Source organism: Gossypium raimondii, chromosome 6 (assembly GCF_025698545.1).
Source record: "Gossypium raimondii isolate GPD5lz chromosome 6, ASM2569854v1, whole genome shotgun sequence".
NCBI classification, from domain to species: Eukaryota; Viridiplantae; Streptophyta; class Magnoliopsida; order Malvales; family Malvaceae; genus Gossypium; species Gossypium raimondii.
The window spans coordinates 18,258,360-18,330,448 of record NC_068570.1 but is presented as its reverse complement, the minus strand read 5'-3'; the positions used below and the strand labels follow the sequence as shown (position 1 = coordinate 18,330,448).

Sequence of the window (72,089 nt, the reverse complement as noted above, 5' to 3'; positions counted from 1 at the left end):
AGTATTTATACTCTGGACGGTAGTATGTTTGAAGGCTGTCAATATGTATACCTAATGCACCATAAGAGTGAAACCTTTGATAAATTCAAAAATTTCGTGCAGAAGTGGAGAAACAACTAGGTTTACCCATAAAGACACTTCAGTCTGATCGGGGTGGGGAATATTTATCTAATGGGTCCTTAGGGTACCTCATAAAGAATGAGCTTTTATCCTAGTTAACCTTATTAGGCACTGTACAATAGAATGACGTGGTAGATAGAAGAAATCGAACATTGTTAGACATGGTACATTCGATGTTAAGTTATTTGAAGCTATCAATCTATTTTTAGGGATACACGGTACAAATGACTTGCTATATTCTAAATGATGTACCAACTAAGGCATCATCGAGAACTCCATACAAATTATGGCATGATAGGAAGCCAAGTCTAAAACATTTAAGGATTTTGGGATACCCAGCCCATGTATTGGATCAAGATGCGAAGAAGTTGAACTAATTGAAAAAATTGTGCATTTTTTTAGGATATGCAAAGGGAACAAAGGGTGATTTGTTTTATAACCCAAAAGAGCAAATTGTTATGGGCTCAACTCATGCTACTTTCCTCGAAGAAAGTTACATGAATGACTTCAAACCTCGAAGTAAAGATGTACTTGAGGAGCTTTCAAGAAATGTACAAAACCCTATGAAAATGGTTCAAGAACAAACTCCTAATATTAGGCTTGTAAACAATCAATAGCATAGGGAGCTTCGTCGCAGTAAGAGGGTCTCTCATAAGCCTGAGTTCTTCCAATCTAGCGAAAGTGTTTTTAACACTAAGTCTACTGAACAGAAAGATGATGACCTACTCACATATGAAGAAGTAATGCAGAGTACTAATTCCAAACTCTGGGAAATAACTATGAAAGCTGAGATGGACTATATGTATTTCAACTCAGTGTGGCAACTTGTAAGCTTATCGGATGGGATAAAACCCATAGGGTGTAAGTGGATTTACAAGAGGAAAAGAAATGTGGATGGAAAAGTGGAAACTTATAAGGCCATACTTGCAGCAAAATGTTATACTCAGAAATGAGGTATCGATTACAAAAAAACTTCTCTTTGTTTGCCATGCTCAAGTCAATCCACATATTACTATCAATTGCGGCGACTTTTGATTACGGGATTTGAAAAATGGATGTTAAGACAACGTTTTTGAATGGTTATCTTGAGGAGAGCGTCTACATGATGCAGCCTACTGAATATATAGCTAAAGGAAACAAGCATAATGTTTGCAAACTACTTAGATCCATATATGGACTTAAGCAAGCATCTCACTCATGGAATCAAAGATTGATCAAACGATCAAGACTTTTGGATTTGTGCAAAACATAGATGAACCTTGTGTTTACAAACATTGAGGGGATTGAAATGTGGTCTTTCTCATTCTATATGTCGATGACATTCTACTAATTGGAAATGATGTAGGGACATTGTCATCGGTTAAACTGTGGTTAACCCAACAATTTAGCATGAATGACTTAGGAGAAGCTAATTTTGTTCTAGGTATTTGAATCCTAAAGGATTGAATGAACAAAGTAATAGCATTATCTCAAGCTTTATATATAGGCAGGATATTGGAGCGTTATGCAAAGACCGATTTGAAGAAGGGAAATTAACCCTCCATATTGAGGTTTCGTATCTCTTTAGAGGACTGTCCTAAGATAGCGGAAGAAAGAGAGAACATAAGAAAGGTTCCTTATGCCTCGGTAGTAGAAAGTCTCATTTATGATATGCTATGCACACGCCCAAATATCTGTTTTGAAGTGGGGTTTGTAAGTCGATATCAGGCAAATCCAAGACTAAGACACTGGCAAACAGTTAAGAATATACTCAAGTATTTATGGAGAACGAGGGATTATATACTTGTGTATTCCGAAGGAGACCTTACTCTTATAGGATATACTAATTTTGACTTCCAAACGTGTCAAGATTCAATGAAATCGATGTGAGGCTATATTTTTTCCTAGACAGTGGGTCCATAGTGTAAATAAGTGACAAGCAGGGTTGTACTACAAATGTAGCACCCCTAACTCGTCTTTATCGCCAAATTAGGGTACGAAGTATTATGACACAAATTAAATCAAATGACAACATAAAACCATTCAATTATTAAATTAAATATTAAATATTCAAAACCAATCATATTTCATAGTATATATACGATTACGGGCCTTTTATTGAATTTACAAACCCTAAAAAATCAATTCGAGAACAATCAATGACTTATTTGAAACAAAATAAAAAATGTAGAAAAACTTAAAAATAGGGGTCGCACGGCTATGTGGCCAGGCTGTGTGGTCAAACCATGTACAATTTACAAATAGGGTCACATGACCATGTCGCAGACCGTGTGTGATTCGAAATAGGGTCACACGGTCGTGTCTCTAGATCTTGTAACAACTTGTGACCATATGGGTCCAACCTGCACCAAAGTTTAATAGTCCAAATGGCCGTGTGGTGTTACTGTGTGTTGCACACGACCGTGTGACAGCCCGTGTGCACCTAAAATAGCTTCCACAACAAGGCAAACCATACCAATTCCTTAGGTGGAAAGCCAAACCAAAATCAACCATTAACATGCCTTAAAAACACATTCAAACAAACTTAAAACATACCAAAACATTCAACCTAAGTGCATGGAAGCACAAAAATATATAGACTTTTTCAACACCTTTTGAGCTCTAATTCATGCAGTTTCATACTAAATTTTGTCAAAATTCACACTTTAATTATAAAATAATTAATTTGCACTTAAATTATTAACATATTGAATTTTTATTAATTTTATAATAAATTTTCAAAAATTTGGTTTATTTTCGATAGTTTTGCACAAAAGGTGAAAATTGGCTCAACAGACACCCTGAAAAGCTTGAACCGTTGGAGAAATTTTTGCATCGAGTGAACCAAGAGGAAGGCTGAATATTTTTCCAGCCAACGACATTCCAAATTATGATTATTTTATATACTTTATAATTAATTTTTATCAAAATTTAATTGGGTGCCTGAAGGAGAAAGTGACCTAGTATGCTAAGAAGAGAAGATTGATCCACCAAGCAAATTGGCAGCCCAAAACCGTCCAATAAGCTGACCCAATTAGCTTATTTTTTCTAATTTTTATGCTTGCAAAATAGCCTTCAAAGTTTCCCTAAACTCCATTCAAAATCCTCCACTTTTCGTGCCTTCAAACTTTTGCCCCTAGCTTAAAATAGCGAGCTTGCTAATTTTAGCAGCCATTCACACCTATAAATACCCAAATTTTCTACCTTATTTAACACACCATTCATTTCCACACATCTTCCTCTTTCACTTGCTTTTCTCTCTTCTATTCTCTTCTTTGTTTTCCCATTTCCTTCTTGAAAAAGAGCCTTCGTCCACCTTGGAATAGCATCATTCAATTGTTCGTAAAGGCCTTAGTTCAATACAATGAGCAGAGAAGAAGAGGACTACACTAGTCTGACTTCAGAGAAATATTGGATTTTCTTCCTAGTTCCCTTATCTTTAATTTTCTTATTTATGTTGTGATCATGAATATGAATAATTGTTCTATTGTTGTTCTTATTCTAATTAAAATGACTTAAATTAATTCATGTTAGATTGATTTCATTCTGTCCACTTAAATTATTAAAATCATGTTTGTGTTGTTATAGGTCTTGGTAAGTTGTCCATTTAAATAAAACCATGCTTATATTATACTTGCATTATAAAATGTAAGGTAACGAATGGATTAATTATTAAACGTATTGAAATTGTAATTAATTGACAAAACATTTAATTGGTGCATGTTTAATCTTCTAAGGCAGTTGAGGATTAAATTAGCGACGGTATTAAACGATACATCAGCCTTACATAACTTGCAAGATTATTGTGATTAAACTGTTTCAATATAGAAATATATTGTTACCTCACTTAATCTTATATGTGCTTATGAAGATTGATTAATTGTTTGAATTGTAATTGAGAAATGTTTAAGAGATTGGGTAACTGAGTAAGTATGTGCGTGTAGTAGTTAACAAATTACTAAGTTTCCGTGAAAATCTTCGTAACAACATTAACATGGGTTTAGTAATTCTAAGTTAAGGAATATAATTGATCTAACACAATTATGTCATATTGATTAAAATTCATCTTTTTGAAATCATGCATTGGAATTTTTACTTTTTATCTTACTTAGTTAATTTTTTAGTTTTTAAATCATTTCTTCAAAACAAAATAATTTTCCCATCACCAAAGTCCATGTGGATATAATAACTCGACATTTACTTGTCACTTTATTACTTGATAACGATTGTGTACACTTGCATATTTTCGTCGTTCCAGTGCCGAACCATTGTGCCCTCATTGGCACCACATTTTATATACCAAACTAAAATCACATTCAAAGGTCACAAACCTTACGTTGTACACATATCAAACATGTCATTACATCCATTCCATTCACATGAGATCTACCATATTTCAACCACTTTCGAGTAGCAATAACCACACAACTAAAGACACTTATGAAAAGGACATATACAAACCAAAACAAAGATATAAACACAAGCATGCTTAACCAAATTTAAACAACATCATTATAGCAAAAGGACCCAAAAGCTCATAGTACATGCCATTTATAACCAACTCAAAAGTGACCAAAACTTCTACTGAGATGAAGGGTGGATAGTGTGTATGCTCCAATTTGATTCCAACCAATCGAGACTTCCAATAATCTACAAAAAAAGGAAGCAACTAACATAAGCAACTAGTGCTTAGTAAATTCGTATAAATCATAAACGTAAACTTACGAAATAGAATTCAACTAAAAATCATGTATAAAATGCATTGAATAGCTCATGAATTCATTCAATTCCTATACATACCACAAATCTCACAATTTAATGAGTTCATATACATATAAAACTTGTAATCACACCATATCATTTAACATCATCAATGACCTATGAAATTCAAAACATCCATTTGATGTGCATATTATATAACACATTTATCATCAGATACATATTACTTGATAAACAATTGTTCAAGGATGCCATAACGTCTTTTAGCTACGATCTTATCGATTTCCGACATGATGCTATAGTGTCTTTCAACTATGGTTTTATTTATTTCATTCATGTTGCCGTAGTTTCTTTCAACTATGATCTTATTCATTTCCAGTATAGTGCCATAGTGTCTTTCAACTATGGTCTTATTCATTTCTGTTATAGTGCCATAGTGTCTTTCACCTATGGTCTTATTTATTTTTCAAGCCAATAAAATTGATCCCCACTTACATAAATAGATATTAAATTACTAAAAAAACAACTAATTAATTTAACTAAGTTACAAACTTACCTAGATAAAAACGATTACAAAAACAAGGCCGATTACTATTCTGTTACTTTAGCTTTTTCTGCGATTCAAGTCTGGTTGATTTGTTTCTTGATCTAAATAATAATTTTTCATTCAACTATTCAATCAAAACATCTCAAATAATTAAATTTAAGCTTATAACCCTTTCCAATATAAAATTACATAATTACCCTTCATATTTTACTATTTATGCAATTTAGCCCCTAAACCCAAAACTTACGAATTATCCACATTTAAGAAAAATACAAGCTAGCTGAATCCTATATAGTCCCTATTCAGTCCACATTTATCACAATTTCACAATAATTGTAATAAGTTTTACTGTTTTAACATTTCAATCCCTAAACACCAAAATTATTAAAAATCACTTTACAAAATAGCCCTATTTATCAATTGTGCTTAATAATCTACCACAAAACTTCATAAACACCTCAAACACATCAATGGCATAATCTAAAATGTTTAACAATTTTATGAATTAGTCCCCAGGTTAGCTAGATTAAGCTAAAACGAACTCACAACTTGTATTAGTAGATGAACATAAAAAAGTCCTTAGTCTAATTGAAAATGAGAAAACCAATTGAAACACTAATATGTCGTCTATCAAGTCCAATTGGGGAAATGCCTTTTCTTGGGCATAAGAGCAGATGACTCCCAAAAGATAGAGAAATATATGTGACTAATTGGACTGATAGTACATCGGACAATACCCAAGCAGACTAGATCCTGAATTTATTTATGAATTTATTCACTTGTGACATTCATAGTGTGGCATACCTAAATCCTGAGTGGATGGTGAACTATATATGTGTGACTTGTACACTTTGAAGTAAGTAAAAGCCTAAGTTCAAATAAATAAGGAATCGAAAGCTAGTGTGTTGGGCGTACGACTTCTACAGTATGTACCGTCTTTTACAACAGTGGAATATATATCCCAAAACATGGGTAAATGATATCCTCCCATTAGCATTACATGGTTGATGAAAAGTAAACATGGCTACGGATCGTCCGTCTTTGTGATGGATGACTTAATCACTATTTGATAGTGATTAACTTTTCATGAAGGAAGATGTAATGGTTACCATGACTTAAAATAAGGTCATATTGGGAGAACGGATATTATCCCAAATAGATCAATGATATCCTATGAGGGTAACACACTTATGACAAGGTCATTGGACGAGCACTGAGTAGTTGCTTTCGTAATGGTATGTTGTTGGGGAGAGCTCAGTCACGATACTATAGTGGAATAACTTCGTGACTAAATGATTTTATAATTAATAGGTGATAAGTCGAAACTGAATAATAAATAATTTGAGCCTCAACTACATATGCCCAATCGGTCCCCCCACTAGGTCATTGACACCAGAAATGAATTGCGTGTTTGAATAGAAATGAACAAAATGAATAGAAAAAGAGAAATGAGAAACATTTGAAAATAATTATGGTTTTCTTTGAAATTGAGAAATGGAATCATTTGGAAATGAATGTAGGTTTCCAGAAATTGAAATGGAAATGAAAATGGAAATTTGCAATCCTATATAGCATTACCTAAAAAAGGATGGAAGAATGAGTTTATATTTTTGGACTGTTTTGAAGCCCGAAAATGAAAATAAGTTATTCAATCATAAGAAATATGTTAAGTTGTGAAATATTAAACAAATTTTCTCAAAATTTTACCAGGGGAGAAATCATTAAAATTTTACTAGGGGCAAAATCGTCAAAATTTTACTAAGGGCAAAATCGTCAAAATTTTATAAGGGGTAAAATAGGGATGATAAATTTGTTTTTATATATAAATATTAAATTTTATTTTGGGAAATAGAAAAACTTAATCGGGTTGGATCATATTTCAAAGTACTGGTAAAAAAGGGCCCAAAAGTACTCGTAATTGGACCCGATGTGACGGAGGCCCCAAACCCTTTATATAACATGAAAGGAGTGACAACCCTAGCAGATTTGCAAGGGTGGTACGTTCACCCTCTCCTACTCTAAGTAGGATGTTGTTTTTCTATTTAAAATAAAATTCTACAACTTTACAAGGGTTCTACCTTTTTTTCTATAAATAGATGCCACCAGTAGAGCTATTAATATAACTTTTGAGAGATTGTTTTTCTGCCAAAAAATTGAAAGAATTTATTCTCAACATTTACATATATTTTTCTAGAATAACAATTTTAGCGATTTTTATTAAGAAGAGAATTTATATTTTCACCTTAAAAGGAGAACTTTTTCTAGTTCTATGTTTTGATTCAATTGGTTCAAGCCCACACTCGAAGCAGCTCGTGGTACGAGAATAGAAAAAAAGATTGTTTGATTGAAAGTTGAAAAACATCAAGGATCCGCTTATCTAAAAACTTAGATACGTATTTGGTTAAGGTTTATTGCTATAAATATCACAAATCGGGTCGATTTTCAAAATTTTAATTTTTTGCTGTGCACGAAAACTATTTTCAAATCGAGATTTTCTCTAACAAATCGTTCTTCTACTAGTGGATGGATCTTCATTCTTGGTGGAGGTGTCATTTCTTGGGGTTCCAAGAAAAAACATGTATTATTGATTCCACCATGGCAACCTAATTTATTTTATTAGCCGCTACATCTAAAGCTGAATGGTTAAGAAATTTACTTTATGATGTACCTCTATGGCCTAAACCAATTTCACCTATTTATATCCGTTGTGATAGTGAGGCTACTCTAGCAAAGGCATATAGCCAAGTATATAGTGGAAAGTCTAGACACATTAGATTAAGACATAGCTATGTCCGACAACTAATCTCTGATGGAGTGATCACTACTAATTATGTGAGGTCAAGTGAAAATTTGGCGGATCCTTTGACAAAAAGTCTTACTAGAGAAGTAGTGAACAAGACCTCAAAAGGGATGAGACTCTAGCCCATTACTTAAAGTGACCTATGGTGGAAATTCGACTCAACATTTGGTATAATGTCAAGTCTTGAGTTCAATGAGACAAAGTACATCATTAGTATGTGAGTGCTAGCACTATAAATAAATCTATCCTAAGATTAAAGTGCTAGGTACCCGTAATGATAAGGGAAGGATGAGTAATATCTCTTAATAGACCCATAACATAAATATGTTAGAGTGTTATAATTACGAGAACATCTTTGATGGGATCTAGCCATGTGATTGGAAGTGTGGCTGCTTCTAGGAGCTCAAGGGCTTAGCTTTGACAGCACTCGTGAAAAGAGAACAGAGACACATGGCCATAATAGTGTCCCTAGATATTATGCATTGACCGATGTTGAAAACATTGTGTGAGATGTGTTCGGTTAATCAAATGAAATAGTTGGTTCAAAGCTTAGTTTACCATGCAATTTCGATTAACTTTTACATGTTTTCACCAAGTGAAGGTTCAATCGTACGACACCTTCATTTATGCAAATTGGTTTCTAGGAGTATCAGAATCTAAAATATTTTGAAAATGGGGGGGGAGATTGTTGGAGCATTTTCAACAATATTTATAGTGTTCCAATAACTATAAATGAAAGGGTGTAATTAATCAAAAGTTATATCTTTTTGGTTATTGACAAAGAATTATGATTATTCAAAAAATATTATTTGAATAGTTATGTTTAATCAAGAGATATTAGATGAATAGTTATGTATCTTTTAAAGATATTATTATTCGAAAAGACACCTATTGAAAGATGTCTCCATGAATAGACATGAAAATTCCTATAAATAGTAATGAGATTTCATTTGGAACTCATACCAACAAGTTCTAAAATTCTATCTTTTCTCCATATTCTAATATTATTAAATTGTTCTATAAAGAATTACTGCATAATTTTTTATAGAAATTGATTTTCTTGTTATACATTACTCAGTGCTTAGTGAACTATTTTCGTCAGTGCAAAATGCAAATAGTCATCAAGCTTCATTGTATCCTCCAGGTTCATTTGCTTGAAACTCATTTGCACACCAAGTATAGGTGATGGTGAATAGAACCTTAAAGATAGTGGCTTGATACACTCCTTGGAGCCTTGTCCTGTTTCTTCGTTTTTGTTCGAGTTGTTGTTCGTGTTCCATTTATGTGTTTTAGGTTTTCCTCACTGAAGTTTTGTACTAACAAGATCAACGTTTTTGATCGAAGGTAATTGAATGCATCGCTTTCACATGATAAGAAAATTGCCTTTTGAAAAATTTAATTTTTCTTTAAGTAGGTTAAAACGGATATGTCCCAGATGTTATGTTGCCCCAACTCTTTATTTTTGAAATATTTGTATTGTTATTTTTTTGTATAATTGTGATTTGAATTTAGGTTATTCCTGCAAAAGTTGATATAACATCTCCAAAATTTCAAGAGTTTGAAACAATAATAAATAAATGATAACTTAGTTGAAAGCTGAGAAAGTTATGATTTGGAAATTATCAGTGTTATTAGAGGATGAAGATAAATATTGAAAGCATTTGAAAAAGTCTATTTATTGAGAGAAATAAATCTGAGATATTGACTAGATTGCAAGAGAGTGAAAAATATTGGGGCCAAAGTACGAAAATTAAGAGATGAAAATGATTGAATTGAGTTTAGGAAAGAGGAGGAAGGACTAGAGGTGAAAATTTACCAAAAGAAAGTATGCATCATACATGAAATTGTAGGGAAAGAGGAGGGAAAAAATGGTAATTATTTTAAAAAGATAATTATGGAAAGTGTAATGATTAAGGAATAAATTGTGCAAAACATGATTGGTGGGGTAAAATGGTAATTAGCATTTTAAGGATTATTTTAATGAGATATTTTAATGGAATTTTATAGAAAAAGATGGAGAAATCCATCTATTTTAAACCATTTCCACGCCACCAACCATAAGCTTCCATCCAAACTTTTGTAATTTTTACAAATAGTTCTTTTCCACCATTACCAAGCCAATTAAGCTAAATTCCTCCAATTTCGTTCATGGTTAGTGAGTGAAATTAATAGAAAAGTGCAGTGGCCACCTAAATTTCATAAAAAGAGCATCCATGATTGTCTTGAAGGAGACAGAAAATAAGGATTAGTGTTGAATACAAGTGATTGAGGTAAGAAGGATAAACTTTTCATGAAATTCATGTTAGTTTTAGTTAAAGAACATAGATTATGATATTTGATGTGTAAATGTTGTGTATGTTGATATGAAAAATAAAGAAAAAGTGAAGGGAAGTGAGAAACAAGTGGAGTAATAAAGAAAAAGAGTAGCCAAGAGAAGAAGAAGAAAAGAGTTTATTTCAAACCTTGGGTTGTAAGTACAACTAGAACTTTTCTTACTTCAAATAAGTTGTCAAATATTTATTTTAATTAGATTTGTAAAAGTCATTACATAATAATAATCGTAAGTTTGCATGATATAAAAATAAAGATTAAGACATGATAATGACTAAGAATAAGGGAGTAATGATTTAATTTTGTTTACTAAGTAGTTTGTTTAAGAAAAGAAGAAAGAAAAATGAGAAATGATTGAAAGTGAGAAAAGGACTAAACAGAAAAGACATATAAGTTGATAGCTTTGCAATTATTATAAGTGAAGTGTATAAATGAGGTGTAATATATTATTGTGTGATAAGTGAAATAGTATATTAATGTTATGATAATATTTGATGAAATTTGAGAAAGAGAAATGAGAAAAAAAATTAAAAGTGAGCACAAGGATTAAATCGTAAAAGACGAAAAAAAAAGTTGATAGAATTGAAATTGAAATTGATACAAGTAATTGGTTTGCGACAGAATGTGCTAGCATACGCAGTCGTTATCAAGTAATAAGTAAATAAAAAGAGTTATTGTTTCTACAGGGACGGTGTTTAAATCAATAATTGTAAAATTAATAGTTACAAATTGGTTAAAGAAACACAATATTTTTTGAAGTGATGGATGTTGAAATTAAATTAATGCAAAATGAATTAGCCTAAATGAAATGCAATGAAATAAGATGCAATGAGATGGTTTAGTAGCAATTTCACAATTTTTAATAACAATAACATGAATAAACTAGAACAATTACAACACTCGACTCAATTCATTCTTTATCATGTTTAACAATGTTCCAGAAAATATTCCATAGCGGCTCGATCATTCATTAACTTGGAATCTCATATAAGTTCTTTCGAAGTCTTATACTTAGAAAAACATGTATATTTCTATGTCCATATTTAACTAAGGATTCCATAGAATTTGTGTGAAGTAATAGGAACAGGTTAGGTTTGAAACAATTTAATCACATAAACCTAAAGTTATGTAAGGTAATAGTGCTCTCTTGAGTTCTTACGAACCTTTAATTTATTCTGGGTCAGATATAAATTATGCATGCACCTTCCAATTATTGTGTCCATTAGCACCATCTGATTAGGATTAAACAACTATTCTAATGCATCCAAATATATTTTAATGCATGAATAACATGAATGATTTTAATTGGAAGTATGAACAACTGAGGAACATAACAACATAAACATGAATCAAATAAATTTAATCAAATAATTGCAATTATTCTAGATAAAACAAATTAAGACATCATCATTAATGGAAAAACAATTAAACAATTTGCAATCATGTTTGAATAACTAATAACAATTTAGAGATAAAGGAAGAAGAAACTCTTGATGAATTCGGTGATTTCCCGAAGACTGATCGTGGTGGCTTCTAGAACGATAGAAATGTGCAAGTATACACAATCGCAACAAGTAATAAAGTGACAAGTAAATGTCGAGTTATCGTACCCACAGGGACTATTTAAGAAAATTATTTATGAAATGAAATTCAAACACTTTGGTGATCAAAAATATTTTTTCACCAAAGTGTTTGAATTTCATATCATAAATAAATTTCTTACACAGTCCCTGTGGGTACGATAACTCGACATTTACTTGTCACTTTATTACTTGTTGTGATTGTGTACACTTGCACATTTCCATCGTTCCAAGTTTTTTGCGACGTTGACGGGGACAGTTTTTAAAAGTCATTATTTGTGAATTTATTAATTTTGCATTTTGGTTTCTTTTTCTGTTCAATTTAACTTAATTAATTTTTCTGTGTTTGTTTAAAGTGTTTATGAGTATTGATCGAAATATCGATTTACTCCCCCGTAAACCCTTAGATTGAAATAACTTTTTGACAACGAAAAAGACAGGCAGTTCAGAGAAGGATCAAAGAGATGAACTATGAAAATCCGAATCAAGGCAACGACGCCAAAAACTTGGAACGATAGAAATGTACAAGTGTACACAGTCGCAACAAGTAATAAAGTGACAAGTAAATATCGAGTTATTGTACCCACAAGGATTATTTAAGAAAATTATTTATGAAATGAAATTCAAACACTTTGGTGATAAAAATATTTTGATTTTGAGGAACTGATTAAAAACTAAAATTTAACTAAGTAAAATAAAATAGAATAAAAATAAAAGTTTCAATGCATGATTCCGAAGATGGTTTTAATCAAGATGACATAATTTTCTTAGATTAATTACATTTATTAACTTAATATTACTAAAATAATGTTCATGTTGTTACGAATAAATTCACAAAGAACTTGGTAATTTGTTAACTATAGCACATACTGACTTACTAAATTAACTAATCTCTTGAACATATCACTATACCAATTCAAATAATTAATCAATTTAAATAAGAAATTAAAAGATTAATTGAGGTAACAATATATTCCTACATTGAAACAGTTTAATCACAATAATCTTGCAAGTTATGCAAGGCTAATGTATCGTTTAATACCATCGCTAATTTAACCCTCAACTACCTTAGAAGATTAAACATGCACTGATTAAGTATTGTGTCAATTAATTATAATTTCAATATGATTAATAATTAATTCATTAGTTACCTTAAAATTGTAATATAAGAATAACATAATCATGGTTTTACTTAATCAAACAATTTACCAAGTCTTAAAACAACACAAACATAATTTTAATAACTTAAGTGGACGAAACGCAATCAACCTAACACGAATTAAATTCAAGCCATGTTAAATAAATTAAGAATAAGAACATAACAAATATCCATATACATGGTCATAATAACAACAATAAAAGTTAAAGTATAGGAAACTAGAATCAAATCCGGTGTTTCTACTAAGTCTAACTAGTTTTCTCCACTCCTCCTTCTCTGCTCATTCTTGCTGAACTGAGGCTTCTAAAAGCACTTGAATTCTGCTACCCAAGGTGGTTGAAGGGCTCTTTTCCAAGAGGGAAATCGGCAAGGAAGGGACAAGAAAGAAAAATGGGAAATAAGAAGAGAAAGTGAGTGAAAAAGAGAGAGAGATGTGAGGAATGAGAGGTGTGGTGAAATGAATAGGTGAAGGGGGTATTTATAAGTGGTATTGGCTGCTAAAAATAGAAAAAAATCAGCTGCCATATGCCTCCCTTGGCTGGCCACACATGTGACAAGTTTGAATGTTTCAAACTTGCTAAATTTAGCTTGGGGTGAATCTTTAAAAGCACAGAAAGTGGAGGGGTTTGAATGCAATTTCAAGGAAAATTCAAGGGCTGATTTGCAATTCAAATAATCAGCTAATTTGAGCTGATTGGGTTAGCATGTTGGATGGTTTTGTACAGCCCATTTGCTCGGTTGGATCAGTTTTTGGATTTCACACAACTAGGCCTTCTTTCATAATATAATTAATAATAATTTTTTAACGCAAAATAAATTAGATATAATTAAAATTAATTATATTATGAATTAATATTCATAATTTGGACCGTCTTATGCTGAAAAATTAATTCACCTCAATGCTTCAAAAATTGCTTCATGGTTTTGTGCTTCTAGTAGTGTCTATTGAGCCAATTTTCACCTTTTGTGCAAATCTGTCGAAAATAAATCAAAATTTATGAAAATGTTTATAATTTAAGTACAATTTAATTATTTTATAATTATATTATATATTTCAACAAGAATTATTACGAAATGCATGAATTTGAGTTAAAAAGGCATGAAAAAATCTATATATTTTCGTGTTTCCAGCTTCCTTCAATTCTCGTGGTTGCTCCTTCGCAAATTGATCCTCAAGGTGGCTGGAAAAGAGCTTTTTTCTCATGGAAATGGTAGCTAAAGAAAGGGAAAATGGAGAGCTTTAGGCATGGAAGAGAGGAGAGAAAGATGAGAGAATGTTTAGCATTGAGGGATGTGAGGGATGATAGATGAGGGATGCTATTTATACTTGAAGAGGAGCTTGGGAATTTGCTAAAAATAGCATGCACATCCCTTGGATTTCTCCCTTCCTTGGCCAACCATAAATTGTGGGATGAGGGTTGAGTGGTTGCTTGATTCATGTTTTATTTCATGCATGAATCGTGCAAGGGGTTAGACAGTAATCAAGGTATTAGTTGGGGGCTGATTTGTGATTTTTTACACATGTAGGGATCTTCAATTTAATTATTCCCAAGCTAATTTGGGTTGCTCTTCACGTTTTAACCGAATTGGGCTCTTTCCCCCCTTATTGGATGGTTTTGGCAACCCAACTAGTTAGCAGACTAGCCTTTCTCAGCAAATAACTTTCAACTGGGTTTAATCAACTTTTTCTAGGTCAAATCTACTGTCTTTTCGTCCACATGAAGTGGATATTAGCTCATGTCCATGTGTGTGTTTTTATTGGCTCCCATATTTATCAGTTCAGTGGTCCAACTGAAACAAATTGAGCAAACAAAAATTAACATGTAGCATAATAAAGTGAAATTATGTAAAATTAACACCTAATTATGTAAAATTATAAATTTTACTAAAATTATGCCCAACGTCTTAATATGAACTAAAATGACACAATTAGCTATCCACATGCTCGAAATTTGCATAAATTCTAAGTGAAAAAGTGCTAAATAAACCTATATAATTTAGACTTAAAAAATATGTAAAAATGACATGTGAAAGATATAATAAGAAATTGTAGTGATTTATGGAAAATGTTATAAATGGTGAGACATGTGTTACGTAATGAAGTAAGTTGAAAAGTCTGTCTATTGAAATGATATTACAAGGACTAAATTGAAATAAATGTAAAGTATTCAACTCTTGTTTTGAAATAAGAAAGTATGATTGGTTCTGACATAATTTCCCAAGTAGATGAGAGGAGAGCTAGTGGAATATAGATGGCATGTCATTTAGGAAATTTAGTGCGCTTTATGTTTACGCACTTCGATGTTGTCCCGTTACGCGCTTCAGTGTTGTCCCATTTTGTTCTGTATATCCTATATGTTTTGTTTCGTCTACTGGGCCTTTGTTAAGTAAAGAAATATGAAGATTAAACGTGTCGGAATATGACTAAATTGTAACTTGATAAATATTGGTAATGGATGAAAAGAAACGATTATTGAATGGTAGGTTTAAAGTTATTAATGAGTACATCTTTTGAATAAAATTATGGAAATGAATATAAGATAAATTAAGTTTTTGTATTAGATGAAATGTAAATTAAACTCTGATTGTACTTACTAAGCTAGTAATAGCTTAACACGTGTTTTATGCGCATAGGTGAAAGGGTAGAAGTAAAGAATTACTGAAGATTAGAAGCTTCGCATCTCATCACATCACTGGAGCCGAGAAAAGAGTAACTTTTCTTCTCTATTTTGTTTTGGCAAATGGCATGTACCTAGGTAATGTCCAAAGGATGATAACTTTGAGGGACTTAAGTGTAGAACTTAATATTTGTTAAATTTATGGTATAATTTATATTTTGTGAGTATCATGTTAAGTCATAAGAAATTAGGATTGAAAATTCATGATTATGATATATATGTGAGTTGAATTGGTTTAAATTAAAGTATTGAACAGGGACTTAAATGTTAAATTGTGAAATTGGCAAATTATCTCCTAAGTTTCAAACCACACAGTTCTCGAAATTCGGACGAGCCAACCACATGGCCCTGTGACAAACATGAGCCAACCACACGTCTATGTGAATGCTGAAAGAAAATGTTTTTGAAACCATATGATCTCTGAAACCCACACGTCTAGGGACACGACCATGTTGCCTGTTTTTCACATTGGCCCTTGTTTCACTTTAGAATACTGTTTTAAATATAATAAAGTTTGAGAAATTTTATTATGGTAATTGTTAATAGTGTGACAATAATATAAAAATATTTGGAAAAAGAGGTTTTATTTATTAAAATATGATAGATTAATACTCTAATAGTTAATATAGCATTCTTATATTCGGTCTAATAGTTGAGTCGGTATAAGAGTGTTACATGTGAATACTCAACCAATAGACCACAATTTAGGATCCAAAATATTTGTATTTAATATCTATACCGATATAAATATTGGATATATAAATAGGGAATACAAAATTTATTTAAAAACTTAAATTTTATTGAACATAATTTATTTAAAAATTTTATTTTGAAAATATAATAAAGTTAATATAATGTATTTTATAAATAGTTTTAAATTAATCATTTAGGAATTAAAAGAAAAGGAAATAACTTTTTTTGGTTGCCAATTGTGTATTGTTGCCGCTAGGAGACATACACAAATATTTTAAACACATGATTTAACAACTAAAAGAAATTTGCATGAAGAAATCGAGTTCTAACCCTAAATCAATTCAAGAAAATTTTAGAATATTATTTCTTTTGAATTGATTGTTTATATGTCTAAATTGATTGTTATATTGGAATATTACTTCTTTTAAATCAATTGCTTATATGTCTAAATAAATTGTTATGTTGAAATATTGTTTCTTTTGAATCGATTGTTTATATTTTTAAATCGATTGTTACGTAACATCCTGACTCCGCCATTGCGTGTGAGTGAGATATTCAAGGCGTGGTAAACACAAAAAAACCCCTTAAATTCATCATTTAACAACAACAATAAGTTAAAAAATAATTTTCACAAATAAATCAAATTTAGACTCTAAATTGGTACAAGTGTGAACATGTGGATCAATCTTAATAAAGTTACATTATTTAAAATTTTAATGTATTTAATTAATTAATAAACATAACATAGAAAAATAACTGATAGCAGTAGTAAGAAAATATATCAAGTTATATAAGATGACGACATCATCAAAAACAAGTTTTGCAGGCATAACTAGAAGAAAAATATGATTACATGACATAAATCATACTCTACCGGACATAATTAAACATTACATATTCCAAAGGACCTTGCTGAAACTAACCCCAAAAAGAATGGCTTTGCCAAAACTGGGGCTTTTATAATACAACTGCTATGAATTAAAAAGCACGGCTCAAACATGAATCTACATAGGAACCTGATTTAATAAAAAATTGATCATCAAGAAAGTATAATTGAGCTTTTGCAGGCAGTCTTTGATGGAGCAAACCAATACTTTTCCTAACAACATCAGCCTTTCCTTGTTTAACCAAGGAGTTGGCAACGTCACCTAAATAAACCGATGTTATCTCAATCTTTTCGAGTTCAATGACAAAGTCAAAAATAGACATGCGAAGTCCGTATTCAGCTTATTGCCACTGAAACCAGAAACCAAAACCTCAAGATATTTGTGCGGAGAATTTTCGGTAGAATATAGTGAAAGCTGCAAAAACCAGATCATGTAGGCGAGTGTTGGGTAAAGATATGTGTCTGACGCGGTTATACGTAATCGACTAAGAATACTTACACGTAACTTGAGCCGATGCAAGAATGGTGATGCCTTGGCCAATGAAGCAACCAAATGATAGCAACGTAGCATCCCAAAGGGACCACGGGAAGCATTCAAACATGACAATGTCGGATGTTTTAAATTGCAAAGTAAAGGGACCTTGTTGGATCCTCGTATTCCCTGTAAAATTAAACCAAATCCAGTGGTGAGAAAATTTCCAAGAGACAATGAAAATGCGTTTGGAGATGGTTCCACTCACCTCAGAAGATCCAACATCCATCATCAAATACTCCAACTGAGAAAGGTAATCACCAAATTGGCCAAAAACAAAATGTTTCCCTTGTGTATAAGGTAAACCCAAAGTATTTTTAGCTGGATATTCATCCACTCCAAAATTTAAACACGTGCAAACAACATTTACCAGTTGTTTAGCATCCTTAACAAAAATATATATCCTAGGCCCTCGGTACTTAAAGGAAACAAGGTTTGGAGCACAAATTTCAATATTCTCCAAATCAGAACAATTATATATCTCCAAGTAATTCAACTTCATGTGAGGAAGAGAATGCTTTACATTCACTAGCCGGCTGCTCTCAAGCAAATGTAGGCACTCAAGAGATATGCAGCTTGATAAAATTGTGTCAAACTGTTCATCCGTAACATCTCCAAATTTCAGGCGGAACGATTTTGGACATTCAAAGAGGATGTAGGAATGGAGAAAACACAATCCAGCTGCACTAAGTAAGGCTCCAAGCCCTTTGTTTTATCGAAGAGGTCGAGTGGGAGGGAATAACTCTTGATGTGGGATCAATAGGATATAAATAGCGTGAGAAGTTTAATTCAAGCTTAGAAACCCCAATGGCAATTGCAAAGGCAACCCAAAGATCTATATCACCTTTAGAACTTCCTAGTAGGGGAAAATGTATGCCAAACTCTTGCAGCTGTTGCCCCTTGCGAAACCTTAGCACTTAGTTGACCATTTGAATGTATCTATCGATGTGAACTCCAAGTATTAGACGGTGGCACCTTTTTTTGTTGCCTTCGTCATCATTATGTGGCGCGACTTCTTCATATCTAAAATTAAGGCTAGGGAGGCATGTCCATAAATATCGCCATCTTTGAGAAAGGATGCTGGTGGCAACCGCTTCCTTGAATGTCAAGAGTGATAAAATGGTTAAAAGGATATCATCTGGCAATGCACCAATCTTATCTTCCAATGACATCCTTTTGCAGCCCTGATTGATTGTTGATACATTTCAGTATGGATTTGGGAAAACCACATGCTATTTCTAGTAGAAATCAAACATATGCTATTTCTAGTAGAAATCAAACATATACTTACAAGAAAAGAAATCATATAAAATGAATAAAATCTATAAGATTACCATGAAACTCTTATTACTGATGGAGATGGTGGAATGTTAGAACAAATAACTGCTCATGTGGGTTTATTTTTTCTACAAAGGAAGTGTAGTACAGAGACTAGAAGATGTAGGTTCCTTTTTCTACAAAGGAAGTGCAGCACAAAGACTAGAAGATGGAAGCATTAGAATAGGGGCGGGAAATATGTTTAACCTGTGTCATTCGGACTCTGGTGCCTGGAGGGTCAGCAGTCCAATACTCAAACTTAAGAAAAAAGAGAAGTTAAGAGCAACATTATCTGAAGTTTGGGAAGTATCTTCTGTTTTTTTATCGAGTATTCTAAATCTCAAACTTGGAAAATATCTTTAAATTCCCAACTAGCAAGTCAGGTTGCCTGTGCTTAAGTTTTCTAAAGCTTTTATCATATATCAGGAGTATTCTAAATCTTATACTTTCAGGAATATTGTTTACTATAGATTAAAGAAAAGCAGCAACAGCAAGACACATAAAACACTGACCTTGGATTTTGGAAATTGAAAAGGATATTGGCGTTCCTTATTCTTCTTCGCCATTAACTAAATCTGCTGTAAGATGAAAACCAAATGCACCTTCTCATAATCCCAAATTAAAACCTAAAATTTATAAATACCATACCTGTGTGTGCTGATTTTGCTTTCTGCCTGTGTGTATTTCGTCCTCCTCTTGTTTGTGTCTTTTTCCTCTTTTTCTTTGTCTGTTCATAAATCTTAGATTTTTCTTTTTCTTCAAGCCAAAGTATTTCCATTTATGTGCTAATCTCTTTTAATTTCTTTCTTGCAGATCAAGGCGGCGTTTCTCCATCTGTTCTTTTGGGATTGATACAAGGGCTTCGAGAGCAATACCGTTCCGGGAAACACCATCAAGTTGATCTTATTAAGTGTTCTTCCTTCCGCTTCCTGTACCAGCTTGGTCCATGTTTCCACAATATTCGGAATGGCAGTTATCACGAGCTTTTCCACCTTGAATGAGATCAGCAGCTAGATGAAACATCAATTCGCAAGGGTGAATAAAACAAATAAAATTAAATTTCAAACACATCAGATGCAAAAACGTAAGCAATAATATCTATCAACTGTGAGGATTTTACAAAGTTCAATTCCTATGGTAAACAACTTGTGCATATAATATTTTGTTGAGTTTAAATCAGTATCCAAAGATCAAAACAACAAAAACTTGTGTTTGAAAGATGAAAAACAGAAGCAAAAACGGATGTTGGATGATAGAAAGAGTTGACAAATCTCATTAACTTGAATAAGCAACATTACATGTACATAAGTAGTTCTATTACATTGGAAGAAAACAACTGTGTTAGTATCCAAGCTATAAAATCAGCTTAATGATAACCTAAAAGGCTACTAAATCAGCTAAGTACTTGACTAATCCTTAGCAAAACAAAAAAGTTGCAATCAAACTAACAAAAGTCACATGTTACAAAAGTTTTTCAACAATCAAAATACACAATCGATATTTGCTTGCTATTGCATTTGTTGCCAACTTTCAATACTCCTCCTTGACTATAAAGCAGCAAACTCCAATTTCTTTCCTCAAATACTCAAATCTTGTATTAGCCAATGGCTTGGTTAAAATGTCTGCAAGCTGAACCTCCAAGGTGTAGTGAGTCAAACTGACTTCCCTTGACAATTCTGCCTCCCTTACAAAATGATATTTGATCTTGAAGTGCTTGGTCTTGCCATGAAATACAGGATTCTTGGCAATAGTAACAACTAATTGATTATCCACTTTGACCTCTGTTGCTTCCTCTTGATCAGCATTCAGGTCACTCAAAAGCTTCCTAAGCCAAATGGCTTGATTAACAGCAGTAGCAACAACAATGTACTCTACCTCTGCAGTAACTCCAACAGAAAACTCCTGAACTTAGAGTAAAAAAATAGCCCGATGTGTTTTTCATGTCATCAACTGAGCCTGCCCAGTCACTATCTGAATAGCCAACCAATTTCAGCTCCTCAGCCTTCACAAACTTCACTCCATAGCTTAAGGTCCCTTTGACATACCTTAAGACTCTTTAAACAGATTTGAAATGAGCAACATTGCAGCAATGCATGAACCTCGATAGAAGGCTGACTGCATACATGATATTTGGCCTTATTGCTGTCAGATAGAGTAGGCAACCAACTAGACTTCTATAGCTCTTCTCATCCACTCGTTCATGGTCACTATTGCTGGAGAGTTTTTCTCCTTGTGCCACATAAGTGCTAGCAGGTTTGTTGTTTTCCATGTAAAACTTGCTTAAAAGTTTTAAAGCAAAAGCCTGTTGGCTTATGAAAATGCCATGTTCATTTTGTTTTACTTCTATATCAAGAAAGTAGGTCATCAATCCTAGATCAGTCATCTCAAAAATATCTTGCATCTGTTTCTTGAATTCTTCAATCAATTCACTCCTACAACCAGTAACTAGCAAATCATCCACATATAATGACACAATCAGTAAGGTTTCTTTCTCAAGTTTCTTCACATAGAGTGTAGGCTCACTAATGCTCTTTTCGAACCCTAGTCTTGACAAGTAGGCATCAATTCTGTCATACCAGGCCCTTGGAGCCTGTTTTAGGCCAGACAAAGCATTCTTGAGCTTGTAAACCTTGTGCTCTTCACCGAGAACTTTGAATCTATCTGCCTACTCAACAAAGATCACTTCCTTGAGAAATCCATTCAAGAAAGCTGATTTGACATCCAGTTGGTGCACTTTTCACAGCTTTTGAGCAGCTAAGGCAACTAACAGCCTTATGGTTTCCAACCTTGCAACTGGTGCAAAAGTTTCAGAGAAATCAATGCCATGCTGTTGACTATACCCTTTCACAAGTAGCCTTGCTTTTTTCTTGTTTAGTGACCCATCTACATTGTGCTTGGTCCTGACTCATTTTACATCAATAACTTTCCTATTTGCTGGCCTATCAACCAGCTCTCATGTGTCATTTTTGTGAATCATTTTCATTTCTCCCTCCATTGATCCTTTCCAACAGCCCTCCTTTGCAGCCTCATCAAAGTTGGAAGGCTCAACAATGGACATATCACATCTTTCATAGATGCCCATAATAGTCCTTGTACCTCTGACAGGTATATCATCATATCCATCCTCAGTTTCAACTTCATTCTCAACATGCTACAGGTCAAGGTCTTGCTGGTCTTGCTCAGACAAACTTGCATCTGTTCCATCCCATTTCCAATAGCTGCCCTCATTGAATTTCACATCTTTGCTCACAATAATCCTTTTAGTTGATGGATCAAAGACTCTATACCATTTCTTTATGTTGCTATAGCCAACAAATACTCCAAGCATGGACCTCTTTTCTAGCTTGGTTCTCTTTTCAGGTGGCACAAGTGTAGCATATGCAGCCAAACACCTTCAAGTGTGAGACAGTTGGCTTGTGTCCAAACCAAGCTTCAAATGGTGTTTTCCCTTGGAATTATTTGTTGGCAGTCTATTGAACAAAACATAGAGGTATTTACTGCCTCAACCCAAAATCTGTTAGGTATTTTGCCTTCAAACAACAGGCACCTTGCCATATCGAGAACAATTATGTTCTTTCTCTCACAAACACCATTCTGCTGTGGTGTGTAGATGGTGGTTAATTGATGCTGAATTTCAGCTTTATCACAAATCTTCTAAAACTTTTGAGACACATATTCAGTCTCATTATCTGACCTCAATATCTTCAGCTTGCAACTTGCTTGATTCTCAGCTAATGCCTTAAACTTGCAGAAGAAATCAGCCACGTCTGACTTTTGTTTCAAGAAACTCACCCAACAGAATCTAGTGTAATCATCAATAAACAACACAAAATACATGTTTCCATTCAAAGAGGAGGTTTTCATGGGTTCACAAATATCAGTATAGAGTAGTTGGAGCCTCTCTCGAGCTCTCTAAGCTTTGTTAACAGGAAAAGGTAATCTAGTCTGCTGCCAAGCTAACAAACCTCACATACATCATTCTTAGGCTCAATCTTGGACATGTCTTCAACTAGGCTCATATTATGCATGAAACTAAGTGACTTATAGTTCACATGCCCCAACCTCTTGTGCCACAAACATGATTCATTAGTCAAAGCAATATGTGTATTTGCTTCTAACTGATTCACATCTAAAGTGAAGGATCTGTACATAGCTACTATCACTAGTTCTTGACCAAAAGAATCCTTTATCACATAAGTTTTTCCTTCAAAAATAAGGGAGTAACCCTTCTCTAACAACTAACCAACAATAAGAAAATTCTGGTCAATATTAGGTACAAAAAGAACTTCTGAAATTGTTTTGTTACCTGATTGAGTGCAAATCACAGCCTTGCCTTTGCCTTTTGCCTCAATGAACTCACTATTCCTAATTCTGACTTTGGACACAAAGTTAGTGTCTAACTCCCTAAACACGCCTTTATCTGATGCCATGTGATGAGTGTAGCCACTGTCAATCAACCAATTTTTTCTGACTTTGCTCGAACATGTAAAACAAGAAGCAGTAAAAGCATGCTCCTCTTGAGCTTGAACATCCTCAGCAACTTGAGCTTGATTCTGCTGCTGTGGTTGTGTTTTTGCCTTGTTCTTGCAAACTTTTTCAATGAGGCCAAGTTGCCTGTAACTTCTACATTGAATGTCAGGCCTGTACCAGTAATATTTTTCTTAATGAGTGGACTTTTTGCAGTGAGTGCATGGTGGAAACTTCCTTTTAGTAGCATCCTTCTTTCTTTTTTCTTTCTTTTCTGACCAAGGCTTCTTGCCCTTGTAGCTTGAGCTCGAACTTGAGCCTTCTTTGCTTTTAGCCTAAAAGGCTCATTCAGAATGTTCCTCCATCATGTTTTCCCTTCTCTACTCTTGTGCATGGAAAGCATTTATCAACTCTATCAAGGATATAGTTGATAGGTCCCTAGAGTCCTTCAAGGAAGAATTTTTTTACTCATACTTCTCTAGAAGAGTTGTAATGACCTTTTCAACTATTCTTTTGTCACTGAAATCATCCCCAAGAAGCCTGATGTTGTTGACTATAGCCATAATCCTGTCAGAATACTGCTTGATGGTTTCAAACTCCTTCATCTTCAGATTCTCAAAGTCCCTCCTTAGGTTGATCAACTGATGCTGCCTGGTTTTGTTTGACCTTTGAAACTCTTCCTTGAGTCTGTCCCAGGCCTACTTTAGAGTGTCACAAGCCATTATCCTTGTGAAGATCACATCTGAAACTCTATTTTGAAGGCATGACATAGCCTTATACTTTTTGGCACAGTCCTCATTGTGCTGCTTAATTTGAGCTATGGTTGGATTAGCTCTCAAAGGTGGCGACTCTGTGTTAACTTGAACAATAGTCCATAGATCATAAGCCTGCGGATATGTTTTCATCTTCATAGCCCAAATGTTGTAGTTTTCACTAGTAAAAATATGTGGTGGTGGTGAGAAACTCATTCTTTTACAGTAACTAAACAAACCAACAAAAAATAGCTTCTGTTTCTTTTCTTTCAAGCACGAATCACTTAAAGAAGAACACAAAGCAAAAGGCCCTCAAAGATGACAGGCTCTTGATACCATTTGTTGAGTTTAAATCAGTATCCAAATATCAAAACAACAAAAACTTGTGTTTGAAAGATGAAAAATAGAAGCAAAAATAGATGTTGGATGATAGAAAAAGTTGACAAATCTCATTAACTTGAATAAGCAACATTACATGTACATAAGTAGTTCTATTACATTGAAAGAAAAAAAACTTAACTTGTGCTAGTATCCAAGCTGTAAAATCAGCTTAATGATAACCTGAAAGGCTACTAAATCAGCTTAGTACTTGACTAACCCTTAGCAAAACAAAAAGTTACAATCAAACTAACAAAAGTCACATGTTACAAAATTTTTTCAACAACCAAAGTACACAATGGATATTTGCTTGCTGCTGCATTTGTTGCTAACTTTCAACATATTTGAACTAGAGCTACAAAGAATGCATCAAAGCATATCAATTATGGAGAAGAGAACATACCTCTTCGATGACATTTACAAGAGATACACGTTTCATTTACTGTGTAGAGAATGCACATCACACTGGAGGATGTCACAATATAATTAGGGCTCTCCGTGGATGGTGATGCAGTAACCGATTTAAGCAGCATAGTAGATCTTGCAACTCTCTACTATGACTTGCTTAGACACTCTTCTAATGATGGTACCGATAAATTTACGGGTTTAAAATTTTCGTGGCTAAAGGAAAATTTTGAAACATTATCGGATTATGTGACTGAGATGGAAAAGATACAGATTACTCGGACTTATATACTACAGCTTATAGGGGGTACTTATGTTGGATTCCAATAATAATAGAGTCCACTTAAGGTGTCTACCCTTAGTAATTTGCAAGGTGTCCATTCATACAGTTGGGGTTCAGCAGTACTCGCTACGCTATACAGTGAGCTTTGTCACGTGACAAAGCACAGAATTGTTGATATTGGTGGTTGTATGATACTGCTACAATCTTGGGGGCTATACAGGATGACATTTCTGGCATCAGTAGGTCACCAAGTACATGTGTTCCCACTTGTGAATAGTTAAAAAATTTTAAACTTGGATTAAGATTTTTTTTCATGAAAATAATTTCTAACGAGTTTCGTTTATATTTTTAGATGGTATACTTGTTCAAACATTGGAAAGCCAGAAACACTCATTGTATACCGATAGATGATCGAGGCATACGCTAAGGATGGGATAATTTAATTTCAATTCTTAATTTATATTAATGTTAGGTAATTAGTTTATTTATTAAATTACGTTATAATTATTATTTTAATCATGTGTTTAACTATGCAGTTCGTGTGGTTATCGTATATCGCGCCAGATGTTACTTCCATCATTCCTCCATCGGCTAGAACACATGCAACCGTGTGGTGTGTTGACGCACCCATTATCATTTTTTAAATAGAGTGGTATGCCGGGGATTGAGTGCTTCGTCAATTCAGGTGTCGTCAATATATTCCAGACGTTCCTACACAATAGGGAAAAAATGTCCACGAAATTAACAAGAATGGGAAACATGCAAAGAATTGGGCATATATTGTGTTGTGGAATGCCCGGTTGGAGAGAAGGCCTTATTTGGAATAATGTTTTCCTGATTTCACTCCTTCGAGGGACTACTAGTAGTGGTATATGTGGAATGGGTTAGCCTACTTATATGGTGGTCAATTGATGTTAGTCACTGCACATATGGAACGACGAGGTCCCCTACAAAGTCGTCCTTATCAGCAATATATGTAAAAAATTGAAGTTGATACAAGAATGAAAATTTAATACATAATTTACATTCTATTCAGTTGAGACGACTCATCCGGGTGGTAGTTTCGATGCGGGTGTTTGTTTCGATTATGACTCATTGATTTGGACACGCCATAATGTTTAATGTCAACATTTTCCCTTATGTCCACGTCAGTTCTTATGCGAGTGACATGCGAGTGACCTTTTGGCTTCCTAGGGAGATTGCGATCTAGGACCAACTCAAAAATCGGCAAGGGAACTTCCCATGTTGACACACCCATATTGGTGGGAACTTTTTTCCCCAAATACGTAACATGCGTTCCAGTGTGTATATCTAATCGATATATTGTTCGACATTGATAGAGGCATCAATACATGTTGTAATGACGTGCACATATGGGTAATCAAGTGTCTAGAATTTCCCACAGTCGCATCGCCTATTTAGAAGATCAACTCTGTATGACCTAGGCGGGATACCCGGTCGACAACCGATAGTCTCTGTCACCTAAAATGTTTCATAATGTCAAGAATATAATTAAACGTTCATGGTCCTCGCTTTTCGACTATTGACCGCCATTGCTTTCCTAACTGCCTCGATATAATGACCCAAAATTCACAGGCATCAGAAAAGTACATTATCGGGCCTCCGTCTTAACGAAATGGGTTTGTAAATAATTATTAAAAATATTTATGAGTCTAGTAGTGTTTTAATTAGGTTTTAATTAAGTGAATTTAGCTTAATTAAGAGAAAATAGGAAGAAGGACTAGATTGAATAAGGGTAAAAGTTGAATTATAGATTAAAAGAAAATATAAAGACCAAAATGGCAAATATGCCATTAAGTAATAGTTAGGGCGACAAAACAATGAGAAAAATCTAAAGATTTTAATGATTTAAGTTATTATTAATTAATATTAGAATATAATAGTATAAATTATTATTTAATTGATATTATCTTATTAAATTAATAAAATATATATAAATTAAAGCCAAATGTATGATAATAAAATGTACATGTGTAATAAAAATAAGCATACAATTGTAATTCATGGATTTAAATTACTTATTATTTAAGTAAATAGATATTTATTATTTATTATTAAGTAAAAGATATTTATTAATTAAATGATTATATTATAAGATTTTATGTGATAAATAAATTAAAACATGACAAATGTATGATAATGATATAGTACATGTGTAAATATAAGTAATATTACACTTGTAATAAACATATTGATTATTAAATAGATATTTATTAAGTTATTATATTATTATTAAACAAATAAAGCATAAAAACAAAAGGAAATAAAACAAAGAAGGAAACCAAAACAGAATAAGCTATTCGAAAGTACTAGGGAAAAGAAGAAAAGAAAGAAAAGGAAAAACTAGGGTTTTAATTGATTAAAGGATTAAATTGTAAACTAGGTTATAAGTTTTACATAGTAGGGATTAAATTGAAAGAATTTTAAAATTAGGGTTTTAATATGAACATTGAATACTTAAGTTGACTATGGCAAGATATTAAGTAGAAATGAAGTGTGAATTGAGTTAGAAAAGTAAATGAGTTAATTAGGATTAAATTGGAATTAGGGTATAAATTGAAAAGAAACTCAGTTAATTATTGTAAATTAGTGTTGTAATTAATAATGTAAATTATTACTTTCGTAGCTAACAAAGAACCCGAGGCATCAGCATCGAAAGGAAAGGAGAAAGCTATCGAGGACTAAAACGAGAAATTCACGGTTTGTATTACTATAATTCAAACTAGTATTTATTAAATGTTATATTTAAATTTATGTGTATGGTAAGTAAAATTTTAAGGTAGGTATCAATAATGAAATGAATGAAATTGTGATGAAGTATGATTATGTATGAATATTTGATAGTATATTGTTGGAAAGTGGAAAATTGTATCGAATTGAATTGTACATTGAAAGTGAAATTGAAATTGAGAAAGTGATTTGAATACCCTATTAACTAATTGGGCTTAGTCGGATATAGTTGGCATGCCATAGAATTGGAAGAGTACGAGAATTTATCGGCCTTGTCGATCAGGCACTATATGTGTTGTATTAGGCACTACGTGTGTCATTTCAGACACTTTATGTGTTGTATACTGCTTCTGATATATTGATTAGGTACTAAGTACCGTTTTAGGCATAATGTGCCGTATTGGTGTGTTTGGTTGGAATTCGTGTATCCGCCAAGGTCCGAGTTTGTTAATAGGGTGAATAATCGAAATATGAGAATTGAATAAATTTGATTGATCGTACGACTGAAAGTATAAGAAAGAAATTGTTAGTCGAATTGTGAGATCTGAAAGCATGAACCTAAGGTTCATGAATCGATCAAATTCAAGTCATTAATATATGATATTGTTGATGAATTATTATATGAAATATGAAACTGAATGTAAATTAGTTCTTATAAGTTATAAATTTTTCATGTTTAATGTTATATGATTAATATTTATAATTCATTAAAGATGTATAGTTTGAATTATGGTAATACCACTAACTATGAAATACTATAACACTCCAAACCCGGCCTAGACGTTATGGTCGAATCTGGCATGTCACATTGAAGTGCCTTTCAAAAATTGGACTTGTTGGTAAAAATTCGTTTTCAAGTTTTAAAAAACCCTTTATTATTATTTACATAAATCATCTAGCCAAAACATTTGCCTTGTTATCTGCTATTGTTATAATAGGTTGATCTAAAATCGCGGAAGCTTTTGAAACTCTTTTGTTTAAATCTCGTGTCTTTGAAAACAATAATTATTTTGAAAATTCGTCTTCTCCTAAACTAGCAGTTTAAAATAAGTAAGCAAAATCCCAATTAAAAATTTAAACAAACATAAATAACCTTATTACATAAACAAAACTCAACACAAACTTTAAATTTAAATAAAAGCAAGTGTAGAACAACAGTAGTTGTGTGGCCACCTCCGAGTCCCTCGCAGCACCAAATCGCCTAAGGCTGAGGATTACCTGTACAGTTAAAAGGAAAGAGTGAGTTTATGGAAACTAGGGGTGTGCATAATTCGGGTAAAACCGAAAAAATTCGGTTAACCGACCGAATTCGGTTAATCGGTCGGTTAACCGAATTTTTTCAGTCGGGGGTCGGTTAATTTTTTTATGATTTTTCGGTTAACGGTTAATTCGGTTCGAAACCGGTCGTTTAACCGAATTTTTTCGGTTAACCAAAAAAATTAATAAATAAAATTATCCAACCCAACCCAATTACCCAACCCAATAAAACTAAAACTAAAGTCTACCCATTACCAACCCAATAAAAATAAAACTAAAGTCTAACTCTTAAGTATCTACCCAATTAGACATGTTTTTTTTTTTTAGGTTTAATGCAAATGAAGATTTTTTGGAGAGAAGAAATGTATATAAATGGAGAATATTAAAGACTTACATTTCAACTATGTGTTAATTTCAAGAATTATGTAATATTTTTAATTATGTAGTGTTTTTAATTATGTAGTGATTCAAAGACTTATGTAATATTTTTAATTATGTAGTGATTCAATTCGGGTAATTCTGTAATTCATTAATTCGGTTAATTTTAACCAAAAATAAAAACCATACAATTTTCGGTTAATTCGGTTAACCGACCTAAATAACCGAAAAAATTTCGGTTCGGTTAATTTTTTAAAAAAAATTCTGTTCGGTTAACGGTTAAAAATTTTAGAAGGTCGGTTAATTCGGTTATAGCTATTTCAGGTCGGTTAACCGAATGCACACCCCTAACAGAAACTCAGTGTGTAATCCCCTAACAAGCAAACAACCAATGCATTTACAGTTTGGGCTTAAGCCCAATTTAATAACAGTTCAGTTCAGTTGGGCCTTAGCCCATTAAAATAACAGTCCAGTTCAGTGTGGGCCTAAGCCCTTCCCGTAACAGTAAATGATTGGGCTTGAACCCAACACAATGTCAGTAATCAGTAGGGCCTTTGCCCAATTTCAGTAATAGTATCAGTAGGGCCTTGGCCCATAACAGTAACAGATATCAGTCATGTAGTGAACAGTATGTAATATCATTAATCGATGCAATAACAGTACAAAATCATTAATCAGTGCATATATGCAGTTAGAAATCCTACCTAATCCAACCTCTACACGCCACTTCGTCCTACCAAACACACCATGTGGGGATAAAATCGACCCATCCAGCCAGACACACCAAGATTAGCACCGGTTGCGGCACTAAATGAAGATTGCAAAGAAAGCTACCAAGAAAATAAACAAAGATATAGCCATCAGTAGGTCCACAATCGTCTTGGGCGACCCGTGCAACCTTATCAGTACGGTACACTTCCTCAAAATATAACAACCCATCCCAATGCAATATATCGTGACATAATATCATACGCGTATGCAAAATGTCATGTTCAATCATAGTCATACATATCATAGAGCAAATCAGTCATACATAACATAAAGCCATAACAGTCATTTCATCTCCTAGGGGTATAACAGTCATTTTACCCTATGGGGTATTTTGGTCATTTTATCCTATGGGGGTATTTCGGTTATTTTAACCTATAGGGGTATTTCAGTTATTTTACCCTATTTTAGGGTCTCGGTGTAAATATCGACCTCTAGAAAGATCCGCAGTCGCCTCGAGCGACTCAGGTAACCTAAATGGTCATAACAGTATAAATGGGCCTAAGGCCCATTACTCGGCCCAAGTGGGTCCACATGTTCGTGCGGCTCGTTCAGGTCAGATTTCGCCACGGCTATGAGATATACATAGCCTAGTCCAGAATCTGCCACAAATAATGGATTTCATCCGTGTGGGGCCTACAAACCCATTGAGCCCACACGGCCCAACGTGACCCATTACGGCCTAAACCCATGAAAATGCTCATGGAGGCCTCCACAGTCTATCGCCCATGGTTTGTGAGTTTGGCTTACCACACGAGCGATCGCACGCTCATGTGATCTCAAACGCTTTATTTTCGGCTTTTCGACTTTTGCCGCTCTACAGTTACAGTGAGGTGTTTACACACCTGTTTACGAGAAGATGCGTAGATAGTCCTCGAACACTTCAGAACCCATGTTCACCCGTAACACTCGGTTAATCACATATCAATTGAATTTAAAAAGAATCTATTCATTACACATAACTTCTTGATTGGCAGTTACTTACCTTGACTGAACAATTGAATCCCTAAGCACTTCACTCACCGGAACAACGTTGGCCACTAGATCTCGGGGTTATTGCCTGCAATCCAGTTGAACCCCTTAATATAAATTATCTATTAAAAAATTTTAATTCAAATCGAACACCAACTTACCGAAAGTATAAAACCGTAGAATAAGAATGGTTTACAAAATCGGCAGAGAGCAAGGAAAAAGTCGACACAAAGAGGGTAGAAAAAGAAGAGCAAATTGGCAAGAAGGGAGGAGAATATTTTAGGGGACGACGAGGTTTTGGTAGAGGGTAAAGAAAGAATGAATGAAAAAGAAGAGAAGATAGATTAGCCACCAGTAGAATTACTTGGAAAAGAAAGAAAAAGAGACAATTGAGAGAGGCAATATTCGGCCAAAGAAAGGTTGTCACACCAAAAAAAACGAGACAGAATAATATGCAAAAACCCCTTACCACATCAGCCTTCAAGCAAAAAGAGTGAAAACACCACACAAAACCGAAATGAAAGTATACCAAAAATGAGCAATCTCCCCTCTAGCGAATTTTCTTGGGTACAAAGTCCAATTTCGGCACACCTCTCCTCTCCCCTCGCTTCCCTTGATTTTCTCCTAAAATCTCTCCCCTTATCCCTCCTTGAATTCCTCCACCGATTTCTCCTCAACTCCCCCAATAACTCCATTTAAATTCCATTCAAACTCCCCTTAGCTGTGTTTCAGTCCAACTCCACTACCTGCACAGCTCAAGCAGCAAAATAAATACTCTATTACACAACCCAGGACTTGAACCTCAAACCTCATAGTTACATTACATGCCACCTTGCCACTAGACCACAAGCTCTTTTTGTGTCATAAAACAAACACTATTATTTATAAGGCCTATATGCCAATGTCCAGATTCATTTAAAAGCAAAACTAAAAATTCTGCAAAAGCCAATACTTGAACCCAGGCTTCTCAAACACTCCCATACACACTCAAATCACTTAGCCATTAAAGCAAACAAGCAATTTGTGTCACTTCCTTGCACAACTAAATATTTATGTGTAGTCCCCTAATTGTTCCCTTATTCAAAACCTATTTCTTCTAGGCCCAAAATTTGGGGTGTTACAAATACTCAGCGCACGGTTGTTTTCGTGTGCAGGTTAGTAGAAATCAAAGGTCCCGATTCAGCATCCAGATCAATCCCTACTTCAGAAACAATTTGGTGATGTAACCTTTCTTTGGGTAAAAGTGGCATGTACTTAGGTATTATATAAATTATGTACTTAAGTCTTGTAACTTTGGTTGTAAAATGATGTCTAACATGGATTATAAGTATGAAATGAAATAATATGGCATATTTGGTAAATGTGGCATGAAACTAAAATGGAAATAAATGAAATTATTAGTTCAATTAAAATTATTTATGAATGATCAAGTAGATAAATTGTTAAATTAATGTTGTAAGCATAATTAGGCATATTTGATTGTGGAGATGTATAGGTTGTTATATTGGTTGCAAATTGGTTATGGTTTGAAATTGCAAGGAAGGTTAGATAATTATAAAGGGGTTATATTGAGTTTTTTTAAAATAAAAATAAAAATTTCGGAGCACTCGAACAAGTCCCGATTCACTTCTAATACGTATTCTGGGCCTCGAAGATCCTTGAAAGGGACTAAATCATTAAATTATAATATGTATGTTATTTATTGGTAAATTTTTAATCGTAAATTATTTGATATGTTCTGTAATGCCTTGTAACCTTGTTCCGGCGACGGTATGGGGTCAAGGGTTATTACACTTGACGTGCACGAACCCCACATTCATTTGATTTACTTGTCTGATACCCATTCTCGAAATTAGTGTAGCCATCTGGTAGAAAGTAGTTAAGAATACAGATGCAATTGGAAGATGTTGTGTACGTTTCAATACTGTGTTAACGACCTCTACCAGATTTGTGGCCATATGATCATATCTTGAACCGTTATTGAAAATTTGAGCCTATTACCAGGGCTCCATACTCTCGAACCACTTCTATAATGTAGTAGTCATTTGACCATACATATCAGCTTCGAGTTCAGCCCACGTCTGAACCGATGTGGCTCTACATCATACCCTGAACTGTTACAACATGTTACGTGTCATTTGGAAAACTCTAAACATATGGAAAAAATAAAACAGATAATTACCCATCTTTACAACTTGTCTTCGCTAATCTGTATTTTTGAATTCCTTGTGGAAGTTCACCGCAATGTGCCTGATATAGTAGATGAATCTCCACGGAACACTTGAACACCTAATTGCAGCAACTAGCCCCTTTGATCTATCGAAAATGATGCAAATGTTGTCTTGAGTGACAACATATCTCCGCAAGTTCTCCACGAAAAATTCCCAGGACTCCGAGTTTTTTTCTTCGACAATGGCAAAGGCTATCGGTAGAATGTTTTGGTTCCCATCTTGTACAACCGCAATAAGGAGGATCTGCGTATATTTCCTATGCAACCAGGTTCCATCTACTTGCATAAGCGACTTCCGGTGGGGAAAAGCCCGAATGCATGAAATGAATGTCCAAAACATACGGTGAAAAGTTCTTTTCCCCGGATGTAGTTGGTTGCCCTGGTCATGATAAGGCAACGTCTGTAACTCAATGACAGTCCTTGAAACGTACTCTCGCATTGTAGTAATCCACCATTGGAGTTTGTTGTACGACGCATCCCAATTTCAGTACAATTGATCCATGGCCATCTGTTTAGCCAACCATGCCTTCCAATATGAAACTCGGTAGTGGAACCATTCTTGCATTGCGACAATCAGCACCGATACAGCAATGGTGAGGTCATCTTTAACCATTGCCAATATACAGTTGCATATGGTTTTTGAATCAAGTTTGCGGTGGTCCTGTGTCATACGAGTAGAAGTGCATGTATGAGACCCAACATATTTTTGTATCTCTCATTGTTGAGGCTTCTAGATAAATGCAGCTCGTACCCGCCATTTGCACCCTTCTATAAACTTCTAACACTCACCAACATAGATCGTCGGTTTAGAGTCAGCCACTCTGTAGTCGACAAACATCTTCAAACTATAGCGCTTGATGGCATCCACACACTCATCTTTGCTCGCGAATCTTTGACCCACGAATAACTCTTCCAGTTTAGGATCTTCTAACATCAGGTAAGCAGGTATGATGTCCAGGTACTCGGGGAACTTGGAAGCATGTGCCGCATCGAGACCAAAGATTGACATATAGGCCCTGGGATCATTACATATGGCAATGCCACAACTTGGGTTTCCGACTGAAGGGCCATGATCATTTCTATTATCGGATCCATCTTCACTAAGCGCATTAGTTTCAATAACGATTGGATGTATCTGTAATCCACCATCGTACTGATTTGAACATCCAACATTAAGATCGATGTCAAAATCGTGCACAAATGACCTGAGAACCTCTGTACGTGGGTTTTCAACTCCATATTATTGACTTAACTGTTTTAGATTTTCAATGGGCTCCGCATTTGCTAACTCAGCAAATATCTAAATCTCAGTGTTCAGCCTCCCTGACGAGCAATACAATGCAACCATTGTCTCGACGTCATCATCGTTTAGAAATTTTTTCACTGACCTTCTCTTTTATATCACCGACAAACACATCCTTATCGAATCTTATTCCGATTTTTTGACGAGTTTCAAAAATATAACCAACGGTTATTTTTATAATAACACTATCGAAATGAATTGTTGCAAAAAAATTATTCTCCATTTTCTTGAAACTGAAAAAAAGAATAAAATAACTTAATAAAATAACAATAAAAAGTAAACATAAATAATTATAATAAAATAACTAACTTCAAAAAAAAAAAACATCTGACTATTCTTTAAACCATAGCAAACAAATAAATTGTAATATAAAAAAATGCCAAAACAATTAGTATTAACCTTCTAAAATATCAGTGAAGAAACTTAACTGCAATTTTCGGATGGGGGAGGGTAGGAGCTTCAAAACTTTTTTTTCTCATATGGTTGAAGGACCAAACCAACCCCTTTATATAATTAAAAATACTAATATAATAATAAACACTTTTTTAAAGCTGAAAAGAAAAAAAACTACTAGTATTTTAATTTTTGGGTACTGGAACCAGGACTCATGATCGACGGGTCACATCCACGGCAAACCCGGCAGCACCGGCCTGATGACCTGCCGCGAATGTGACCCGTCGGTCACGGTTTGAGTTCCAATACCCGATAAATTTTATTATATCAATTTTTTGTTTTCTATTTAAAAAAATATTTTATTAAAAATAATAAGGTGTCGCTTGACACATCGACGACACCAATAAAAAATAATTTTTTTCATTTTTATGCGTATACTATTAAAAAAATCGTATTTTAGGTTTTAAATACGGGTGCTACCGATTTGTTAGATTGCACGCAAAAAATTAATATTTTTTAAGAGAAAAGCAGTGCCGCCGATTGGTCAAGCGGCACCAGTTATTTAATGTTGTCTTTGCCTAGTTTCATGAATATTAATCCCCTTATCTTATTCTGATATTTATTTATTTATTTTATATTATTGATGTAAAAAACCCGATTCTATTAAATTATATTTATTTATTAAATTTAGATAAAAATTAAAAGGTTGAAGATATTATTTTTTAGTTGATTTAATTTCTTTTTAAACGATGGGGACGGATACCTGGGAAGTGTCGCTGAGAGTCAATTTCCTATATTGACAAGGTTGGAAAATCATTGCATCTTAAATTTTAATTTTTTTAAAAAAAAACTTTAAAAGTTCCGTATTTTTTATTGAAACTTCCTAATTTAGAATCAAAGCGAAAGCCTCCAAAGCCAACCAGACAGATTAAAGCTAAAACAGCACTACATTTGATTCATAAACAGAAAAGTTTAGCTTTTAAATATATAATATAGGAAAAGGGTAAAGCAAAAACGGCCCACTGTTTCTAATGTGGTGTTGTTGGAAGCCATGGATTCAACCAACAGAAATACGCGCTTTGTATATTCTTAAATATCCATCTTTTCTTCTTTGTGTAATTCATGAAAATAGCATCTAAAAGTTGCCTCTTTTTTTTGCTTTGTTCCGACTTTGAAAGTGTTCTTTATCTTGTTCTTTTTCGTTTTTAATGTTTAGTGGGGTCTGAAGATTTATAGTTATAGATGCGTATTTATTAGCATTGGATGATGTTGAACAGGGATCGAGCTCCCTGACGTTGGGAGAGAGAATCTGTGCGGCGTTCATCCCATTAGTTGCAGTAGTCGATTTCTTTATCTTCGTGGTGGCTAATTGTTTCCACTGTCAGCCTCGTCGCGAGAAATGCCGTTATGGGCCCTCAGATTTTACCCGTCTTGCCAATGAATCCCGATGTACTTATGCCTCTCCTTTATATATACTTGTATCTCTGTGTGTGTTCTTGCAATTTTGTCACTTTGGGGCAATGTTGAATTGTTTTCTTACTGGTTATGAGCTTATACTTCTTGTTTATGTATGTGTTATTTTCCTTGCAATTTTGTTACTTTGGGGGCAGGGTTGAATGTTTTTCTTACTGGTTATGAACTCATGCCTCCGGTTCATATATGTCTGTGGGTGTATATACATATCCTTCCGATTTACAGTTTTGTCACTTTGGAGGCTAGCTTGAATGGTTTTTCTTTCTGGTTATGAGCTTATGCTTCTTGTTTATGTGTGCGTGTGTGTGTCTGTTTTCCTTTGAACTTTGTTACTCTGGGAGGCAGGCAGAGGGGTTTTTCTTACTGGTATTGAATTTATACCTCTCCTTTATATGCGTGTGCGTGCGTGTGTGGGGTAAGGTTCATTCTTTCTGGTTATGAACTTAAACCTCTCGTTTATGTGCGTGTATGCATACATATATATGTTTTTTTTTCCTTGCAATTTTATGACTTTGGGGCCAAGGTTGAATGGTTTTATTATCGACTATGCATTATGAATGCAGTTACTGTGAATGAAGTGGAGGCATTGTACCAACTGTTCAAGAAGTTGAGTAGCTCACTCATTGATGATGGGCTGATTCACAAGGTAAATTGAGATTTGGAGCCAAATTGGTATTTTTGCCCTGAATTTTCTTTTTCCACGTGCTATTTTATATGAATGCTTTTGCTTCAAATTGAAGTCTCGGAATTTGTTTATAAATTCATTAAATGTGTAGGTGTTTACCTTTCTGTTGATCAAAGTAGTCTTACTGATTATCTTAACTCTTTTTTTTTGTGTGTGTGTGTTGCAGGAAGAGCTTCAACTAGCATTGTTCCAAACTCCATACGGCGAGAATCTTTTTCTTGACAGGGTAAAGTAAACCATTTGCAACATATGCTCCCTTGATTGATCATCAATGGTAGTTGAGCACATCGTATGAATTATTCTTATGTATTTAACATAATAAGTTAGTAATTAGTTTAGCAGTTATGGAGGCTGCAGTGTAGACCTATTATATGGCACTTCTTAATAGTGACTGCATGAATCAAGGAGATTAAGTAATAGGGTTCAATTTAGCAGTTCCATGAATTTTTGTTATAATTTCTATATCTAATAACCTTTTTTCTATGTGTAGGTTTTTTATCTTTTTGATGAAAAGAAAAATGGTGTGATTGAATTCGAGGAATTCATCCATACTCTTGACATATTTCATCCATCTGCCCCTATAGAAGATAAAATTGATTGTAAGGGTTGAAGAGAAAAAGACCATTTGCTTTTGGACCAAAAAGAGCATAGTTTATATTATAACCATGTCTTATGTGGGTTCTTGATACTGCTAATTTCTTGCAGTTGCATTTAGGTTGTATGATCTGAGACAAACCGGCTTTATCGAGCGGGAAGAAGTGCGTCAACTCCAATTTTTTTAATTTAGTATTCTGTAAATGTTTTATACACTTAGCTTCTGATTGAATGCAGGTTAAGCAAATGGTGGTTGCCATTTTGATGGAATCCGAGATGGTACTGTCAGATGACATTATCGAGTCTATCATTGATCAAGTGAGCTTTTCCCAAGTTTATTTGTTTGCTAGTTACTGGTGTAGTTGTCTAGAACATTTGATGTTATCGCCTTTTCTCCAGACATTTGCCGATGCCGATGCTGACAAAGATGGAAGAATTGGCAAAGAAGAATGGAAAACATTCGTCCTTCAACATCCTAGCCTCTTAAAGACCATGACTCTTCCTCATTTAAAGTTGGTGAACTATCTCCTGTTCCCTTTTCTTTACTGGTTTCTTTTGCCATTACCTCATTCAGTCATCGTTGTTTGATATTGTTTTCTGGTTGTTCAGGGACATTACTACCTTGTTTCCCAGTTTTGTTTATTACACTGAACTTGAAGAGTTGTAACACGGAATATTTTACACCGAAATGCGATATATGGAAGCACCAGCGGCAAGGGCTTTCGATTATAGCTATTGGTGTGGCATCTAATATATATATATATGTATGTATGTGTGTATATATAGGTGTGTATTTAGCAACTATGTTGTCCAGTAGAAAGATTTTCAAGTTGAGTGCATTTTGTAAGTAGCTTGTGAAGGATAATTCTCTTTTTTCTTGTATAAAGAAAATGGTTACTCCATTCGTTGATTTGTTTTTGTTGAATATCTTCTCCTTTCAAAAGTATTTGCATATATTGACCCAACTCTTCAATTTTGTTGAAATACCATGTTTGGGTCAAATTATGGTTTTAAACCTTGTACTATATTCGACTTGAGGATTTAATCCCTATAGTTTGGTTTAGCATAATTTGGCCCTCCTATTATTAATGTTATGTCTTAGTTCAAATCACAAACACGGTTAAAAAGCTTCATTAGTTGGCCAGGTATTTTTATTGAAAACCCAAAACCCAAATTTTCCTATATCAAGTTCTGGTTTTTTAAATTTCGCATCAGTTAACAGATTTTTTTTCTTAAAAAAGTCCAACCAAGAATGGCCAGCAAAGTGGGACTAACCCTAAGCAAAGCAGCACCGTGAAAGGGAGGAAAGATCTTACTAAAGACATGCTATCAACCCAATGCCCCTTAAAAACTATTAGAGCTGCCACAGTTATCATCTGAAGTGATAAGGTGATGGCTCTTGTGCTCGACAGCAAGGCATCATCCCATGGTTCTCGGTGTGGCGATAGCCATGCTTGCATGTGTGCTCGACGAGATTTGGTGGAAAACAACATTGATTCCGCAATATAAATATATAATGATAGGCAATGTGTGCGTGTTGAGACGTAAAAAGGTTTCAATTCCGAGCATCTTGCTCGATGAAATTCTAGGTGGTGTGAATCATCATCATTTCAAACAACATCCTCAGATAATAATTGACAATGCAATTTTCCCAAACAATAAAGATGATAGGCTCATTCTTTATTAAAATACATAACTAAAAATACATAACTAGTATTGTTTCACAAAAAGATACCTATGATGATATCTTTCCTATGTCAGTTGAGAATTTAGACTTCAGGCCCAAGTCAATTAATAATTTAAAAGATTCTAAACTCTATAAACACATAGTTGACTCGGTATCAAAATTCAATAACTAATACTTGATGACAATAAGATGAGAGAGCCAACAAAGAGGCTATAGGTTTAGTTCTATTCTCCACATACTCTAAAGGGCAATGACTTCAAAAATAGCTAAGAACTCAAGCATAAGACCCAATTATATTTATCTACCTAGGTATTTCACTACGACAACTACTGACTCTACTAAACTTTGCTCTCATCACCTTCTCCTTCTTGACTTAAGCAGTGGAAAATGCCCCCTAGCGTAAGTAATCTGCATAGTATTTCCTCTATCTTGCAAACCCTAAAATCTTCACGAGTCCAAAAATAACTTCGAACTCTTCTCCAACATTAACGAAAATCTTATAAATATACGAAAATTTTTTTAAAAAATGTTAATCATATTTATGTCCAATATATGGCAATACCTTGTATTTGCAATCAAATCCGAATAAATTAAGATACAATAATTTTTTAATCGATAACCATATTTTATTTTCACGATCAACAATCTAAACTCCAATGTGAATGAATCATACCAAAACTATTTACCGCTTAAAGGTCATCAATATCCAAAATAATCAATCGAACAAATGAAGTTTTATTATGTTGATATCATAGCACATTTGTGGTAAGTTATCTTACTTTGACGGAATTGTTATCATGATTGATTTTGTGTCCAACAATAGTGATATTTTTAGAGGTTCTGAGATTACTTGATTTGTTTTGAGCGTTTTGCGTATGTTGTTTTAATATTAGTAGAAGCGTGTCTATTGCCACAACAACAAGGGCTTGGATTAGGACTTTATGCATCATTATGGCATTTCCGCCAACATAACGGAAAGTCTCTCACTGCTTCTTTTTATCCGAAATGACAGCTTGATTCAAGAGAGGCTTATTCTCTCGGTTTTGGATTTTCATGCCACTTGAGTCTTTATCTTGATCCGATCAGTTTTTTCCTTGTACAAGACTTTAGTCCTCCTTTGCTTGCACATCTATTTGCAAGATTAGTTAAAAAAAAATCAGTTGAATTGAGTGAAAAAAAAAACCAAACACATAACATCTATTTGATTCACCAATGACATACAGACTCCATCAGAGTTGCTTTTCAATGTAAACACATGGCTGGGAGAGTGGTTCTCGTTTCCTTTCTACTTTTTGGTGTTTTGGGAAGCCGTGAGAGTAGTTTTTTAATCATTGAAGCTGTGGGGGTTTTAGGAGAAAGATGCTGAAAGAATTATTTATTGAGAACTAAATTACATAAATTCCCAAACCTCCCTTTTTTATTCAAAGCAAAAACTTAAGTTTCTAATTCAAATGATAATAATAATCTAATCTGTTTTATATGCATTAGCAAAAGAAAAAGCAAAGCAAAAACATACGTAAGTAATGAAAGTGTGTATACAAATGTATACTTGAAATTTTAATTTTAATTTGATCATACACATTTAAAAAATAAATACTTTAATTTATTTTTATATTGAATAAATTTAATTATTTAAACATAAAATAATGTTATATCAATAATTGTGTTAGCAATTTATAAGAATTAGATTAAATCAAAATTTCATGTATAAAATTGCTCAAAATCAAAACTCATATATACAACTGCACATTAAACCATAATTCATGTATAGTTTTGATATTTATCCCTTAAAAACCAAATTTTAAACTTAATGCATAAGTTTTAAAAATAATATTTAAAAAAAGAATTAATCCAATAATTGATAACTTTTGTATGAATGTATTAATAATAAATTATGATGAAAAATATTAAAAATGACAACACTTAGAACTAATATTTTCAAATAAATAAAGTAAGATGATTTAATTTTCAAATTTTTAATATAAAAAATTAGGATTTTTTACATGAATAATATAAAATAAATCAATATATACGAAAATAAAATAACATGAATAATATTTACGAGAATAGAAAAAATATACAGTAAAATACGGGTGCCGCCTGACCAATAGGCAGCACCACTTTATTTCTAATAAAAAATCATTTTTTGGGTGCAGCCGGATCAATCGGCGGCACCCATATTTTGTATGGTAAATACGAGTTTTTTTCAATATATGGGAAAAAAGTAAAAATATTTTTTTTTATTTGGTGTCGCTAATGTGTCAGACAGCACCCAAAAACTTTAGCTGAAAAGAAACTCATGTTTTAATTTTTTTTTCGATATTAAAAACACAAACTCATGACCAAATGATCACTTCCGTCAGGCTGGTGCCGTCTGACAGCTTGGCTGCACCAGTTTTAAAAAAAATTAGCTGAAAGAAAATTCGTATTTTAATTTTTTTCCAATATTAAAAACACGAATTTGTAGCCGAATGGTCACTTCCGTGTCAGTCGTCAGGCTAGTGCCACCTTATAGCTTGGTTGCACTAGCTTGACGACTGACACGGAAGTGACCATTCGATCACAAGTTCATGTTTTAATACCAAAAAAATTAAAACACGAGTTTTTTTTCAACTTCAACTAAGAAAACTTAAAATAATATTTTTATTATTATTATAAAAGGGGGTTGGTTTGGTCCCCAACCCCCATACATCACTTTTAGATTCAAAAAGAAATTGAAGCTCTTCCTCCTATTCTATTGTAGTGAAGTTTATTCCTCTCCCATCAATTAAGTTTCTTCAAAAAAATTCTTGGCATTTTAAAATTTTTTATTTGACAATTATTTTGTTTTCTATGGTTTTATTATTATTATTGTTATTTTATTAGGTTTTTTATTATATTTTTGCAGTTTAAAAATAAAATGGAGAATTAATTTTTTGCATCATTTCATTTCGATGGTATTATTTTAGAAATAATTGTTGGTTGTATTTTTGAAACTCGTCAAAAAATCAGGAAGAGATTCAATATGAATGTGTCCGTTGGTGATATGAAAGAGAAGGTCAGTGAAAAAATTTCCTAGTGTTGTGGAAGGAGGATGACAAAACTGTTCTACAAATTTCCAGTTTCATAAAATCCTATCAAATTTACAGAGATGAAACTTCTAGGCGATGATGACGTTGAGACAATGGCCGCATTGTATTGCCCTCCAAGAAGGTTGAACACTGAACCGATTTAGTTATTTGCTGAGTTAGAAGATGCAGAACCCATTGAAAATGTAACACATTTAAGTCAACAATATGGAGTTGAACACTCACATACAGAGGTTCCCAAGTCGTTTGTGCACGGTTTTGACATCGATCTTAATGTTGGATGTTCAAATCAATATGGTGGTGGATTACAGATGCATCCAGTCGTTATTGAAATCAATGCGCTTGGTGGAGATGAATCCGATAATAATGATTGTTCTGATCATGAAGGTGAAGATTTTAGTGATCCCGATTTAGATGATGTCTCAGAGAATATTGACGACGAAGGACCAGATGGTGAAAATGATCACGCCCTTTCGATTGGAAACTCGAGTTGTGGCATCGTCATACGCTTGGTAGTCCCTCAAGGGAGTGAAATCAGGATAACATGAGACTAAATTAGGCATTCTCTCCAACCAGGCGTTCTACAACACAATATACGGTTGATGCTCTAACACCATATTCTTTGCATGTTTCCCCTTCTTGTCAATTTCGTGGACATCTTTTCCAAATTGTATAGGAATGTCCAGAATATGTTGACTACACCCGAATTGACGAAGCACCCGATCCCCGGTATACCACTCCACCATTTGAAAATTTATAATTGGTGCGTTGACACACCACACGATTGCATTTGCTTTAGCAAAAAGAGGAATGACGAAAGCAATGTCCGGCGCGATATACGACATCTACACGAACTGCACAAATAAACACATGATTATAATACTAGCTGCAACATAATTTAATAATTAAACTAATTACATGACATTAATATAATTTAAAATTTTGAAAATAAATTACCCTATCCCCGGCATATCTCTCGATCATCTGTCGGTATATAATGAGTGTTTCCGACTTCCTAATGTTCGAACAACTATACCATCTAAAAATATAAACCAAACTCGTTAAAATCATTTCATGAAAAAAATCTTAACCCAAGTTTTAATTTTTTTTTTACCTATTCACAAGTGGGAACACATGTATTTGGTGACCCACTGATGCCAGAAATGACATTTTGTATAGCGTCCAAGATTGTAGCAGTATTAGGCAGCCACCTATATTGATAGTTCTGTGCTTTCTTGCCCGACAAAGCTCACGATATAGCATGGCTAGTACTGCCGAACCCCAACTGTATGAACAGGTACCTTGCAATGGACTATGTAAGGGTACGTACATCAAGTGGACTCTATTATTATTGGAACCCGGCATAAGTACTCCCTATAAGCTATAGTATATAAGCCTGAGTAGCTTGGGTCATCTCCATCTCAGTAGCATAGTCCGATAATGTCTCAAAATTTACCCTCAGCCACAAAACCCAGAGAGCGTCCAAGCAAATGATAGTAGAAAGCTGCAGGATCTGCTATGCCGCTTGTATGAGTTACTGCGTCACCGTCTACAGGGAGTCCTAATTGCATTGCCACATCCTCCAATGTGATGGTACATTCCCCACACGGTAAATAAAAGGTGTGTGTCTCTGGGCGTCACCGCTCAACTAATGCTAATATTAAGTCAGCCCTCAACTCAAATACACAGATTAGTGCAGCTGATCCAAATCCCGCAACATCTAAGTAGTGCATAATCCGTACGCCCGATCGGTAGTTGGGACCATTGTCACGCGGCCTCAACACACGGTACAGACCCTAATCATATACAAAATTAGTTAAGAATGAGCAATTAAATAAAAAAAAATCATGTGCAACTATGCTAAAACATACTTACAACATTAGAACATTCTCTTACCGATAAATGGATCGTCCTAATTGTGTGATCTTCTGCAGTAATTAGAGAACTCATATCGATATTTGCAAAAACTGTGAAAATTTAAACTTTTAACAAAATTCTAAATGTTTGTAATATAAAAAATATATATACAAATTAATTTTTACAAAAACCTATTAATATAATTAATTATACTAAAAATTAACATTTTGATTTAAATTTTGGGGATAATAAATTAAATAATAACTTCTTAATAGAAAATATAACATACTTTAATAATATTATATTATTAACAATAGAATTTAAAAAAAAAAAAAACAAAGGTGAAGGAAAGAAAGAAAACTTACCCATGTTTAGGGAGGAGGAGCGATTGAATATTTTGAAACTGATGTGTGGGGGTTGAGGGACCGAACCAACCCATTTTATAAAAAAAAAAAAAAAATTATTTTAAGTTGTTTTAGCTGGAGTTGAAAAAAAACCTCGCGTTTTATTTTTCCAGTAGTAAAAACATGAACTTGTGACATTAAAATATGAGTTTTTTTTTCAGCTAATTTAAAAAAAAAAATTGGTGTAGTCAAGCTGTCAGGCGCACCAACCTGACCAAAGTGACCATTTGGTCACGAGTTCGTGTTTTTAATATTGGAAAAAAAGATTAAAACACGAGGGTTTTTTTAGTTAAAAAAGATTTTTTTTAAGTTTTTGAGTGTCATTTGACACATTGGCGACACTAAAATATTTTTTTCCTGTATACTAAAAAAACTCGTATTTAAAATATAAAATACGAGTGCCGCTGATTGATCCGACTGTACCCAAAACAAATGATTTTTTTATTAGAAATAAAGTCGTGCCGCCGATTAGTTAGGCGGCACCCGTATTTTACTGTGTATTTTGACTATTCTCGTAAATATTATTCCTGTTATCCTATTTTCGTATATATTAATTTATTTTATATTATTAATGTAAAAAAAAACCCAAAAAATTAAGGTAGTGTTTAAAAAACCACCTAATAATTAGATTTGGGTGTAATTATTTGTAATTACACAAGAATGACATGTTTGAGTAATCATTATAATTGATGGATCCCACCAATTGGGTGTAATTAAAGCACTCAATTATACTTTTCAATTCTTAGGTGAGAATTAAAATACTTACAAGGTAATTACACTCAAAGTTAATTTTAGAAAAATTATATTATTTAAATCTTAAAAAAATTTAAACTTATGGCTAAAAGTTTTATTATAAAAAATAATTTACATATTATAAAAGTATTATAATATATTTATTTATAAAACTTATGGTCAAGAAGTATGAACATAATTTAGTTATGTGTCCATACTATACAATATAAAAATAATATAATTATTTATTAAAAAATGTTGTAGTTTTTTTTAATCATAACTTATTTATAAAAGATAATTTTCTAAAGTTATGACAAAACATTATATTATTTATTAGATGTGTTATGAATGTTATTGAATAATTTATAAAACTTTTTCTATAAAGGTTATATATTATAAATTTTATATATATATATATATATTAGTTTACATATTATAAAAGGATATAATCTAAGTCTTCTCCAAATTAAATTTATATAAGTTTTATAATTAAAGTTGCATGCTAATTGAATTGTAAGGCCAAATATTATAAGGTCGATGCTAATTATGCAAGCACAAAAGATTTTCTTGCTCCATATCGAGGTATGATACCATTTAAGAGAATGGTACCAAACACAAGTACCATAGATAGTTCATGAATTCTTCAATTTGGGACATTCAAGATTTTGAAATGTCGTTGGAGAAGACATTTTCTATTCTATTTTCTTTTTCCATATTAACACCATCTTAATATAGCATAAAAAAGATTAGATTGTACCAGCATATTGTATATTTTATCACTTGAATCATAGTTGAAATTGGAATGATCCATACTTTGAATAGTATATGAAAAAGGGATATTGATAATGAGCCCTATTAAGCACCGACAAATGATGATAAAGAACCCATGTTAAATATTAAAGAAGAAAAACCCAATAAATATACACTAAACAATTAGATAAAATTTCATATGATGTTTATTTTCTTATTACTTTTATTAAGAATTGTATTATCAATAACTTTTACGGACCAACATAAATACATTTGATTTGATTTTAACTTTTGTTAGTTCCAAATTATTTCAATCATACTAGTTATTTTTATAGTAATTAATATTTTTAAAAATTATAAATTATGTAACTGTATAATTATTATTTGTACTATCAAACATGACATAAAAGATTACAATATAATAACATTTTGCTAACCAAACATATCTAGAGAAATATAATTTAATTATCATGTGATATCCAAACATACCCTATAAAATGAAATTTCATGTGGAGGTAATATTTTCAGGGTGAAAAAAAGTTTTCTTATGTAATTTCCAGACTCAACAAATTGTCATGTCCCAATTGAAGAAAAATAAATAAATACCATTTATTATATCTGAAGCAAATGAGGGTTAATATAGAATGGAAAATTTGCATACAATACCCACCTATAGATTCCTTATTCGAAAATAATTCCTTTTTTTTTTCTTTTCCTTCTTTTTTTTTTCACAATGAGCTATAGAAATCACAATGTTTACAACAATTCCATGGATTGGGATTTTCACCCAAAACAAAGACCTCAAAAGGTCAAACAATAAAAGACTCTTCTTTCTCCTCTTTTTTGCTTGCTCTTTCTTTGTTTTTTCTTTTCTTTTGGGGAACTTTCTTACACTTTGATAAATGCCATCTATTGCATTATACTAAACACAAATTTCAAGTGGTATATCCTCAACTGCTTTTACTTGAAAGAGGATTCCACTCTATTTCAGGATTGGGGAAACTGCTGATCTCCCACTTCGAATGAGCCAACACTCCCCCCCCCCCCTTTCCTATCTCTAATTTCTTTTGCACATTTAAAACAAACCTTTCTGGGCTGTCAGGGTCTTTGACCCGGGAAACAGCTAACCAAGTATTTATTACATCAATTACTGTACCTTATCATCCTATAATTTGATTCGTCGAGTTTAGTCTTTCAACATACAGACGCTGAAGACGTCGCAGACGGGACATGAGCTGTGCAAATGATGGTCGTAGATGTGGCTCCCTGCAAACAGAAATGAAAAGGAATAAAGCAATTTTTTCAATGTACAAGACCGTTATTCAAGCTCATCAGAATTGCCATTGTTGGCAACTATTATGATAATCACGAACAATGACTAAACTTATGCAAAAGACAACTTTTTCAGATGCTTGTATGATTGCCCAAGAAATAATTTTATTATTGTTCTCGTCATATAGAAAAATGCAACATAAATAAGCATCTAGAACTCACGTTTGCCAACATTCTCGAATAATCTGTGCAACCATCGGATCAATGTCTTCAGGAATTTCTAAGCGTCGATTTTGGAATCCCACAGCTCCAACAACTTGCATTGGATTCAAACCTTTCCAGGGAATGCGTAAAGTAACCAATTCCCATAATACCACACCGAAACTGTACACATCACATCTGCAACCAAGCCAGTCTATTTGTATGAGAAACAGAATAGAAATGTAGTAAAACATGCTATTTCAATGTAAAAGCAACTTACTTCTCATTGGCCGGCTCATTCCTTAAAATTTCCGGTGCCATCCATTCAGGCTGCAGTTCAACAGAAAACTTTTACTTCATGAAAGTAAGACAGAAAACAAAGTCAACTTTGAGGGTAATCTTTTAGTAAAGTACCGTTCCAGCAGTGGACTTTGAGGATAGGAAAGTATGATGCTTCATGCGTGACAACCCAAAATCACAAACCTGAATAGAGAAGCAAATTTGGAAGAAGAGAATCAGAAAGGCGTCTTTAAGCAAAAACTAATGCAATCTGTATAGATGCTTAAAACAAATACGAGCAAAAACAAGATGTTCGGACAGAAACTTGTTTTACGATAAACACCTTTACGACCCAGTTCTTGTCAACAAGAAGGTTTGGTGTTTTCAAATCTCGATGCACTATAGTAGGATTGCTTGTGTGCAAATAATTCATTCCTTTTGCCTGCAAACAATAAGAAAGCTTAACTATATTAAAAACAATTAATTGGGCTGGGAGAAGATAGAGAGGAAAAGGGAGAGTGGAGAAAGGTTAGTGCAAGATCTTAAGCAAATCAATAATAACAATTTATTCACTTGTGGTTCCTACTACATCAAGAGCCATTCGCATTCTTCTTTTCTCATCAAGTTGAGGATTGGATCGATGCAGTAGCTTATACAAACTTCCTCTGCATAACAATGAGGGTGGAGCAAGAAGAAAGTAAGACAAGATGGCCAACCTTGTTGTTTTAAATTAATCAATTTCTTGACAGAAACCAGACCAACAATAGTTTTCAAAAAGGACAAAACATACACAACATGCAGATCAGAACAGAGTTCAAGAATTAAAATTTATTTTCAGGATTCATCCTTTCAAACCAGAGGGAAACCAATATGAAGTTTAAAATGCCCACTAAATACCCCATAACAAATAAAAGAGAACATGCAAGCAAGGTTCATTTAATAAATTATCGAAAGCTGAAGACTAAAGAGAGTACTACTTGAATTGAATTAACCTGGGGAGAAACTCTGTTAGTATAGAGAAATGAGGAAAGCGAGTAACAGCTCCCATGAAAAGAACAACATTTGGATGTCTCAGCCTTAACATGATTTCAACCTGCACAGGGTAATCAAACACAAATGATCTAATGATCTATATATACAGGAAGGTTGAGCTCAAAAACATGAGAAGAAATAAACATATATGGGTAGTTTCCGGGGGCTCACTTCACATTTAAATTGAACCAATGCATCGCCCGAGAAGTCTTGATCTAAAAATTTCTTCACAGCAACCTCCTGAAGAGTCAAATATAATTAGACAAACACTTAATGACATAAATACCATTAGAAGACATTAAAGAGAGGGTTGGAACAAACCATGTACTGTTATCAATCAATAGAAGAACTATTTAATAAAAACTAATGCTGTACTCTTCGTAGACATGCTACAGCAGATGTTTGAGATTTTAAAAAGTTAGCACCATACATTACCACAACTACTCAATCACAGTGGCCTCATCTTTTTTCCTACTACAAAATTTGGCATAAGCAATGTCAATGTCATTGCTCAGTGAAAGATTAATAACCTAGGGAAACTTTGGCATGTAGCAATAGCACTATTACTGTGGTAACCATATCATCTAGTAGTATGCTACTCCTAAAAGTTACATGAAATGAAATTTAGTAAATGTAACTCACAGTGCCATTCCAATCTGCTCGGTAGACCTCACCGTATGATCCTGCAAGATGAGAGTTCACTTATTAAGAAAGTTTGCACTGGTAGAGAACAATCAACTCATAATCAAGCCAGTACCACATTCTAAGACTGTAGATCCAATTAAACACGAATATCAAAAAGAATTCAACCAAGTAAGCTATCTAAAGAGGATTGTGCCAGTCTTCGAGACTGGATTGACTTCTAAAAGTGTGCTGAACTGAATGCCATTCTAGGCAGAGATACAATAAAATGATAGGTTAAGTGGAGACAATAGAGAAGGATGAACTGTCAAATGATTCATTGATCTTTTGCAGGTTAGATTCAGCTTTTCATACTGTATGTCCGGCCAATAAAAACGATAACACCAGGACATCCTAGCCAGAATTCGTTTAATTGGGTTACTAGCTGTATCACATTAACAGTTGAAATAAGCTACCCATGACTGAAGAATAATGGAAAGCAGAACCACAGAAGTATAAAAATGAACAAGACTTCTTTTTTTAGGCAAAAATGAAAGATTTAATTGGGCTGTTGTGAAACCTTACCAATGCCAATGCGTTCACCAATTTGAAGATTCTCCCATGGAATTTCCCATTCTGAAACCTCTTTTAGCATAGGATAGATCTTCTCACTTCGACCACTGCTAGCCAGATGCAAGTCATTATCTGTGGTTTTGATAAATTCCAATGCAGATTCTTTATTTAAACCAGCCCCAGAAGTCCAATTAACTAATTTCTCATCCATGGCCAAGACATTTTCTGGTTGTCTTTGGCAAAACTCATTAGCAGAGAAGGAAGAATCACGAACTTGCATCCAATCATTAGCTGAATTACCAAGAAGAAATCCCTCAACTGAAGCAGCAGATGGAACATTAGTTTTTATGACATTAGTTTCTAACTCCCTTTGGTGCTTAGCCATTTGCTTTTGTCTCGTATTGGAATTAGTATTTTCCAAAGCCTCCATTCCATTGGATACAAGATAGTGCTCCTTGCTTGACAACAAATTTGAATTGCAGCTAGCAGCAGCATTTACAATTGTCCCTTTCACTACTTGTTCAGGTATACTTTGTTCACCAGGATCCTGTGAATTAATATCCATGAACAAATCTGGAGGAGGTGATGCACCACTCTCCAATAAAACAGCATGTAATTTCTGAGCAAACTCTGGGTCCTTTGCTGCACTAATAACATACTTCGAAACATTTTTAACCTTTCTTTTTTGCACTGAAGAAGGTTTTTCATAAATGTCACAAAAGCTATCACTAGAGTTAGGTGCTGAGGAAAGAAGCTTTCCAAACTCCTGTTCAGATCTCTCAGGAACAGCTCTTCCGGCAAGGTTCTTCTCATCTTCATTTGTCTGACTGCTGGCAAATTCTGCTGCCCTCTTGGCACCAATTTGAATGCCCATTTCTAGAGCAGCTGAAACTGCCAAATTTCCAATTTCTTTGTCAAGTACCAAACATGAACCTTGAGAGGCATCAGAAAGAACATCCAGTGCAGACTTTAAGAGCTGACAGCTTGGTACTTCAGCAGGAATTAATGTGCCAGGAGCACCCATCAGATCTATGATATATTCACTGCATTTTTCAGATAATTAAACTCATCAAAACTTGTACCAATACAAAATTGAAGTTTTCACATTGACTAGATGGAAAAACTGCATAAAGAAGAAGACAATATGGAACTGGAAAAGGAAAATAAAATCAAACCTTAAGTGCATTTAGCACAAAGGGGGAAATATCAGCTAAAGAACAGGGGCAAACAAAATATTTTAACTAGTATGACACCATGTTGAGGAAATGGTTCAAGAAAAAGAACCCCAATGTGCGAAATACTAGAAATGCAATGGATAGCAAAATCAAAGAAGTTCTTGACATCTACCTTCCATTGTTGATTCTAACCAAGTTCACAGCTCCATCATCTGTACCAGTGTAATAGCTCCCCTTGACCAGCATGCATGGGAGATTAATTCTATCAGCTAGAACCTAGAAGGAGAAGAACGAAATGTTTTTCCTTAAAGAAAGGTCCTGACATATTTATCCTTAATATAATGTAAGGTAAAAAGTGGCTGGATATTCTAACTAGCTAAAAGGAAAACACACTTCTGTCATAAGCTAGTTTTAACTTTATGGAAATAAGATGATTTAAAACCTTAAACAGCAGTGCTCTGTGGCGCGAAAGTCCAACATCAAGTCTGCCCAGTGGAAGAATGATAGCGTTAAGAGAACTCCGTAACTCATAACTTCTCAAGGTCCACATTCTCAACATCTCATCAGCATCAGCTACCAGACCACCCATTCTGTTAACAACTATTTCTGTGATTTTCTGAATTAAATCACTCAAAACCAGGCCATGGCCTAAAGCTTGGGACTGCACATATATGTTGTACACTCTTTTCTCAAGCTCTTGCAATTCAGGATCAAGCAACCGGTTAACCAAAATTACTTCATAATCAACATTTTCTAACACTGATACTGCTTGAAGATCAACCAAAGATGGCATCTTCCCTTCCAGACCAAGCGTTGAGGCAATGCCATACACGTCATAAAATCCATCCAAAATTTTTTCATCATAGTTTACAACATTATAGTTCTGTGAATAACACATAACATATGAATTAGTTTTCCATTTAAAAAAGAAAAAGGAATCAACTAATGGGTCCTGGCACTTGTCTCACAGAAGACATGAACAGGATCCTTTCATCCGGTACAGCTAATCAAACAGAGGAAAATTAATTAATTCAGTAAAAAACTCAATGATAAAAGCTAACATCAAGTAGTATTCATACAAGTATTCATATCCATAACCGCATTTACTAAAAAATATTCTACCTTAATAATTGAACGAAAAAAAAATAATTGTATTAACAGGAAAGGTAAAATTAATGCTCCCTGCTAATAAAACAAGAAACTTACATGTAAAGTTACTTTATAGCAATAAACCATAAGGAAAAAGGCTTACCAATTAGCTATATTTAAAAAGGACTCTGGCATTATATAGCAGAGATTAAAAAACCCAAACCGCCATGCCTATAAGATAAAGGAAATTTTCATATAATAGAAACACAGCCCTTAGCAGGCTAGTGAGCGGCAAAACTTCAAGTAGTAGAACGATGAGCAATTATCAGAGAAAAATCAATAAAAAACCAGAAAGGATGTACCATGCTACATTTAGCAAAACTTCAATTAATAGAAGTAGAAAGATTAATTGAGATTCGACATGCAAATCAAAATCATCTGTAAAAAGAAACAATAAAAAAGAAAGCTTTAACAAGTTTTCTATTTATCAGAATCAATCCATGACTAATGAAAATGACGTGGAAAGCTAAGGATATCCAAAATTACTACCGGAAAGAGGAAGTCTGGAAAAGTGATCCGCAGTTGAAGACTCCTCGTGTTTAAAATGCAAATGAAAATGAAAATGAAAACGAAATCAAATAAATAAATAAACATAGTAGCAATTTGTATAAGAAGGAAACATGAAATGCAATCAGAATTTATGAATAAAAGAAAACAAATGTCATAAGAAAAAAAAATCATAAATTATATAAAACGTTTAGATATCATAACTAATTCAAACAAGAAATGCAATTTCGATAACCTAAAACTGAAAGATATAATAAACTTTTTAAATATATAAAGTAAGAAAGAATATATTACCCAATAACGAAGCGAGAGTAACTCCACGAAAGCGCCGGCGTCGGAACCGGCGAGGCTAAATCTTTTAGCAGCGTCGATCTGAGCCGTCTCGGGATCCGAGGCACTGATCGCCAAAGCCAACTGCATCTGAAACTCTTCTTCCAATAAATTAAAATCCACCTCATCACCAGCCGTCCGATCTCCCCCGGCCGATTCAACGTCCCCGATTCTCCCCAATGTACCTGAACCAACAGAAGACGCCGAAGAAGAAGAAAAGGAAGACGCCGTTTCTTGTCCCGTGGAGTTCGGACTCGGACATGAGCTGATCACGGGCTGCGTCTCCGTCAACCGTTGGTGCTCATTGAAACCGCCGCCGATATGGAGTTTCCTTAATAAATGCTTCATTTTCGGCATCGATCATTAACGGCGACTTTTTTCCCGTTCTCCGTTTCTTTATATTTTTAAAATTTTTTTCTTATTCTATTATTCCATCTGCAGACTTAACCTACGCCCACTAGTTTAAAAGCATATTCGCTTAACCTGCGCACTCTTCTCCGCTTACCTGTAATTGAAAAGACTTTTAAATTAACCGCTCACCCATTCCCTCCAATACACACACTCTCAAATTTAATAATTAATTAATTAATTAATTCTACTTCTTCCCTTGATAGTACGATTTATACATAAACTTTTCCTCTCCATTTTTTATATCTTGCTCTTTCAATTCTAAATGTAAAGCTTGAAATCCTCACCCATAATTTATGAAATAATTATTTTTTGATATAATTTATTGTTGATTAAGATATATTGAAGGAAGAGAATGAAATTATCTGGGAATAAACCTAAATTCTTATACTTTTAACATAATACTTTTGCACCCACCGAATTTTGGTTGAATTTTAAAAAATATTATTTACAATTAAAATATAACAGATTCATATTTGAATTAAAATATAAGATTAATACTAATAAAATAACAATGGCCACAAATAAAATCCTTATACTTAATCGAGAAGTGAAAAGCATATATATATATATATATATATATATCACTTACGAAACAATCCGTTCGTGCATCCCATCAATTATAAACATGATCTATTTATTTATTTATAAAAAAAAATTGAAGAATTATTACGATAAAAAACCCTTTGACCTATCAACGGTTGATGGCTTAGCTAACCCAAAATAACAAATTATATTTTAAAAACCCAAGTTGAATTTATGGTTTGAGAGTTTGAGAAGTTTCTAAGAAGGAACATTTTCTTTGTAAATATTGCGACTTCACTTGAAGAACAAGTTTGGAAACAAAATGGCATGTGTCTCCACGCTTGGTCCCATATTTTTGTTTTAGGTTACGTTTAGGGGCGGCGCTATAAATTATTATTATTATTATTATTATTATTATTATAACAGTATAAAATTTTAATGTTTTTAAATAATACAAATTTTATTTTCAAAGTTACTAAATTAATTAAGTCAAATATGAGAACAGAAAAATTTAGAGACCAATCAATTGCATTTTTTTTTCAATTTAACCCGTTTGCTTCCATCACAAACTTAATCAAAGTAGACCAAAATAAGTAAATTTAATTAGTTGGATGACTATTTTGAAAGTTTTAAAAGTTAAGTGACCATAAAAGAAACTTAGGCATAATTGTGTGTCCTGTAGTGAAGTTTACCCTAACATCTAATACAAGTAGATTTAAATATTCTAATTACTATTCGCAACATACAGTGTAAATAACAAATTCACTCTTGAGAATATTTAATGGATTGGAATATATAAATTATTTAATTAATTCCAATTCAAACCCACATGTATCCAACTATGATCTTTAAGGGCAAATTATAAAATAGTCACTTTTATTTGTCTCAAATTACATTTTAGTCACTTATGTTTGAAATGTTATATTTTAATCACTTACGTTATAGTTTTGTTACGAAGTGGTCACTTTACCGTTAAACTACATTACCTCCTTAACAATAGTCCTGCATGACAGTCCAAATAGTTTTAAATGTCAACTTGGATGTTCAGTTGCTGGAATGAAAATAAATTTTTAATTAAATAATTTTAATTTGGACTACCACGTAGGATTGCTGTTAGGGAGCTAACGAAGCTTAATGGTAGGGTGACCACTTCGTAACAAAACGATAACGTAAATGAATAAAACGTAACATTTCAAAAATAAATGACTAAAATGTACTTTGAAGTGTACCTTAATTTAACATGGTTAGTTTTCTTGATTTGGCTTGTTGTTTTGGATAGGAGAAACCTTTGAAATAGCTTTGCTTTTGCTATCAAAAGTAATTAAAAGCAATGTATTGTTGACACACTCTTAAATTGATTCAAATGTTTTGTTTAAATTTGAATATTTTATAAAGAAATTTTTATCTATAAAATTTTATTTACTTCAATGTAGTTATTTTTGGTTTCTTTCGCTTTGAAATTTATTTAACATAATTCTTATAGATATAAAACATTGATTAAGTGAATTTATATGAGATATTGTAAGGTTTAATTTTAATATATACCTAAATATTTTTGGATATTTTCCTGATGGTCACTAAACTAACTATAAATACGATAAAGGTAAGCACACCTATCGAATAATAGTATAGCTACGGTGAGTAAGGAAGATCGTATCCACGAGAAGTAAAAGTACAAGTAATTACTATTTTTCTATTATCTAGCTGACAAATTGGGGTGATGTGTTTTAATCTAAAATTACTAATTTACCTAAGAATGCAACAGTGAATGAAATAGGAAAATAATCGAAAATTACCAATGAGATAGACAATACTCAGGAAATAATCCACCTAGACTTCACATTTTATTATGAATCTAAATTAAACGATTTATTCACTTGTGTCTTGATCCATAGAAATCCCTAAATTATGTTAATATCTCTTTCAAGAGTAAGAACATCTGACTTTATGTTGATTAATTGAAATCTCTTTCTAATTAAAACCCCTATCGTCGCATTAACTCAATATATAGATTCCACTATTAGATTTGACTCTAATCTGGTAGATTTATATCGTCCTATTTCTAGGATTGCATGCAACTCCACTCAATTATGCTAGATCTACTCTTAAACAGAGACTTTTCCTCCATTGAAATAAGCACATAAAACATGAATTAATATCCCAAAAATATTAAAATAAGAAATAAAATATATAATTGAGAACAAGAATAAAGTATTTATCGCGTAAAGACAGAAATTAAATAAAAGGATTCTTTATAGATTTCATCTTCCTTCCTTAGGTATCTAGGGAGTTTAGTTCATAATCCTGAATAGAAACATCTCAAAGTCAGAATAGCCACAAGACATAAAGAAACTCAATAAAACTTCTAAAGAAATTAAAGGGAGATCTTCAATCTTGATGGAGATCCGCTTCTGAGTTGATTCTGATGGTGTTCTTCGAGTGTTTTCTTCGATCTTCTCTGATTGCCCCCTTATGTCTTCTTCTAATGGGTATTTATAGACTTTAGAATACTCAAAAACCCTAAAAATTGGGTTTTTCCGCGTATTTGGGAAGTAGGGTGCAAAATTGACACAGTCGACGGCCCGCCCGAAATATGGGAGGGTTTGGGTAAAAATATAGGCCCGAAATATGGGCTTGGGCAAAAAAGGCTGGATTTAGAAAATGGGCAGACCTCTCGCACCACTTTTTGGCCTGGCCGACTACCGATATAATAAATATATTTATTTTTTTAAATTTTTTTAATTTTAAAATATTTTTAAAATACATTTTTTTATTTTTTTATTTTAAAATATTTTTAAAATACTTTTTTTAATTTTTAAAATAAATTTTTGGTATTTATTAAAAAAATGGGCCGTGCTTATGATTTTTTTCCTGGGTCGGGCCTGGGCAAAATTTCAGGCCCATATTTCGGGGTCGGGCCGTGCCTGGGCCTAGGATTCGGGCCGAAATTTTTTATGGGCCCGGCCCAAACCCGGCCCGGCCCGACCCATGAGCACCTCTAGCTGGTACAATCTTAAAAACAACTCTTTTTGCCCGATTTTGGCTCGTTTTTCGCTCCCAAATGCTCTCCTAAGTATATAAACATGAATTTAAAGGATTAGGAGCATCAAATTCACTAATTTACATAATTAATCATCCAAAAACGCATTAAGAATGATATTAAAATATGTTACTTTTATAGCTTATCATTTCCGCATAACAATAAGATGAAGACAAATTATATGAACTTATATTTGATAATTTCTAAATTCATATGATCTTATAATTATGTAAATGTAAGATATTAAAGGGAAAATGACCAATAAAAGCCGTTTTTTTTCAAAATTTACCGAAATGGGCCGATTTTTTGATTATTTACCAGAATGGGCCATTTTTCGCGAAATTGCGTCCACGTCAGCGCGATGTCAGGGTACGTGTCAGGACATCGCGTCCACATCAGCGCGATCTGCTTACGTGGACACAAATCGCGCCTACGAGGACACGATTTGCTGACATGGATGAACAGTTTATGTTTTTAAGCTTGGAAAACTTTGAAAGGCCATAACTTTTCACTCAGTTGTCCGATTGAGACGATTTTTTTATTTCGAATAAATTTTCGAGATCTACGCACTGACAAACAGCCAAAGGTGGTTTGCCGCAGTTTTCATCGAAAAAGATCCTTTTTTGCCCCTAAATTTTGATTTTTTCGGTTTAAAATTGAATTTTGAAACATTTAAATCATTATTTTCCTTATTTATTTGAAGTAAACACCGGATCTTTTTTTACAGAATTGTCTTATATCATCCTGTTAAGTCAGCTCATTCCACTTTTGAGAAGTTCCCTAAAATTTTCCATTTTATTCAATTTAGTCCCTAAAACCTAAATAGTCATATTTTCAAATCTAAGCTTCATTTTCAATTCAAATTCAATTTCATCCTTCCATAACATTCAAATATTCTTAAATGCAAAAATTTCATGCTAATTTTGAAATAATTACACTTTAGTCCCTATACTCGTAACTAACAAATTATACTTTACAAACTAGTCCCTATTCATCTCTAAGCGGTTTGTCGTAGCGTAGATCTCGAAAAGTTATTCAAATAAAAAATCGTCTCAATCGGACAACCGAGCCAAAAGTTATGGCCTTTCAAAGTTTTCCAAGCTAAAAACATAAAGCGATGCCACGTCGACAAATCGCGTCCTAGAGGCGCGATTTGTATCCACGTCAGAAATCGCGCTTACGTGGACGCGATTTCTGGCGCATACTCGACATCGCTGGCGTGGGCGCGATTTCATGAAAATGAACCATTCCGGTAAATAATTAGATAATTGGCCCATTTCGGTAAATTTTGAAAAAAAAGGACTTTTTTTGGTGCCCGATATTATATACATATTAAAATTTTCTCTCAAAATTTATTTTATCCAATTTTCTTTTTCACTATTGATAAAAGGAAATATAATAATAACCCAAAAATATAAAAAGATAAAGAATTATGATTTGGGTAATTAATTATATGATACATCACTAGTGAAATATTTTAGATTCCACAAATGAATTGAGTATGTGACAAGTGTCACATTTATTTATATAATTTTTTACTATATCTCATAATAAATTTGTCAAACCTTTAACCCGATTGTGGAATTTAAAACCTCTTCCTTATGATTTATGATCAGTTTTCTCTAAAAGGAAAACAACATAACATTGTAGAATAAATGAAGAAGGGTGAGTATTTGGTACATTGTAGTGTATTTTTTTATTCCACAAATAATTTCAAAAATTTTAAATGTCTATTTTTTAAAATATTTAATTTTTCAACAAAGTTATACTCTTATAAGACACTTATCAACCTCCTAATTATATTTGTAGAGTCTAAAATTCTACTAACAACGTATCAAATAATTTCCTTACGGAGAATAGATAATTGAACTCAAACACCCTTAGTTTTGACAAATAAATCCAAATTTAGAATCCCACCCTGGATCTGATGGTAGCTTTCTAAATTATTATTAAAGTTCTACATTTATTGCACAACAGATATACTTTTTTGTTTAGATTACTTGTAAGCTTGTTCAGGGTTTGAATCTAAGATCATAAGGGATAATTATACGAATTGATTTAAATATATATATATATATATATAATTATCTTGCAGTATTTTGATTTTAAGAACTCAAACCGAAGTTAAATTCAACATCAAAAGTAATCAAACCAAACTGAATAAATTCGATCCATCAATTTATAGAAATTTTAAGAAATTATTTTATATAATTTTAAGTTATTTTCTTTAATAATATATATATATATATATTATATTTAAGGTAATATTATAAAAATATAAAGCATTAGAAGTTAATTATAAGTTTTTTTTTAATACAAGCTAATTATAAGTTAAATAAAAAGTAAGTTTGATTTGGTTTGATTCAAATAATAATGATTTTTTATCTTGTGAAATGAAAATGGAACCAAAACTAAATTAAAACTTATGGTTCAAGTTGGTTTTGGCTTTCTCGACTTTTTTGCTTAACACCATCCGATACTAGGTGTTAATAAAAGACTTGGTCAACACAAGTCATTTAACACCACATCATTAGCTTAGTTGACGTTTAAATTCATTTATTTGTGTATATGTGATTTTTTTTATTTATAAATTATGGTTTTGATCTCTTTATTATGTTTAAATTTGAAATTTATTTTAATATTTTAATTTAGCATAACTTGGTCTTCTACTTTTATAATGCCTTCAATTAGTCTAAATTGTTACACCATTAATTATTTGGTTAAAATGCTAATCAGTATTTATCTTAAAATGCTCATTTCAAGTCATCATGCTTGCATTATTATTATTGTTATTTTGCATGTTGCAAGATATGTTTTAAGAATAAAATAGGTCAACATTTTAACTGAAATAATTAATAGTCTTAACTATTTGTACTAACTAATAACATTACAAAATAGAGAATTAGCTAAGGTAGTTTTAGGGAAGTAATAAAGGTTATTTTCCACATGAGAATTCTCTCTCCACTATGAGTCTAGGTTTTATGCTTGTTAAAAGTTTTTAGGTTCATATAGTTTTTGTTCCTTAATTTTAAGTGAAAAAAAGAAAGAAAGTGTTTTGATCTATCTTTTTTATCTTTTGCAAAGGATATTTTGTTTCTCATATCTAGGTAGTCAAATGGGATAAATCGTTGCACTATATACCTATTTTTTTTCGTTTTCACTTAGTATGTTAGTTTCATTTAATTCTTTGATTACTTTGGGTTTTGATTGAGTCAATTTTTCTAAAACCCGTGTTTAGATCTATCCTGTTAAAAGAGTTATAAACATGTTAGACCCTTTATAATCTAATAAGCTTGTTTAGGTTTTTGGAAGTTACAATGGGAAAGGAAGTAGTAATTGAATTAGAAGAATAGGAAGGGTGTTGAGGAGATCTCAAAGTTTGTGTTAATTGAAAAGGTCATGACTCAAAAAATTTTGGATAAGAAAGGTGTACTAATTGTGTGGTGAAGGATTTGGATAAAATAAGGGAATTGAGGGAACTGTCTTACATGTTTTATTACACTAATAAAGCTAGTATGGAAAGGTTGTTGGAAAAAGGGTCATAGATTGTGACGAAGCATTGCTTCTGCCTTCAACAATGGAAGGTGGATCAAGCTATTACATAGGTATGCTTCAATAAGCTAAATTTTTTTAGTCAAATTTATAATTTGCCTTTAGATATGCAATTTTGTTTAAATGATAGGAAGATTGGGAACATTATTGAGGAGGTAATTTGTATTAAAGATCCATCAAAGGATAGTGGAATAAGGAGGTGGTTTTTGAGGGTTTGAGTGAATATTAAAGTGAATAGACCATTGGTGAATGGTATTTGGGTCCTAAGGATAGATAGAGAAAAGATATAAATTGAAGTTAGATAGGAGACGTTGGTTGAATTTTGTTTTTACTGTGATAATTGAGGCATGTGAATAAAGGTTCTAATATGAGCAATGACAAATAAAAGAGGTTTAAACCTTAGATGAGGCTAGTTTTATTTGAGAAGCATCTTTTGAACCTAGTACAAAAAGAGAGGGTATAGGTAAAAAAAGCTAAGAGAAATAACTAAATAAAATGAAAATTGATATGGGATTATGAAAGGGATAAAAAGGGGAACGTGAATAAAAATAGGGATATTAGGTGGGTATATTAAGGAAGGATTAGGTGTAACACCTTACACTCAACTTGAACAACTATTGGATATAATAAGCCACATTGTTCACCGGAGTGACCCGGCTAAAATCAAAAGAAATTGGTGTTGGAAAAATCCAGTTTGGAAAAACAATTTTCAGTTACAACAAAAAAATAAAAATTTAAAAATTGAGCTGCTTTGTGATTTTTATAGTAATAAACTTTTCTTAAAAAGTACCTATGCTTTGAGCAAGACGGATCCTAGACGTTCTCGACTTTCAACTAAACTACCTTATCCACTATTCTCGTACCACAAATTGCTTCAAGTGTGGGCTTTAACTATAACACTATCACCCGACCCGTTCGTCGGATCTAGGTGCAACATCATAACTATACTGGGTTATTGTTCCTACTAAATCTCACTAAGTTAAACAATTTGTTTAACCTATTCACAATTTAAACTTACATAAAAAACATATATTTCCAAATAAAGTTTATTGTCTGAACTATGGACTCTGAGGAATCTAAAGAAATACATCATAATTACCCCTTTGGCGAAGTTCCTAAAGGTGACCCTTAACCGATGTGCATGACACTTCTCATTGAAGCCACCTAACTTGACACAATCTGGCTCGTCCCCTCCTCTAGTTCCTTATTTCAAAAATCCTACATCTATAGGTCAAACCTTATGCAAGTTCGAATGAATATAGTGAGTTTCTTCAATATACAAAACATATCTCATCTTGTCGGTGTTTTACTAATTAATCATAATAAATACAATAAACTCCCTACTCACTAAGAACGTTTCTCTTAAGCTGTCCTAGCAGATCTCCTTCTCCGCCATCGAGTCATTCTAACCGTTCTTCTGAATTTCTTGTCGCTCTCGCGGATTCCAACCTTTCTTTACCTATTTTCTTATTTCCACTTATCCCCATCATGGGTTTACTCTTCCCACCATTTTGTCGTATTACGGCGACCTTCTAACTTACCCTCTTAAGGGCTCTTAGGGAGTACTCTCAATCTGTTTAGTTCGTGTCAGACTCTTACCTTATCTTAATTTTGCATGCCTTACTTACATTCATCCGTTAGTATGGCTAACAAGATCTCACGCCATTCTAGCGGACCCAATTCCGCTTAGTCTAAATAGTGGTCAGATTATTTATTGATAATCCACCTAAATCGTTTTTCCTTAACCTTAAGCGTAACATAACCTTTTGCTATAGACCAATATGTCGTACCATACTCAACCACTGACGCAGAGTGATCATTTAGTCCCATAAGTTCTGTTTCCTACTGTATTTTTACTTGACTAGCCTTTTTGGCTGACACTACATTACAGATTTCCTCCTTAAGAGGAATAGTCTTGACAAACACTTTTGTCATCCCATGTATCCTCATTTTTTAATGGGTTCTAACTACGCCTCCTTCCTTAAGGACTAACTGTTGTACATGTGATAAATTACTAGTCTATATGGTTTCCCTAAGTGCCCTCGGTGTTCCTTAATGGCAGATCCTTATCCACGATCCTTGGTTAAACTATTTCTCATTCGTCTGAACATTAGGCACCACTGGTACGTCAACTTCATTGACTACTTCCAAATTATCATCTTTATGCCTTAGTAGTTTACACGACTGCTATTTTTGCAGTCTTTTCTCATTTTCATTATGTTCCCATTCATGGGAGGATTCCTTCAACCCGCCGCTTGTTAGTCGCTGGTTCATACTTCCATTTACTTTCAACACTTTTTCCCATTGGCAGGTTGTCTTATGATCCTGTTCTAAATTCTTTCCAAAGTGTATTGTCCCAACAAACTTTCTCTCATTTTTCTCCATGCTGCTATAGCCGAGCTATGGTCTTCACAAGTACCCATGTTTAATGTCTTGGCAAACTCCATTAGTTTTTAATGTTCGACTATGACTCTTCAATTCTACATTCTTGTGTTTAGAGTCCCATCGAACTATCTCGTGTTTAACATCCTATCAGACTATCCCATGGTTAACGACCCGTTGGTCGATCTCATGTTTAATGTCCCTTTGGACTATCTACGATGCCATAATGTCTTTAAACTATAGTCTTACTCATTATACCGTCAAATCATTTTTGATGTCATAGCATCTTTCAACTATGGTCTTACACAGTATCACTCGTGTTTATCGTCTCGATGGACTACTTGGGTTGCCATAGTCCAACTATGGTCTTACACATTATATTCCTCGTGTTTATTGTCCCGACAGACTACTAGGATGCCATAACATCTTTTAGCTATGATCTTAGTCCTGTTTCCATGATGCCATGGTGTCTTTCAGTTATGGTCTTATTCATATCATGACGCCATAACATCTTTCAGCTATGGTCTTACTCATCTTTAGGCGTATAACCTCTGATCGTTCTCACGGCTTAGCCATGATCTTTATTATTCCCATTTCGTTCTATCCATTCCTCTATCTCACCATCCTATACCTTGATGATCGAACATCATAGTGTCCCCTTCTTAAGGCCCAGAGCTTCGCTTATCACTGGTTTATAGCAATACCTTATGGCGGTATCTAACAGAATCACCACTTTCTCATTTTCTCTTCTTAATTTCTCCTAAACCGATAATATTTACCTCACATGCATTACATGTCTTTTATAACTAAATACTGTAGAATCATGCATGTTTAACTAGAATGACAGATACTTTTAACCCATGCAACCCTACAGTATAATTAGTATTTCATGGATTAAGTACAAAAACTCACCTAATTCTTCTTTGCCTCATTAATTTAGCCTTTCCCAGCGCTAAAGCTTCTATTCTCCTGGTAGCTGAGAAAGACAATTGATTCAGGGGTTAAGCTTAGTAATCCCAGTTTAAAACTTAGTTTTCCTAAAACATGCAAAATCATTAAAATGGTTTTCTGGAAGCCCTTAACTTTGGTTCATAAATCTTACGTGTACTAAAGGATTAAGAACCTTACCAGCTTACTAAATTCTCTATTTTTCCATCTTAAACCTCATGATCACTGTTCTATGCAGAGCTTCTCGTAATCATCCAGTCTTCAGAGCAACGAAGAAGATGAATCTCCTCCTAAAAATCACCTCTCGACTATTTATAACACTCCTCTCAAGTTCTTCAACCGTTTAAAAGCCATCCATTGGCAATCATTTTGTCCCCTACTAAGGAACTAGATGTTCCAAATCTATCTGAACTAGATTTGGTTCTCAACCATATCCCGTTTCATTCCTAGTTTTTCTTGATTTTTCAGTGGAGACCACCAATTTGCAATCTTTTCCAATTTAACCCTTAAATATTCTAAATTTATGGATTTAAAGAAATCTGAGTGTGACAACTCTCCCACCCTAAAAAAAATTCATTCGTGAAATTTCCCCTATCGTTCAGTCCTAGAAGCGGACTTAGAGAAACTCTCCCTTATCCTAACCTATTTATGGATTACAGAACCTCTAGCTTGGTTTGTTGTTTCTACATTTGTGCTAACTTACTTTGCCTAATCTTGTGGATCCCCTCAAGCACTTAACAAATATGAACACCCGTTTATTGTCTGTTATCAATCCTTTCTATTGTTAGACTTATTCTAGTCCCTATATTCATTTAAGTCTAAATTTTAGTGAATGCACCGTAGAAAACACCACTTCTCCGTCATCTTCTTATTTTGGTGGGAAATTCCACAATCCTTAGATTCACTTATACAATACTCCTACCCATCTAATGGGTCAATTCCCTTTCTTGTCACAAGGCAGGTAAGCTCTCCTACAGAACATTTTTGTTTCTACCTTAAAGGAATGCTAAAGCTATTACTCTAATTCAGATTTTCTATTTCAACAATAACAATGACTCATTAGCCTTGTTCGAAGAGACTTGTCATTAAACATATTTATGACTAGTTCTATTGGGCAATGACTGGTCGATATTCTCGCCTTAGGAATTTTAAAAGATTTCTCTTCTTCCTATGCCAACAGGTGTTCTCCATATATTGGTAGTTTCAAATGATTACTTACTATTTATTAAATTTTCCCGTAACTTCCCTCACACACTCTTGGGTTATAAATAGACCAGAACATCAGAAGGAAGTTTGTAAGCTTATGGTCTCTTGATTTAATCAATCTTCTTATTATCTTTCACCTCTTTTCTTCCTATCTTCCTTTTTGTGTTCATATATATATATTTGGGGGGGGGTTAGTTTACCTCTCATCATTCCAGCATTAGGGTCTTAAAAGTAACTCATTCATTTTTTCCACCTTCCTTGCTAAACAACTGGCTAAATCATTCATAGAGGATACTGGCAAGGCAATAATTCCTAACTTACAGGAATACACCTACCCAATGCAATATGGTGGTTTACTTGTTATCCCAAGAAGTTGTTTTCCCCATCTTATCTTTATTCTTGGTGCAGATCGAAAGAAATGTCGTCTAGGCGACACCAATAACAACTTATGATAAGGCATGTTCTTCTCTCGAGAACCGGGGAAGTCTTTTCCCTCAACTTTCCAGTTTCTCTCCAAGGTATGATTCATTAAGACTCCCACTGTGACACCTTGGGAAGCCATGTCAGCATCGCTTATTACCCCACCACATCAGCCCTAATGTTCCTTCCAACCTTTGGGGTGGCTACATCATTGCATGCCCTTCAAAGTAGAACTGAAACTAGGCGAGCTGATCCTAAGGGGGTCACCATTCTGCCAGGCCGCTTCGCATATAGTTCCCTAGATTCGTAGGAAGCAATTCACCAGAACTAGGGATTTACCCTTGCTCGTCTCCAACCTTACGAAGTGATTGGTAAACAAGCCCTATGACTTCTTCCTCATCGGAGTTTGTCTCTGACTCATTCTTTCATCCCCTTGGAGAAGGTGCCTTTAAGGCAACGATTCCTTTAGTAGATAATGATACTTTATTTTTGTTGTATTTCTTTTCTTATTAATATCTCTACTTTTCCATTACTTGTACTTTTCGATCAATGCATCTACTTATCCTTACTTTATGTCTCTCTTTATTCATCTGTTTTTACTTTTATTTTGCCCGCCAGTTCAGGTGATCACATGTATATACTCAACACATAAAAACTTAGATAAATAAGAACTTGAGAGAATTAGCCATATTAATCATCATGCACATGAGGGATACTCTTTCCAATTTCAAGGTCCAAAGGACCGCCTAAACCTTTTCTCTGATACCACTAAAATTGTAACACCCTCACTGACCGGTTCATCAAATTTGGGTGTGACATCACAACTGTATTGGGTTATCATTCCTACTAAATCCCATTAAGTTAAACAATTTATTTTACCTATTCACAATTTAAACTTACATCAGAAACATACATTTCCAAATAAAGTTTATTACTCGAGCTCTGAGGAATCTAAATAAATACATCATAACCGCCCCCTTGGTGAAGTTCCTAAAGGTGACCCCTAACCTATATGCATGGCACTTCTCATTGAAGTCTACTGACTCAACAGAATCTGGCTCGTCCCCTCCTTGAGTTCCTTATTCCGCAAATCCTGCACCCACAAGTCAAATCGTATGTAAGTTCAAATAAACTTAGTGAGTTTCATCAGTAAAAAAACATATCTCATCTTGTCAAGGTTTTACTAATTAATAATAAATATAATAAACTCCCTACTCGTTGGGAATGTTTATCTTAAGTCATCATAAATGACCTCTTTCTCCACTGTCAAGTCATTCTGATCGTTCTTTTGAATGCCTTACCATTTTCGTAGATCCCAACCTTTCTTTACCTATTTTTTTTATTTCCACTTATCCCTGTTATGGGGTTCTTCTTCCCACCATTTTGTCGTATTAAGGAGGCCTTCTAACTTACCCTCTTAAGGGCTTTTGGGGAGTACTCTCAATTTGTTTAGTCTTTGACAAACTTTTTCCTTATCTAAGTCTGTATGTCTTGCTTATGTTCAATCATTAGTATGGCTAACAAGATCTCACGCCATTCTTGCGGACCCAAATTCCACTTGGTCTAAATAGTGGTCGGATTATTTCTTGATAATTCGCCTAAATCGCATTTCTTTAACATTAAGCGTAACATAGCCTTCTGTTATAGACCAATATGGCATACCATACTCAATCACTAGTGCTAAGTGATCACTTGGTCCCACGAATTCTCTTTCTTATTGTATTTTTTCTTGACTAGCCTTTTTGGCTGACATTACCTTACTTATTTCCTCCTTAAGAGGAATAGTCTTGACAGACACTTCTGTCATCCCGTGTATCCTCCTTTGTTAATGGGTTCTAACCACCCTATCCATCCTTAAGGACTAACTGGCATACATGTGATCCACCACTAATCTATATGGTTTCCTTGAGCACCCTCGGCGTTCCTTATGTCACATTTTGAAAATCGGGTTAGGAGAATCGGGTAAGTAAATTCGGGGTTAGTGAACCAGAAATCGTAATTAGATTATATAATTAAATAATTATAAATTTATTAAATAAAATATTAGAATAATTAGAATTAATAATTTTAAGTTAGGAAATTAAAATTAGGTGTCTGAGAATTAATTTGATGAAAAAGGATTTATACAAACGAGGTTTGATTTGAAAATAATTTTGAATTTGGTTTTAATTAAAAAGTAAGGACCTATTTGAAAAAGATAAGAAATTAGAGGTGGTTAAATGGGCAGTGGCCCAATTTTTAAAAATGGGTTGCCTATTTAACAACCCCACGTCTCCTTCCCTCCTATTCTTCGTCTTCTTCAAAATTTTTCCAAACACCAAATTAAAGCTTTTCGCCCGAAATTAGTTCATCCTTTTTTTATTCCTAAGCTCTCTAAACACAATATCTCTTTTCAATTTTGAAGAACACTTGTGTTTTCATCCTTAAAATCCCCAAGAGATCTTCATACGTTTTACCTTGAATTAGCTCCATAGCTCATCAATTTTGCAAAATTGAGGTGATATTCTAACTTTTTATGATTAAACTAAGTGAGTTGTTATTTCAATTAGAGATTTAAATAATTTAATTAAGATCTCAATATATCACTTAATTTTAAGTTGATCTTTGACTTGAAAGTGGTAGATCTCGTATTTCTTGGCTAAGTTTTGGTTTTAAATTGATTTCTAACTCATTTTATATAATTAAAAGGTATTTGATCTTAATTTAACAAATATTTAATGAATTTAAGCAAATTGAATGTTTTTCCTTTTTAAAATATGACATAAGCTTGATTTTTTCGAAAAAATTAAATCGGTGAAATTGGGTAAAATTGATGGTCTAGATATGTAATTAGATGATATTTAGGATGTATGAAGTTGAAATCTAAGATTAGATGTGAGATTTGAGTGGTTAAACACCTATTTCGACAAAACTAGTTAAATTTTTGGTATAGAGGTTAATAGGCTTTGATTTAGGATTTTGGAATGATTTAATGGTGTTTGTTGATGTTAGTAATGCCTTTGTAATGTGTTTGATGTGTGTGAAAAGTGCCAATTCATTTGGGAGCCTCTACAACCATGGACAAAGGAAAATAGAAGCTTACTTGAGTATGGCAGTTGAAGCAATGGTTGCTAAGGTGAGTGGTTTGATATACTACATTTAAACTCTGGTACATAGGCTAAGGTAACATATGCAGTTCCCTTGCTTAATTAGTATTCAAACCTTAATTTCTCCTAGTGCAAACCATTGCAATTTTTTTGAGTGTTGGGTATGCATGTTGTGCGATTTTAATGGTGCAAAATGCATGAACTTATAATATATATACATGAGCTCTATTTTGTATACAATATAAATATTAGTGAGTGTTATATATAATATATAAATGAGAGAGTTGGTAATATACATATATATGCGTGGGTTTTATTATATAATTTATAAGTTTATAGGTTTTGTTTTATATAATATATAAATTTATGGGATTTTTAAGGTATGCTAAAATTTGACATGACAAAATTCACTAAATAGGTATGTATATATATGTAATATATATTCGTATATGGTTATGTAATGCTTGCGAATGGATATAAAAATAAATATTATAATATGGATTTTTATAACATATAAAATTTATTGATAATGCACATTTATGCATGCACAAACCTGTAAGTGAATTATGAGTTTTACGATATTGTGAGCTTTGATTAGTGCAAAATTATATTATCGTGAAATGCCAAGTGCAAGCTCAACTGTAGTGTGAGCCAATTATATTTGTGTACTGTGTTATATTATGAACCATGTTAACTTGGTGAATTATATTATTATGGCGAACTGTGTTAATTTGGTGATCTGTATTAATATGGCGAACTGTATTAATTTTCCAAATTGTGTATTGTGAGATTTTGAGTTGTATTGTATGTAAGCTAAGCTATTGCGAGCCCTATGCTAAATAAAATATGCTAACAATGATTTATGTGAGCTATGTCATTAATGGTATGTGAACTGTGATTATGAGTACACTATATGTTGCATGGAAGTGATATTATTTGTGAACCATGCTCTATTGCAATCTATATTCTAATGTGTGAGCTTTGCTTAATTGCGAGCCTTATTATACTGAATATTGTGAATGTGTTAAAGAGATATTTTGGCATTGTGACCTTATGGAACCATTGCATATAGTTGGCATGACATAGGATTGTGAGTACTCACCCTTTTTATTGCGATAGGCATTGTGGCCCGGAGATGTGTTGGAGAGATAAGGGAATGTTGAGCATAGCTCCATTCACCATAGATAGCGTTGTGTGTTTGGAAAGTGTGAGCATACGTGCTACCCTTACATAGAAATAGCATACGACTTTATGAGTCATGTGGCATATTTTGGAGATCCGTTTATCCAATGTGTGGTGATAGAGTCCACTTATAGGTGGTGATAGAGTCCCTTATATGTTTCATAATCACAAAAATGTCAACTTATCATTATTTAGGATATATGAGTTATGATGGAGCATGAACTTTTATTTTGAATGAATTGTTATTTGATATGAACTGATATTTCATATGAACTATTATTTTGCATAAGTTGTCCTTTGGTAAGAATTGTTATTTCATATGAACATATGTTTGGTGCGAATTGATAATTTATGTGATCTGCCCATTTTATGGAAATTACTTATTATATCTGCACTACTTATTGTACGAGAACTTTTGTGTCATGTAAGTTACTATTTTGTGTAGACTACAATAATATGTGAACTGTTATTGTTTGTCACCTTTTAACCTAACTGATGTGCTTATTTGTAGTATGTTGAGCACTCACTGAGCTTTCATAAGCTCACCCTCTCTTTTATAACATTGCAATGATATAGCGTGCGAGGAGGTGTGGAAGTGAGTTATCCAAGTGATCCAAATCAAGGCTATATCTAGGTATGTCATTGTGTTCCCAAACTTAGTGGGGAAGGCAATGTGGGACCAAATTATGAGATTTAGTATTAGACTTATAATTTTCGGGCTGTAATTGGACACTATGGACTATTTAATTTTTTGGTTTAAAACTTTTATCATTGCGTTAGATAGATGACTGAATAATGGATTATGATTGTTTGATGATTGGTTTGAATAAGTGTTCGACTAACTTGTAAGTGCAGATTGAAGAGTCATTGGTCATCAAGGTAAGCCTTAGATGTTTTATGTGTGATTTGGATACAAACATGTTCTTGGTATGCATGAGATGTAACACAGAATTTGGTCAAGTCATGTAAACTATTAAATGTCTGCTAACTAATTAATTTATAACGTTATGAGGTTGTGCGAGATGCTTTAATAAATTTTCTAAAATAGGAATTATATGTTAAATCCTACAATACTATTGTTAAAATTTGTAAAATGGAATTTTTCCCAACATATTACTATATATTACGTTTTAAATCTAATTATATGTTTTAAAACTAAATGGTTTTTCAAGTCCCTACAAATATAGCCTTTTTAAAAAATAGCCTACTGCATGCATGTATGTTTAACTAAAGTTTTCAAGGTAATTTTCTACTAAATATTAAATTGTGAATT

At 33.4% G+C, this 72,089-nt stretch overlaps 3 protein-coding genes across 6 annotated transcripts; 1 reads left to right on the top strand and 2 right to left on the bottom strand.

The window, feature by feature from the left end:
• Positions 1–17,434: 17,434 nt before the first annotated feature.
• Positions 17,435–20,367, bottom strand: LOC105771469 (uncharacterized). Of its 2 annotated transcripts, none has more exons than XM_012592936.2 (3): positions 19,854–20,367; positions 18,233–19,208; positions 17,435–18,153 (listed from the first exon to the last, which is right to left on the bottom strand). In XM_012592936.2, exons 2-3 carry the CDS (start codon positions 18,524–18,526, stop codon positions 17,770–17,772), a joined length of 678 nt encoding a protein of 225 aa, XP_012448390.1. In that variant the 5' UTR covers positions 18,527–19,208; positions 19,854–20,367; the 3' UTR covers positions 17,435–17,769. The 2 variants fall into 2 exon arrangements, with proteins under 2 accessions (XP_012448390.1, XP_052488881.1); XM_052632921.1 differs by lacking the exon at positions 19,854–20,367 and having other exon boundaries at positions 17,435–17,907; positions 17,992–18,153; positions 18,233–19,749.
• A 16,208-nt stretch (positions 20,368–36,575) lies between these two features.
• LOC105774402 (calcineurin B-like protein 10) lies at positions 36,576–39,332 on the top strand. Its single transcript, XM_012596891.2, has 9 exons — positions 36,576–36,759; positions 36,956–37,127; positions 37,715–37,797; positions 38,003–38,062; positions 38,327–38,435; positions 38,542–38,594; positions 38,668–38,748; positions 38,830–38,942; positions 39,040–39,332. The coding sequence occupies exons 1-9, from the start codon at positions 36,730–36,732 to the stop codon at positions 39,095–39,097; spliced, it is 759 nt and encodes a 252-aa protein (XP_012452345.1). The 5' UTR covers positions 36,576–36,729; the 3' UTR covers positions 39,098–39,332.
• Positions 39,333–47,512: 8,180 nt separating this feature from the next.
• LOC105773787 (serine/threonine-protein kinase EDR1) lies at positions 47,513–54,515 on the bottom strand. 3 transcript variants are annotated; one of them, XM_012595912.2, is made up of 13 exons: positions 54,032–54,511; positions 52,524–52,964; positions 52,254–52,357; positions 50,919–51,949; positions 50,355–50,395; positions 49,884–49,952; positions 49,673–49,773; positions 49,267–49,345; positions 49,024–49,122; positions 48,816–48,884; positions 48,682–48,731; positions 48,423–48,599; positions 47,513–48,194 (listed from the first exon to the last, which is right to left on the bottom strand). In XM_012595912.2, exons 1-13 carry the CDS (start codon positions 54,422–54,424, stop codon positions 48,089–48,091), a joined length of 2,760 nt encoding a protein of 919 aa, XP_012451366.1. In that variant the 5' UTR covers positions 54,425–54,511; the 3' UTR covers positions 47,513–48,088. The 3 variants fall into 3 exon arrangements, 2 of the variants coding, with proteins under 2 accessions (XP_012451366.1, XP_052488580.1); XM_052632620.1 differs by lacking the exon at positions 54,032–54,511 and adding an exon at positions 53,720–53,946; XR_001127158.2 differs by lacking the exons at positions 47,513–48,194; positions 48,423–48,599 and having other exon boundaries at positions 49,254–49,345; positions 54,032–54,515.
• Positions 54,516–72,089: the final 17,574 nt, after the last annotated feature.

Excerpts from the sequence above, each read along its gene's own strand:
- LOC105771469 (XM_012592936.2), bottom strand. The coding sequence starts at position 18,526 with ATGAAGTTGAATTACTTGGAGATATATAATTGTTCTGATTTGGAGAAT. Across the intron at positions 18,154-18,232 it reads TGGATGTTGGATCTTCTGAG|GGAATACGAGGATCCAACAA; the intron begins GTGAGTGGAACC and ends TTAATTTTACAG.
- LOC105774402 (XM_012596891.2), top strand. The coding sequence starts at position 36,730 with ATGGATTCAACCAACAGAAATACGCGCTTT. Across the intron at positions 38,063-38,326 it reads AGAATCTTTTTCTTGACAGG|GTTTTTTATCTTTTTGATGA; the intron begins GTAAAGTAAACC and ends TTCTATGTGTAG. Across the intron at positions 38,595-38,667 it reads GCTTTATCGAGCGGGAAGAA|GTTAAGCAAATGGTGGTTGC; the intron begins GTGCGTCAACTC and ends GATTGAATGCAG.
- LOC105773787 (XM_012595912.2), bottom strand. The coding sequence starts at position 54,424 with ATGCCGAAAATGAAGCATTTATTAAGGAAACTCCATATCGGCGGCGGT. Across the intron at positions 49,774-49,883 it reads TGGTTCAATTTAAATGTGAA|GTTGAAATCATGTTAAGGCT; the intron begins GTGAGCCCCCGG and ends TACCCTGTGCAG. Across the intron at positions 48,600-48,681 it reads AATGAGCCGGCCAATGAGAA|ATGTGATGTGTACAGTTTCG; the intron begins GTAAGTTGCTTT and ends GCTTGGTTGCAG.